Raw genomic sequence first — 54742 nt, forward strand, 5'->3', positions numbered from 1 at the left:
CAACCCTTACCTTCAATATCATTGTCACTGTTGCATTAACGTCACCATCGCAATAATCTCTCATATTTGCTGTTTAAACATAAAAAAATATATTTTAGATTATATAATTCAAAATATATTTTTTGTTTTTCTATTTGTGATGGTGCTGGAGATAAGGACTATAGCATAATTCTCAAGATCTAGCATTTGCCTTAGACGTAGGCTAGGCCATGAGAGTTGGTCTTGTATAAGTGCTGAGCATCAAGAAAGTCATTCTTAAACTCCACAATTTTTTTAATATAAATATTGTTTTTACATCTTGGTGCTCTAGGTAGCACCTTTAGATCTTTCTATCAAAATATCTACTTATATTATTTGTTGTTATTAAATAAAAATAATAACTAATATTATTTCCACATAATATTTAATTAAAAAATTAGAAGGATGAATATTGGTGCATTCTCATGTTATTCTGGACCCTTGGTAGCAAAGTAAGTGACTTTGGATGATTATTCCGTTATTACATAAAAATAATATAACAATGTTTAAAACCCAATATTTATCTTATTTATAAACTAACAATTTCACTTATCATCTCTACCTCTCTCACCATCAGGACTTTTTCTTTTCACTTTCCTCACTTAAAACACAAACGCTTTGCTAATTGATAGTTGGAACCAAAAACCGTATTAATTTAAAACTAATGCTACAATTAGCTTAATATTTTTTCTAAAACTAATATAATAGTTATTAATTTAAATTTGGTGGTGGATGAGGATAAACAGATTCTGATAATTATGATTAAGAGTGTTGTGTGTTATTAAAGGTTTCAAGATTAACATTATTGACTTTTTTTTACAATCTTAATTGATTTTTTAATAAATTCTTGATGGTGTGCTAAGAACTACATGTTATCCCTCAAACTCAAAACCTGCAAACTCTGCATTCTATGTTTTGATCTTGTATGTGTTGATAAAAAGGATCAGAAAGCCATTATAGAAGGTTATATTTTGACATTTTCTACTGTAAGTAGTATATTTTGTTTTGACAAATTAAATTTAAACTTTATTTCTCATAAAGTTTATTAATTTAGTTTAAAATAAAGTTGAAAAAATCATATAAATTATATTAAATTTGCACAATTTTTACCAATACTTTTATTTCATTTATTATATAATTTTATGTTAATTATAATGTTAAATAAAATTTATCCTTATCTCCACACATTTTCGTTTTTCCCTTCAATCACAACGAGCCTCCCATTTCTCTTGATCCCTCAAATTCTTGTTGGGATTCATGAAAACCAAAGAAACCAAATACGCGAAGAGTATAACTGGTATCTCTAGGAGACTGTTGTTTGTTTCTGCACCTTCATATCTTCTTTTTTTTTCCATCCTCATAAACTCTTGATATTCCAAAAATCTCCGCAATAATATTTCAGATTACATAATCCAAAAATATTTTTTGAAATTCATAATTAGTTTTTGGATTACATAATTCAAAAGTCTAAATTAGTTTTTAGATTATGTAATTCAAAAGCCTTTTTTTAAATGCATGTTCGGATTACATAATTTAGAAACTACTTTTAAATCCAGACTTTTGGATTATATAATTTGAAATATCATTTAAAAAAAATATATTATGGATTACATAATTCGTAAGCTATTTTCAAATTTGAGATTAATTTTCGAGAGATGGCACAAGAAGGATAAAAATGTCTATTCATATTTTATATGAGGTGGTTGAAGAACATATGTAGGTGCAGGAAGAAACAGTCCTCTAGCCAAGGTATGGTAAGTGAGAATTATGGTCCATAAAGCATTTGTGAGTTGAAACTATACCTCTTGAAAGACTATTTCTTCCTGCACCTCCATACCTTCTTCTCTCACCTCCATAAGTTTTCAAATTTTCAAAAATACCCCTTTATAATATTTCGAATTACATAATCTGGAAGTCATTTTTCAAATTTGTAATTAGCTATCGAATTACATAATTCAAAAGTAATTTTTCATATGCATGATTATTCTTCGGATTACATAATCCAGAAGTCTTTTTTCAAATGAGTTTCTGAATTACATAATCCGAAAACTACTCTATGGAGGTGACACAAGAAGGACAAAAATATATTTTCATGTTGTGTATGGAGGTGGCAGAAGAAGATATGGAGGTACAGGAAGAAACAGTCCTCTTGAAATTGTTTTCAGCATTCGATTTTTTTTTCTTCCTTTTTTTTCGTTTTGTACACAATAATGTCTTCCAGGACATTGGACACGCTTGCATAGCATGCATGTAAGGCCCAATATCAGTTATTCCATTTTTTTAGCTTACTTTTTTGACATTTTTAAATATTATATTTCCTTAATAATCTATGACTTTTTTTTTCTGATTCAAATTTATTCATACAGACTTACTGTATCTATACATTTTACCTTCAGCCTAAAAATAGTTTTCCGACTTCATGCAATCATAAATTATTATATTAATAAATTTATTACTATTTTTCTAACAATGATCTCTTTTCTTCCTTGTGTTGTTTCTGTTGCACATTAAAATAGAGATGCACATATATGTTGTAATATATGTGGGATTCGAACATAATTTTCTTTTACTTATGTATTTAACCTAATTGAAAATTGATTTGGTTTAAGAATCTTTGAATCCCTAGTTCAATCACTATCTTATCCTTTTTATATGCTTAATTCTCTTACTTTGTGTATTTGTCTACAGTTATTGATCGTAACACGTACACTCATTGATCGTAATCCTTGCATCGTCCTACGCACCCTCTCATTGTGGTTATAAACACGACCACCAACCCGAATGATTCGTATCTCCCCATTCTTAAACTACAGAGCGTGAGAAAACTTAAATTTATCAAAGTTGAAGGGACCAAGGTGATTAGTTAGGCCACCAATTGGGACAGTTCATAGCTTCCAATCTTGAGCCAATGTGAAAAGAATTATCAGAGATTATTTTAATACTATAAACAATAGGTTCGGTCACGTATATGGAGAACTCAAAAATCAAACATAAACCTAAAAGGAAAGGTAACAACTCTCTTTTAAGTGGTGTGAGAAAGACAGAAACAGACGGAAGGGTGTTTTATGCGACCATCTGACCTAAGGCAGTGGGACGGGAATACAAGTGCATGCGTACACATTTCCACAAACAACATTTCTGAGTGTTCTTTATCTCCATCAAAAGCACCATTGTTGCTGTTTGTTTTCTAGCCCAACCCAATAACTGTGGCTGCTACAATCTGCATACATAAGAGTTGTTGTTTTGTTTTGGTCCACATATCTGTTGCTTTGCTTATTCTAGTGCTTCCCTAGCTGGCATAGTGTCCAATATTGATTAAATTGACCATTGGAGTTGAACTTCTCTTGCTGCTCAAATGAATATCGATTTTGGTTTCACAAGGATTGGATTCAAGACTGTATCTTATCATCTACTGCAACTATACGCGTTTGAAACCAAAAATACCTCACAGCAAGACATAAATACATCAAAAGAAGAACACAGTTTTTTTTATTTTTTATTATCAAAGTCTGTTTTGGACCTCTTCTAAAGAATTTAGGCTCACTGGTCCAGTTTCACGTCAAGTCTATTGGATCAACACTGTGGGTACCCAACACAATCTTTGGAGAATTTTTTTTTGTCTCATCACTATGAATTATGACATATATTAGGTGCACTTTTGCACTTTTAAGTGTTTACAGAGTTTGGCTCCACTAGTAAGAGGAAATTTCGTTCAAATATTCTTCCCACTTTAAATCTGTGCTGCACAAAGTTTTTCTTGTTGTTTGGTTTCAAACCGAAAGAAATTTAGAGGTATCTAGTTCTGAAGGTATAGTTCTTGATAACAAGAGGGCTTGATGTTCTATGAATGCAAGCAATGAGAGTGATTTTCTTTCCCTTCTTATTTTTTCTTTTTCAATATAATTTTAATTCTTAGGATCCTTACTCTACTTGGATTGTAACGTGACCTTTTCTTTGTTACTTCACTCTTTTTTCCTTTTATTCTTAATCGAAAATATAGAAATTGGATTATAGCAGCCACGGGATAACAAGGATAAGGATAGAGATACAACGTCATACTCTATCACATGACATGGAATCGAATTTTGAGACCTCAACATGGATTAAATATGGTCTCTACTCTATTCTTATTAACAACTATTTTCAGTCTAATGATTAAGAAGCTTTTAGTAGCGATGATTAATATTCAAAGAAAAAAAAACATTTTCATTTCTTGATTATACATGCATGTACTAATTCATCCAAAATTCTATTAACATCAAATACATTCGTGCTCAAGTGTTTAATGACAAAGTTAAGTTAATACTTTCTCTTTAATGCAACGGTGACAGTGAAATTTGAATGTATGAACTAACGAAAACAGCTTTGAACCCTTCATTATTAGCATCATCGCATGTGCACTTATTGGTTCACATTTTTTTTATTCATAAGGCCATATTCTTGTGATGTACAACTACATTGTGGACACATTTCAGCAACAGAATCATTGGTATTTTTATGAAAGGTCTAAGGCCCAATCGTGCAAGTAGCATTTGTGTCTGACTAATACACCAGTTTGGTACCAAAATTCAACTATGCCAGTTAAGTGGGTTCATCACAGGAAAAGTTAGTTAAAGATTATAGAAGCTTACTAAGCAAGCTCTTGAATAAATTGGAATCATGAACATGTGTTTGACAGTAATTTGTACATAGGAAAAGGCATTGGTATGAATACTTATCAAAATTGAGCATATGCGGCTAATCCTTGTCTCTGGTGGACACTAACTAATCAGCACTACCTACATGTTTATGGTAAACAATTGTAAAGTGAGGAAGCATGAGAATATATTAAAAAGTCACAAGACAAGTGGAAGAATTTGCTTTATAATGATAATAATAATGTGTAGTAGTAGTAGTAGAGTGTAATTATCAACTAGAGTACTTATTATGTATATTTTCATTACTGCAATGCTGATACCAATGGTGATTAAGCTATGCAATTGGAGTTTATAATAAGAGATGTGAAGTGGGTATGTGGTGGGGGACCAATTTGAATAGTTGTGGAGGCTAATGTGGTTATGAGCGGCGTCTTGGGAGATGAACTAAACGACGGAAAGATGAACTTGTCTCTAACTGCCATGACCAAAAGGTAGAGTGTCACTTGGTCACGTGCCATTTATGTGACAGGGTAAAAGAAAACACAATAGGATTGATAGACACGATTCATTAAATTGTGTTGTCTTTGCCACTGTCTTATGCCTGTGTTAGTTTCCTGAGCAAAAAAAAAGTACTGTTCTATTGCATTGTTTATTGCTCTCTCATTTTTATTATTATCTTCAACGAGTTTTGATTGGACAAAGGATGAAACATACGTGGCTAGGTTGCATTTGTCATGAGGTTTTTTAATGTTTTTCTTGATCACTCTCTCTGACCTGCTTTGGACATGTGCTTAGGCCTTAATGGGCTAATTAGTAGGCATTCCGCTAGCCTAGGAATTTTTTAGTGTCTAAAGTGATTGAAAAATTTGCTTTGATTTGAGAAGCATATAGGCCTTATTTCTCCACTACCCTCTGCTGCTTTCTCTATCTTTTTGGGTGTTAAAAGACTAATCCCCTTTGAACATGTGCTTAAGCTTCTAATGCTTCATTAAAATATAGGTTATTTTGTCTAACTTTGGCTGGTTCAACCAAAAGCATGATGCAGGATCCAATTTTGCCAAGATATATTCTTCATAAAGCACTTTTTGTAGGATAGGTATACTTCTTTATAAGCCCTGCCTTGTCAGCCCTTTAGACAAAAGTGCTTCTCTCTTATATTCTTTCTCCATTAATTCATTATAGTTAACCTCCCCTCTAGTTTTACCTATTATTCTATGGCCAATGCATGGTTGGTGCTTTTAAGATTACATTCAAGTTCACTGCTGACACCAAATAGAGCTATGAAAAAGGCAAGAGCTTCCTGCCAAATTTTGTCCCTCTGAACCTTCTGCATTCACTTCAGATGGGATCCTATGATCCATTTGCTATTATACTTGTGCAAAGATACCATTTCCTGTCTTCTTTTTCCAGTTTGAAGCATTGGAATCATAAATAGTGACGACCTTAATCACTTTTTTTGGGGTATTTAGCTATTGATCCTTCATATTTTAAAATCATAGATATCATGCAGTATGATTGGTAAATAGTTATGTTTATTATTTTGGACAGTTTCTTGAAAAGAACAATTAATCCACACAGGAACATTAATTCAACCTTGCCAAAGTTACATGGTGCGTTACTGTTATAACTTAGCTTGCAAAAGGGTGAATGGGGCATTACACAACATCAGTACGGTTGATATGATGTGAAAACTGAAAAACAATGTTATACTACAATATAAATTGTACGATTGTCCAGCACAATGCAAGGGAATTAATCTGAAAATACTAAAACCAAAACCAAGGTGGTTCCTTGACATCTGCTAAACATAGAAGTGTGTGAAGACAGTGTCCTTGTATTTATATTCGTTTCTTTTACCAAGTTAGAAAAAAAAAATAGAAATCATAGAACACCGACAAGACACACTAAAATTCTTTTGCATTATTATTTCTAAAACCATATATCGATGTGTTCATGAGCATATTCTTCCAAAACTCTATCAATGCTTTTTAGTTGCATCGGAGTACCTTTGTGATTATTCCCGTACAATAGATCCCATGTTGGATCCATTATCCATATGATGCTCCAATACCAATGCCTTGTGTATATGCCTGCCCAAAAATATAAATTAGAAAACTATCTTTTATGTATTATTCTTCTTTAGCCAAATATAGGACATATATACTATTCTACTTTCTCCATCGCCTAATAATTGATGCTACCACCAACCACATTTAAATATATATATAATAATAATAATTGACAAAAAGAAGTCTTTAAATTCATACCAATACTTATAAAACCCCCTTCCAACTTTTATAAAAAATTATCATATTAAAATAAGATTACAACAATTTAATTTCTTACGAAAATCAAGAACAACAATAAATATGTTATCTTTTTAAATAATATTTTTATCAACAATCAAGAATATATATACATAAGAATCACTCTAGACGTAATTCAATCTTTATATAAAAAGGTATGAGCAGTCTAACCACATAATATTTTTCAAACATCTAAAACAAACTTGATAAAATCTGTCAGAAACTTTTTCTGACATCTCACTAAAGCGAATACAGACAAACCAAATGAAGTAGACACCAATCAGAAAAAGAAAAACTAGTTGAGAGAAACTTAGACGTAAGTCAAGTCCAAACCTTCAACTAAGTCAAAGAAAATATTTCAAACAAATCCAAAATTTCTTCTTTAAAAACTATCTTATTTCTATGACGTTAAATTTTATTGACCATCGTTATCCATATATTATCTAAGCCAAGATTTACCGATTAAAATCAGAAGCCTTATTTTGTTACCAAAGAAGTGTGAATTTGGAAGTTGTGATACTTAGGTTCATGCGAAGAGAAAACTGTGAGTAGAAAGGCATTGCTTGGTATATGAGCTTTTGAGGTGAACTCAAAGTGTGATAGTGTAAAAACTTACTAACTGCAGAAGTAAAAGGTTTTTTTAGATTTAGCAGTTGAAGAAGTGTTGTGGGTGTCCACGGAATAATTGTAGAGAAGTTGTGGTGAGACAAATGCATGTGTGAGTAAAAACTGTTAATAATTTGAAATGATAAATATTAAATAAGTGAAGGTGGTAGGTTTCCCTTTTGTGAAAGATATATATAGAGAGGATTGTGAGTGATGATAGTGTTAGATAGTGTAGCATGATGGATTTGTGTGACCCATATAGTCATGGTGGTGCTCACAAGCAAGAGATGACAACTCGCGTGGTTGATAATAAAGATGAAATTAAGGTAAGAAAAGGGAGGTTCCTAGTTGAAAAAAGAGGAAATGTTGGATCTATGGCCATTATGTTTCTATAATTTGGTGCGTGGAATAATGGACCATACCATTATCTTTTAAAAACTGTCATGTTAATGATGGAGATTGAAGGCCATGGAATGCAAACCCTCCAATCTCATTCCTTTGATGGGTCGATTATATCCACTTGGTTTCCTATATCCTACGTAATGGTCCAAATTGTTATCCTTTTACCCCAACAAAGAACAATTTATGTTCCAATTCCATTTCGCACTTCTTTTAGCTATATTTTCATGCACAACAACTTCATTCCGGCTAAAATTGTCAAACTCTTTTTATAACATATAACACTCTTTTCTTAGATCACATCTTTATACTTTTTGGAGTCCCTTAGATGATAACTCCTAAGCTACCAAATTATCCATCCTCTTTACTATACCAAATGCAAATTACTTTAAAAATGTGTTTTATTCTAATAAGATGAAATTAACCTAAATACATATTTAGTCCATCATGACTCGATCTATTCATGAATACTATATGTCGATAAATTATTCACCAAGTTCAATTGATCATTGACAACATCAAAATAAAATAGATTAGTAATATTTTATCCCTATAATTAAAATTGCAGAATCTAATAATAAATGTTAATTTAGATCATAATCAAGTAAATGTCCACGTTATATAAATGATATTTTATTAAGACGAGAAAATCAACGTAACAAAAACAAAATAATATAATTAAGGAAATAAGAGGAAAATTAGGAGTGATGGACCTTGATTATATAAACCTAATTACAACCTTATAGAGGAGAAATATTGTAATAAATAAAAAGACAATAACTTACATGGCAAAATACTAACACTAAATATTCTAATTTAATAAGCTTCTTAAACTCTTATCTATAAATTTTGGCGCTCACCATAGTGTTTTGTGAAACACTTTTGGATGTCCTTTTACATTGATAAGCAAATTGTAAGAGATAAACATGTGGTACCTAAGTATTATCATTCTTAATAAACTTTAATAATTAAATGGACTCAGTTGATATTGTGTTAACTAAGTTCTATTAAAATATTAATTGAGATGATACGGTATTAGGTGAGTTCACCTATCAAAAGATCATCTTGAATGATATGGTGTTAACTAAACTTATCTATAAAAAAAATTAACAGGGTGATACATTGTTAAGTAAGGATGACAAATGCACATGTTTCTATGGGTATTGTCTGAACCCATCCTGATTTTAATGGAGAATCACCATATTAACTGAGTATAAGTATGGGTATGAGTATATGTGATATCTAATTTTTTAAATTGGATATGGAAACATGGATGAGTATGTATATATTTGTCTTGTTCTCATCATCACACTTGTCCCAATACTCATCCATGTCCTCATGTATTCTCGTTTTAAATTAGTAAAACATATTTAATTTATTAGGTAACCTAAAAAGGTTATATTAACTTTTCTTTAATCCTTAGTGTTGTAACTTATTTCTAGGTCATACATTTGATTAGTTTTACTCTTTTCAATAATTATTTGTTTATCCAATTTTATTTGATGTTCTCATTTTATAAAATTATAATTTTTTCTTAATATTAGACATTGGAGAAAATAAAATGTGTATCATCTTCACATTGAATACTTGATAATATTATGTTTTTTTTTAATTTTTTTTAAATTATTTAATTAATATTTGACCATCATCTAGACTTTATTACTCATTTTAAGTTTCCAATATGGCTTGGGTCTCAGCAGTACCTGGTTCAAACTTAATGGTATTAAGTTGTGTACGTTCTAATGTGGTCGTGAAAACAGATCCAAACCGTCTTCTAAGTGAATAAACTAATAAGTGCATGCTTTAATTGGTGTCTCTTTATAATTCTATCTTAAACTTGAAAGCAAGTTGAAGGACCAGTTATGGAATTTAGAAAGAAAAAAAAAGAGGTAGGGGGTTCACATAATTCATAAATACTATGTAAAACGGTTGTTGGGAAGTGAAGGACAAGAGTTGTATTATTTATTGTGAGTGGAGTAGTTAAGAAACAAATGATGTCATATCATAGTACATGGGATCATGAATAATATATGGATGGTCTGAATAGGATGGGAAGAGTAGTTATGCTAGACGTGCTAGATGGAACCAAACATGAAACTTTGAAATCTGACCCCATGCATTGGTGTTATCTGAAACACTTTTGAAGTGGTGAAGATGGAGAGAGAGAAAGAAAGCTAGAAGCTGGAGAATCTTTGGTGGGAATAATGACTACACTGTTGTTGGCCTGTTTCTCACTTCTTCCTCATACCATACCACACCACGTACCATCAACCTACTTCTACTTTCAACTTTGTAACCTGTTGCTTCTCACTAGTTAGCTTTCTCAGAAAAGTCTAAATTTGCAAAAGGAAAAGAAAAGGTTTAGTTTTCTTATATATTGTTAGTAGTATACATCTTTTACACATCCATGGACAAATTTATCATTTATAGCAAGTTGTAATTAGATAAGAAGTTAAAAGCACCATTTCATAAACTATTTACTTAAAAAGATTAGAGTACACTAACTCAGGCACTGAAAATACTGTAGCACATTATTAATTTGATCATTTCTCCCACTCTCTTTTTATATATCCCAAAACCTCCTTTTCTTCCTCTGACTTCTCTGTTCCCTAACTCTCCACTTCTTTCTTACCTATTCTTTCCCATAATTAAACATCAATACCCACCATCTCTATGTCTCTCTCTCCCATTTACTCCTTCATTGCTTTTTATTCCTTTTCAGTTTAACTTCTTAAATAAAAATAAAAAAATATCTAAGGCCACACCTTACCCTCTATTAGTGTTTCAGAAACATAGAAAACTCAATAACCAGTTTTGTCTTCTCATAAACAGTCACAGCTAGGAAAGCTACACTGGAAACAGATGTCTCCAATTTCAAAGCAGTTTTTAGGTGATTTAAGAAGCAGGCCACTTTCATCTTGAAATTTGAGAGGGTATGCAACCTTCTTGAACTGTCATCTATGTACTTAAATACTGCTTGTCTTATTTTGGTTTTCACTTTTGCTTGTCTCAACTCTTTCTTGGGTTTAGATAAGTCTGAATCAGTGAATAAAGGAAATGGTATGTGGATTTTACCTTCAAACTTCATGTCATACCATCGGTGCCCCGTTTTGCCTCCACCAAAATCTGTCTCTATAGCCAAGGCTACACAGTAATTTTCCTCTCTAAACTATCATAAGTAGGCTTTCTTTGCTGCTAAACTGTGTGTGTTTGTTTACAGACTGAAAGCCCAGGTAGATTTAGTTCTAAAATTGGGAGGGACTAATATGAAACAAGCATCTGCATGCAATTCTTTGTTTTCGATATGTTCATGTTGTTGGATCTCCATATTAATGTTTTTCTTTGTCTCTGTTTTGTGTTCTGAATGATGGTCTTACTGTCTCTAAACTTTGGCTTGCTCTTACAAACTGATGGTGTTCAAGTTTTATCTGGGTGCTTTGTCCTCTCCCTCTCTCTCTCTCTTGCTGTTATCAGGAGACACTCCTTGGTCAATGAGTCCTTGGAAATATATAATAAGAAAGAATCTCCATAGCAGATTCAACATTGATTTCAAAATAGATATAGTATATTACTAAATATAGTTAACAATTACAGAATTTTGATGATACTTTTGGCCATGATGAAATGTGAAAACACTAATATTGGCTAACTAATTGTTCATGAACTTCATGGCATGTCCTTGCTAATCACTTGCAAAATAGCAGGCGATACAACAAGCATATGAGAAGATTCAGTCCGTATGAGTTCCTTGCTAAAGATTTTAAAATTGTATTCTACAATCTGAATTTCATCTTAAAAATATTCGATCATACTTCTGTAAATCGGATGGCTTCGAATGTTTCATATGAAGAAACGGCATTCTTGTTTTTATGAATTTTTACTGACAAGTCTGAAAAGCTAGAATATAAGATGGTTGGATTTTGTGTTGAAAAGAGTAATAGTTTTTAAACATTAGATTTTGTAATCGAATATGTCATAATAAATAATGCAACTAAAACATGGTTTTGTTAGTAGATTTGAGTAGAGTTACGATCACTTCTACGAAACCCATTTGTAGTCACTAATAGCTTTTACTGCATATGGAGACAATTTTATCTTCGATCCAAGTCGCCCATTTGGCTGGCCAAACATATAATGAAACAATCAAGCATCAGCTAGAAATGTTTTTGAGCTGGAAAAGTCCATTTTTAAGGCATAGGGATCATAGAACACGGTGCTTGGATGAGTATCTAGTCATCTTTCACAGTATCAATATTTACTGAAGATTTTTTTTATGATTGGTTAGTTTGCTGATTGATTTTCTTGGCTTACCTAATTGCAGGGTAAAGTAAATATCCCAGTGCAAGCTCAGAAATAGATTTCATTCTGGATAATCTGGTGGTTAACTCCCACTCCTCTTTGTTAAATTAGCTTCTAACTTGAGCACAGCTACATCATGAAACCAAACTTTGATCTTGAAGTTGAGGCATATGCAGAATATGAATCTGAAGTTAGCAGCCAGGTTGCTTCCAATGTTTCTATTTGTAGTGACAGCCTCACTAACATTTCCCACACCACAAATCCAATAGGGATTCATCCTAACTTAGATGCTATTTCACTTGACTTAACTCTCAACTTCAAGAACAGTGAGCCAGGGGGAAGAGATTCAATAGGATTCTCATTCTCAAGCACTAGCGAGAGCAGCAATGAACCTGCCTCTCAAACCACAGCAGCGACCATACCACGAGTCTTCTCTTGCAATTACTGTAAGCGCAAATTTTTCAGCTCTCAGGCTCTTGGTGGACACCAGAATGCACACAAGAGAGAAAGAACATTAGCAAAAAGAGCTTTGAGAATGGGATTTTTCTCTGAAAGGTATGCCAATCTAGCATCTCTCCCTCTGCATGGTTCTTTTAGGTCCTTAGGAATAAAGACACACTCTTCACTGCACCATGGCTTCTCACCAACAATGAGGCCTCCTGAGGTAAAAAACAATGCAAGATTTGATCAAGGGTATGTTGGCATCCCAGTATTCTTGGAGGATGATGAGTCAGATTTGTTGTGGCCGGGTAGTTTTCGTCAGGTTGTCGAGGCAGGTGATAGTCATCAGAATTTCATACTGACTGGAAGTTCAGATTTGAGCTTTACTGGGGTAAATCCACCTGTAGACATAGAGAACTCAATACCAGATTTGACTTTGAAACTTTGAAGGAGGTCATTTGGTACAGTTCTGGCCTTGAGTTGTCTGCTTTATTGTTATGTTATTGTACAGTAAGACATGCATGCAAGGGGCCATGGTTACCAGATTGATTCCTATACTTGTTGGGTTTCCTTTTACTTTCATTTTCAGTTTTCTCTTAGGAATCTTGCTTTGGTATTTTGCTTTGTATGTTTCTAATTGTATAAGGGCTCCGGGAGGACAATTTTGGAGCTTCTGTGCTTGTTATATAAATCATGTCTTTTCTTCACTGTAATTATTGAGCTTCTATGTGTTTTTGTCTTTTGTTTTTATTCTGGATTTATATTGACAACTAAACCGATCTTATTAAACTAGTAGTAGTACTATTTATCTCCTTTATTTAGTCATGAAAGTTGCCATATTTTATTGTGGTGGATAATTTGATACGGGTTCTAGTAATAACTGATATTTTCGTGCTATCATCTTGGAGCTGATCAAGGCTACTTGTATTGACAAGTGAAATTCCACTTTTCAACGTGGTTGCCTCTGTGGCCAACAAAGACATGGTATGTTTGTCTTACGACAGTTTATTACCAACCAAGAAAGGTGAAACATACCAAATAGGAAATAGAACATAGAATGCTTAATAACCACAAATATTTTCAACTCAATAGCAGTCTTGTTGACATTTCTTGGTTCGTTTGTCACAGCTACCTCCAATACACAATAACTTAGATTTTCTTTCCCATTTTCTGGCTTGCCTAGGGCAGGTTGTGCCCACAAGTTATTGAATAAAAAAGAATGAAAGAAAATTATTCTCATTAATTGACTAACTAATATGAACACTAGGCTTATATATACCAATAACAGATGTATATAGCTAACTAAGTTAACAGTTATAACGAATTTCAACTAAGTATCTTAACGGTAGTACTCCCCTCAATATGGGAGGAACATGTTCTAATAACAGTTAGAGTGAGGATTTTGGCAGGAGCATTGTGAGAAGGTCTCACTTGGTGACAGGTTTGGACATGAACTAAGGGAATGGTGCCCTCATACACCTTTCACGAACACAATGGGTATCAAGTTCTATATTCTTGTTTTGTTTGCGATGTAAATCATGGCCTAATTATCACTAAATACAAGCAAGCAAGTTTACCGAAATCCAGCAGCAGCAGCAGATAAGACAACCATGTTAGTTCACATGCATAGCAACTCCAGCCAATGACTATACGCAGCTTCAGCTGAGCATCTACTTATGGTGGTATGCGTTTTGGGCTTCCAAGAAACTAGAGAATCCTCGATGAAGACACAAAACCCAATTGCTGATTTCCTTGTATAAGGACAAACTTCCCAGTCAAAATTAGCAGAAGACTGTAAATGAAGGCTGTACATAGCAGAAAATAGTATTCCTTGACACGGGTGCTTTTGATGTATTGCAGCAGCTGATAGGCCACATCAAGGCGAGTAGTGCGAGGTTGAGAGACAAGTGGATTCAGTTTATGCACAGCATAGCTTATGTGTGGTCTTGATATTGTCAGTTAACTGCCAATAAGATGTCTATACATCCAATAAAAGCTGTGCTAATTTTAGATTGGGGGTCCATTGGTGGTGGCAGAGGGTCTACATCAAATAAACCAGTATCTTAGAGTAAAAAGAGGGCTAATTTGCTTTTGGAGAGGAGAATGCTTTTGCTGGTCCGGCCTACTTGAAGCCCCAAAAAGTATTTCAAACCGTTAAGCTTGCAGTGAGACTTGAAAATAAATTTGAGGACCATCATTTGTTGCTGATTCGAACTTGCAATGATAATATCATTGACTTTTTGCAAAGAAAGAATTACCACTGCATTTGGTGATAAAGGAAGGAGTAATCGCTCCTTGATTGCCAGAAACCATGCTGCAGAAAAGTTGTTGTAAACTTGGTGTTTGGTGAACCATTGTCTTGAGGCTTGCCTCAAGCCATAAATTCCCCCTATAAATTCTCCCCCCTAGTTTGGAGAATCATGTGAAGGATGATATTCTTGAGAAATTTCCGTATAAATCTCAAAAACTAAATCTCCATTTAGAAATGCATTGTTGATAGCCATTTACTGCAATCAATGAAAGGACACTAATGTTGTAATTTTTGCCACTAGCAACAAAATCCAAACCAGCTTGTGTGAAATCCTTTGTTATCAAATGGCCATGTATCAGTCCTTAGACCCATCTTCCTTGTGCTTAATTTTGTAAACGCATCTGCAACCAATTGTGTGTTTTTCAAGAGGAAGTGGAATAATACTTATTGTTGCCTCCCATTGCTTTTGTTGCAATTCCTCTGTAATGTGCAAATTTGACTGTTTGACATAAAAGTGAGGTTCAAATTCTGTGGAAACTTGACAGAAGAAGGATATCTATGAAGCAGTTAGTTTGCCATAGTCAAGGTAATCAGAATTACGATATTGGGTCTTAGGTAACTGCTATAGCTGAGAGAAGAGGAAATATATATTAAACGGGTGAGTGATCTATGTGGTCAAGAAATTCTTCTAAATGCAATTTGGATGAAGATAAATTGTATATATTAGATAAGGTGTCTGAATTATGGCCGAAATAGAGAGTTTGAATCAGAATTTGTGATGCAAAACTTGGTGGTGGTGAATGAAATTGACTGTGGCATAAAGGCATTGTACTCTAGCTCTTTTTACTAAAGAAATTCAAATGGAAACTTGTTGAAACTGTTGAAGGAAGCCCTTTGGTGATGAAGGCAATTGTGTAGACACGAAATCCACAAAATGAAATAGGAACATGTGGTTGAAAGTTTTTCTTTCAATGCCCAAGATATGGCCACTTTAAGGAGATGTTGATGTTTATATTCAGCTACAAAGTTTTTCTGAAGCCTTTCTACACAGGAGAACTGATGATTAACGCCCTTTGGTGTAAAAAAGTCTGTCATAAACTAGTTCTCTAGCATTATCAAACTAAAACAAACTGATTCTCTACATAAGGAAGAAATTATGATATTATAGTAGGAGATTCTGATTTATCTTTCTTAGAAATAGCTAGGTAAAACCTGCTACAGTCATTTACTACAGTACAGACTAAATCAAGTATATTCTATTTAGCTATAGCGTAAATTTGACAATGGAATGCAAATGCAGGATTCTTGTATGATATTATATTGTATTTATTGTTTATTACATTGATAACTTATGGACAAATCTTGAGTTCTAATACAGTGGAACCAAGCAGAAGAACATAGAGTTCATCTTGAATGTTACCTTCCCCAATCTTATTAGAAATGGTCTTGAATTTAAAAGGACGAAGAATTGAAAACAACATTTAATTTAAAACAAGGTATGAACATTATGCATTAGTCACAAAACTTGAATTCTGCCAATTCATACAACACTTACTTTTGTAGTGATGGGAACAAGGTATTAAATTACAGTCACAGTAACTCATCATAACGATTAAATTAAAAGAAATTGAAAGGTGATAACGAAGAGTTTAAGTTACTCTTGTAGTAATTTGATACTCCTCTTGCAATTTTGTCTTGTTTCTTAATATTGCAGGAAATCATGGATGAATGTGGTTGACGTGGTCATAAGTACTATCTCATCAACTTTAAAGCAAAGCATAAATGTTATAGCTAAAACTATGGTTGAGTAGTGTTTTTTAAAATCGTGATCCAGAAGTAAACATAAGAATTGTCTATTGTCTGAAAGAGTTAGAAAGAGATGGCTAAGATGGCACATATTGGAAGTTGTCCCAAGAAGTGAAATGAATCCAAAATAGAAATGAACAAGATTATAGCAGAAGTGGTCAAGATTCAGAGCTATATCATCAGCATCAAAATCTTGACTCATAACATGTGTTATTAAGAAAGTGTCTTAATCTCTAGTTGATATGTTGGATATATTTGGGAAGAATTTTCTGAGTCTTTCTCTTTGGATTATTAGCAGAAGATTTGAGTGAAGTATTCACACTTGACAGCAAATGCCAAGTATTGTAATTTGAAGTGGTGAGAGGGTATGAAACCAGTAGAAGACCATGGCCATAGGAATGTGAAGGATCTTCAATTGTTGAAAAAACTTAGCAACTCCTTCTGATGCCATATTGAATCGAAGAGAATAAAGAGGAGATGAAACAAAACGATACTTATTGATTCACTACCTGCTTTCTACAACATATCTTTATATACACAAATACTAAGTAACTCATGTATATTTAAAATAACTATCATCACTGATTTCAACTAATATATCAGTCTCATTTTATTTTATATGTAGGAATTATTTAATATCAGACTATTTATATTAATTCACGTATCTTATCAATCAATTGAGTTAGATTAGACTCCTTATTATATAGTGTATCATTTCATAGATTTTTTTTCTTTCTGAAATTTCATGTAACTTATTATAATTTATATTTAACTTATTGATAATACGTAGTAAAATAAAATTTAATTAGAATAATCATGGTATGTTTTTGGTTGCTAAACAATCTTGAATTTCCATTTTCCATATCATTCAAAATCATAATTTTTATGATAATCATTTTAAATGTTATTACTATTACTATTTTTTTTTATATTATACATTTTGATCTCAATTTTTGAAAGGCTTAAGTAATATTTTTGCCATATTATTTATTTATATATTTTCAATTTCTTTCCATTGATAAAAACGAGTCCAATTTATCTTTCTTTCTTGTCCACAAACTGAATTAAAATGTCAATGTTATTTAGTGGTGGTAATTTTAACCTTTTCACTAAAAGAAATAATGTTACTAAAATCATTATTAAGGGTTATGATATTTATAGGAATTTTTCTGACTCCTTTAGCCCCAGTTTGCTTTTGGGGGTGGTACTGTTGTCGACGACAGATGTATGCGTGCATCTCCGTTTGCTTCTAGAGTTGCATGTGGGTGAGGGAGGGATGGAGAGAAAGTGGAGTGGATATGGGATCTTCTAAAAAATGAAGAGAGAGGAAAGACTACCCAAGGGAATACCACGGTTAAACGTATGAAGTTACGCATGTATCATTGTTTTTCTCCTCCATGCAGTGCCAAATCTTTGTTTTTCTCCTACATGCATTGTTGATTATATTTATTTTGTTAATGATAATAATGAAAATCCTTATTAATAATAATTTTGTATATAAATATATATATATATATATAACATAACAAAATTTTAAGAAATATAAATAATATTAAAATTATCTAAATAAATTAACTTAATTAACAAAATTAATTTAAATTAATAAAATGGAAAATAATAAAATTATTTTTAAATATATAAAATTATTTATTTATTTATTTGAATTTTAAATTATTTTTTCTTTTATTTATAATTAAAACTTTAATTTTTTTTAATTAAATATAATGTCCACAAAATTAATTATCATTTATTTCTTTATATATATAAGGGTAAATTTGTAATCTTATAATTTACACAATTAAAAATAATTTAAAATATCCTTATAATTATCACATCACTCACATATTTCAATAAACTTTCCTCACATATCCACTCTAACCTACTTCAATCCAAACACCCTCAACTTTTTTCACACTTTCCTCACAAATCTTTACACTTTCACTCCCTCACACTCTATAATCCAAACAAAGCCTAGGAACCTTTGCATGCTCTTTAGAAGGAAATATAACAGTAAGGTAAGATCTTATTAAAATTACTGCTTTTAAATAATAATAATAATAACTATTATTATTATTATTAATAATAATAATTAAATTAATATAATAGTCAATACAGTCAACAAATTAATGGAGGGAAATTAATGATTATGGACCCCTGATTTGGAACTAATCTAGAGGAGTAACCAAATATATTATTGTGCTTTTTTAAACTAATAACGTTTTTTCATTGACATGTCGTACTAATATTCTACATAATAAGTTTCATGATGGTTAATCTAACTCTTACCCATGCTAAAGGATGACATTTTACGAAAGCAAATAAAAATAATTAAAGGATTAAAATTCGTTAAAAAATATTAAAAAAACTAAGGCTACATAATCAATCACCAAAAAATAATAATAAAATAATAAACCATGACTAAAACGAGGAACGCTTTTTTTAGAGAAAACAGCAGACTCTGACTCTGACTCTGAAATTTTGCTTAGTCTGGTTCCATTTCAACTGCATCTACCACTGGAAGGTGAAAGATGGCGGAGGAGAAGCCAAACGGAGAAAAAGAAGAAGCGAAAGAGGAGAGAAAGGAGAACTTATACGACGTCGTTCAGAGTCTCATCTTCGAACCTTCTAAGATCAAGGCTACCCTCGTCCCTCTCTTCCCCGAAGCTTCTAGAAACTACTCTCGCCATCTCCTCCTCTGCTTCCGTCAAGGCTCTCCCCTCCGACGCCTCCTCTTCATCTCCGTCAGTCTCTCTTTATCTATAATTGAATGTTATTATGATTTTCTTATAATGTTTAATTGATTATCCGTTTTTTAAGTTCCTAATCAAGGACAAATTCGAATTAGTACTTTGTAGCACAATAATATATTTGATATGAAGATTTCGCTTTCCTGATTTTAATTAAGTAAAATAAAGTAGTAAAGCTTTCATGTTTCACTTTATGGCAAATACGTGTAGGTTTTTTCATTTTATTATTAAAATGTCATTTAATTTCAGGATGTTATCGTTAAAATATAATTTAGGTTGGTTTATATATATCTTTTAATGAGACATATTAGAAATAAAAAATTATGTGAAAAACAAAAGTTCCCTTGAAAACCTCTGCTTTAGTTTAATACTTTCTCTGAATTCAAATATAAGAACAAAATTATTATGTTTGATAGACTTATCTGTAAACAAATTTTAATTTCTTAAACCTTAATTTATGTTATTATTTCAAAAATACTGTTATTTGTAAATTCAAGCACCATTCTCAATAAATGTAATTGAAGATAATTTATAAAAAAATGCATTTTTATTATATAAAAACAATAATATTAAATGATTTTGATTTGTGGTTGTAATTGATGCAGGTTGGCACAGTTGCTCTTGTTGCTCTCTCAGGACTTGTTGTTTTTATGCTCTTCTTTCTGGCTGCAACTATAAATGCCATTTTTGTCTCCCTTCTAATTTCTTTGGCAGTGGCTGGAGGGTTCTTGGCTCTGTTCTTTGCTTTTGTGACAGCTATATATATTGGAGCACTATCAGTGGCCATCTTTGCTATTTCCACAGTTGTTTTTTGGGCTGTTGTGGCTATTGTTATTACTGCAGGTAACGTTCTGTTTGGAATCCCCCTTCCTTTCTCTATACTTGTCAATAGAGTTTGTTTGGATAAACTTCTAAATAAATAAAGTAATTTTGACTTCTCTCAAGTTAAATTTAGTTAATGCACGAGTTAGAAATCAGCATCTAAAAAAGTAAATGAGCGAGATTTTATAAAACAAGAAATGCCTTATAAACTCACTTTTTTCTAATATGATGTCTACTTTTGATGAACTTCTCCATAAAAAGGTGAAATGAAGTGAACATCTCCTGTAAGCGAAATCAACTTATACACTTTTTTAGAAACTCTCTTATCTTATCGAAAAGCTTAAGTGCACAAGTTCATTTTAGCTTATTGGAGAAACTTAATTGTTTTGCCTTCTTATTTTCCTTTTTGGAAATGCATATAGAGAAAGTTATCCAAGCAGGATCTAAAGCATATAACTAAATTATGGACTAGTAATGTACAGATGCTAGCCACTGCAGAGCTTGTGGCATCTCTAACTTGATGATGCCAATAGATTTGGTTCCTCTCACACCTTGCTTTACCTTTTTGAGAATAGAGAATTTTATTACTTTGGCCTTTTATTAAGTCCTACTTGTGTGAGCTCTGACACTATATATTGCCTGCACATGAAAATAATGTGAACCAGGATGGGTTGGATTCCTTTATACCTTGTGGCTGGGAACTAGAAAGAGCCTTGGATTTGCAAAGCGATCTTTGAGTGTGACTGGCTCTGCAATTACTACTCATTCTGCTGCTTGGGGTACGCGCAACTTTGCACACAAAAAATCAATTTAGGTGCTGGTCACATATAGAACCCTATGCACAAATCCTACGCATACATGTTTGTTGGAATGGCGAAAGCATCCTATATTTCATCTCGCTCGTGGTTTGGTTTCGTTGGCTGTAAATAGCATGCTTGTATTATGTCAATAAAAATGCCACTGTTTGGTTTTGTGCGTTCTAGCTCAATGTAATGTTGATGAACTCCAGGATCCAGGATGTATGTATTCTACTTCAGTTTTTAAGTTGGAAAACCAGGTACTTTTTCTTACGTTGCACCTAGTGTTGTGCTTCATGAAATTGGATTGCCATGGTAAAAATGCTTGGAAAGGAAAAAGTTGAGCTAACATATAAAAAAATTTAAGACTCATAAACTTATTGCTAAGGCTGTCTAACTCCATAGCAGACTACCATGCGAGCAAATCGGAGAGCACGACACACCACCACGTAGCGAAACGATAGTGAGTTTGGCATGACTAAAAAAGAGAATGACACGAGTTTGCTTTCGAGTCAACTTGCACATGAAGATTAGAAATGTAAACTAGGACGAGTTTTCGAGTTAACTTGCTTGATAACAATATTTATGTGTTGATATGAGAAAAAAACTAATATCTAATTATCCAAATTCATATTACTTTAAGTCTATTTAAATGGATTTATTTCAAATTCAAATCTATATTTTTGGACATTTAAGTCCAGTCTATTTAATTTGATTTGGATTGGATAACGTTTTGAATTTTAAAAATTCAAAATCAAGGTGCGTGTACACCATTTTAAGCTAGGTCATGTCGCTATGGACCTAGGTCCAATTGAATCGAAATGGATCTACATCATTTGATTTGGGGTAGACCTACGTTTGCCAAAGTTGGGTTAGGCCCAACAATCAAAACTAAGTCAAACCTAACTGTTGGAGATTCTACATCGACTAAAGATACAAATATTTCATTGCATATAAGTGGGGTGCAAACCTCACCCTATGAATCGATTTTATGGGGTTGAGTTAGACTTAAAGTCCACTTCCTAATAAGAAATAGGTTTTTCCTAAAATTTAATGGAAAAATAAGATCAAACCTAGGTGAAGTTAAGTTCGTTCGGATTTGTGGCTATTGAAATGCAACTGAAATTGATCTGTTTGCTCCCCTCCAAACTATGGTCAATTGATCTTAAAATTTTGTTGACATGTCTTTGCTCTTGCTTCTATAAAAAAAACTGGAAGCATGTCACAATTCTTGCAACAAGAAGCTGTGGAAACTGTAGGAAGAACTAGAAATAATGCGTGAAACATTCAAGTCAATACCAAAAATAGCATTGCACAGTTTTACCATCAAATATCTGATAAAAAAATAATAGAGTCTGACAAAAAAAAACCAACATTCAATCAATTTAGACCAACAACAATGAAGTCATATATTCCTTCCACCAATTCTGTTGAAATCCAGCTATAACGAAGTCGTATCAGGTTTTAGTAATTTCATTTTTTTTAAAAAAAGTAAGTTCAGATCAAATTATGCATACGATTTTACCATTAGCAGAACCTTTTTACATTAAAATTATGTTTTTCAAACTCTACTTGTAGTAGGTATAATAATTTCTTAAAAGTATATCAATTTTAATAATGTCAAACTAAAAATGTATTGATTTTGTAAATAGTACGTCAATTTCAACAACAATATCGAACCAAAAATGTATTAGTTTTGTAAATTTTTCACAACAATGTTTATGCAATCTTAAAGGAGCTACAACACTCAGAACTCTTGCAATATACTTTAAAGGTTTATGTGAAATCTTTTAGCATATAAACTTTTTTGAAAAATAATAAACTAAATTAAGCAATGTGATCCTTTTGGAATACTTAAATTATAAGGGATATTATAAGAGATGACAATTTCTAACAAAAGTTTTTATATATAAAAAAAAATTATGAAGGGTGACATATTATGTTTAATTGAAACGTGATAAAGGATCCTGTTAAAAACATAACACACATATGGTTATTACAATTTACTTTTGTTTTTATTTTCATTATGTGTTAATAAAATGTTAATTTTATCGGTTATGGTTTACAATACCTAAGACAAGATTACTGAAATAATTGAATAGTTTCACTCATAACATCGTTTTTACAATCATAATAGGTTGGAGTTTTGGTGAGGAGATAAAAAGTCGAATTAAAGAGGGTACGCATAATATCGTAATGCATATAAATTATTAAATAAAAATCAATTTTAAAAATAAAATAATTAATTATTATATTAATTAAATTAAAAATTATTAATATCTAAAATAAATTAATAAAATTTATAAATTAATAATTAATTAGCTATTAACATTTTAACTATAAATTTATTCAAATAACACATTTTTTTATTATTTTTATTTCATTCATCCGTATTTTAATTTTTTAATCCTAATAAAGTATAGAAGACAGTAGAAAAATACACTTTTTAAAATAAATGCCAATACTATATATCATCTTAATATTATTTTTTTCTTATTTTAAAAATAAGGTAGCGTAATAATGATAACAAAATAAATGATAAAAAAATTAATTGATGGATTTTTCTTCTTTAAATTATTTTTATTATTTTAGACTCAACCTGGATCTTGGGCCATTGCCATCGTCCCTTCCAGTTAGGCTTGCCCCAGCTCCAGCCCATTGTTGTATATTGCATGATAAAATTAAATATATATTTTATGTTTTTAAATTTAATTGAGATTGCATTATTAAAAATGATAAAAAATAATAATAAAAGTACTTATAATGAGAAAATGATTCTGTATATATAAATTTTATATTAAAGCAAATTATAATACTATTAATAATTATAACATACCATAAATATTTCAATCTATATGCTTTACCATTAAACTATTTTGGACGAATTTTATCATGACATTTTATCACATGATATTTAAAATCATGCTATAAACAAAAATTAACTGTTTAATTGTACTTTTAAAACAGTCAAAGTTTCTTCATACTTTTTTTATACATAAAGAGTATAGGTTATGGCCTACTTTTAACATTGATAGTTATTAGTTAAGTAAAACCAAAATATTTATTAATATATGTTTTAATTAAATATTAATATTATTTATTTACTTTATTAATTAACGACAAAACTCAAGTGTAAAAAGAGAAAAGAAAAGGACAAATGTTTGTTGTTTCAAGTGATATTGAACTTAGATTCTTAATTAAAATTTCGAGTTTAAATTTTATAATAAAATATATGGTTGGAATGAGGATTTAGTAAATTATCAAGTGACTAGATTTTTTTTATTAAAAAGGTTAACAACTATTTCATATTTATTACCTAACTAATGAAAAGAAAAGAAAAACTGAAATGCAATTAAAAATAAACATATAATAATATAAAAAGTCACTACAAAAAAATAATTAAATAAAAAATAAATTTAGAGATTAAAATAATTAGTCACTAAATATATTGATTAAATTATATATTAATTTTATAGACTAAAGAATTAGTGTTATCTAAAGTGATTTTTATATTTTTATTCTTAATAAAAATTTATAAAATAGTATATAAATTAATTACCAAAATTTTAATTACTAATATTTTAAATTATAGATTAATCTTAAAAAATAATAGAAAGTAATATAGAATATAAAGTATTAATTAGTTAAAATATTTATTGGTATACTAATTTAAAATCTGTTTGATAAACAAGAAAAGCATATACATAAAATAAGCTTAGGATCGTTCTTGCTTTGTATTATTTGTATATATACTTCATTATGTTAAGGAAATATACAAAGGCTAGCCCTATATTTTTTTAAGTAAATTTCATGCAGATTATATTATCTTTACGCAATTGAAAGAGATAAACTTGAAAAAATGAAGTATAGAGAAAAGGAGAGAAATGAAAACATTCTAGTTCAACAACAACACATATATAATTAAACTCTTTTATTCCTTCCCCAAGTTTCAACTTTCAATCCTTTTCCCTCCTTCCTCTTGTACAATATGCATCATCTTCGCTCATAAAGCCTTGTTGCTACATCATAATTTCCCGTTGGTACTTCATTCTCTCCGATAAACAAAAACAAAATATAGAATATGAACAAAACTGTCATGAACTCAGAACACTTCCCGAAGCAGAACTAGAAAGGGTCTTTACTTCATCTCCTAGACACCAATTTATATTTATCTAAATAATCACCTCTACATTTCATAAAAGATGATGAAGTTGTCACCATGGTTTATAAATAAAATTGCAAAACAAAAACAAAAGAAGGGAACAAATCAAGTTTAGCTACGCTTGCTCTTTGCCATCCCAATGTGGTCTTCCTAATGTGAATTCCAAGCTTGGGTTCTTGCACTCCATATTAGAACCTGCCATGTTGTTCTTCTGTTGTGTTGAATCACACTCCTGTAATGTCATTTGTTACTATTGTGTGAATATCATACATTTAGACATTGTAGAGGGAAACATTCACAGTTGTGAATATGCAACAGAAAAATAAAACAACGATTTTGCAAACAAATGCTATGCCTCTCTGATTACCTGAATTTGATGCACTCCTGATATTGTTTGTGACAGGAGGATAGGGGATCTGAGACCATCTATGTCGTTAGAAGTTGTTTTTTGTCGCGACTCTCCACAACTGTTATCAGTTCAATGAAAATTCAGAATGTCACCAAGAATAACATGCAAAATATATATGTACCACTTAGCATATTAAATCATGCTAATGTGCAAGAAAATGGTGGAAATAAATATATGAGAAGATTACATATCAAGAGCATAGACATCTTATTCTTTACATATATCTTCGATCTTCACATTTTAGCAGTTTTCACATCTTCATTTCCCCTTATCTATCAATGCTAAGTTACTGTGTAACACCATTTATCCCAAAGAATCTGCAATGCTTAAGCATTTTCTACTGTTCTTTTTCCACGATTGTATTCAAATTAAAACGATATTCAAATGGAGCAAATTTTGTTTCAACGATTATATGTTCTCACTATAGAAATTAAAACTTACATTGGAACAAAATCGCTTCAACTAATTAGATGTTTAGTTTTAACAAAGAGGCAACTACAATAAGTATTTTGAATTTATAATGTCAGGTGTGAAGAGATGAGCTTAATTATAAGGCCAGCAGATGCTGCATTTTGTTGCTGATATGTTCTATCTGCTACTGATTTTCTATACATAGTTTTTTATTTGTGGTGGTTCTAAGCCAGTATATATTATTCTAAATAAATATTATTCATGACTTGACATTACTCAGTGACAGTAGCTTCCACGATATTTCAATAATAGAGGCAACGCTTTCAGGTTTTCCAGCTTTTGAAAAGTACAGGCTCTGTGTGAAAGCTAGGTTAGGTTGCACAGTGAGATGGCATTTTTGAGTACTAATTTATTTACCTTAAAAGGAATTCTTGCTTTTATGTTGACTCAAATATGCAAGAAATCTATGTGAAAATAGGCACTGTTAGACCAAAGTCAGGACAAATTTAGAGATATCTAGGCACTAATATAAGCTACAGCTCTTGAACTGTGAAGATGGTTTTTCTTACTTATTTTGAGCAGTTATGTTAAAACAGGCACGGCACAAAGGTACATGTCATATGTTCCACTTCCTATTCATGTTAAACAGTGATACTTGAAAAGGTCAAAATTCACATACTTCTTTCCACATATTTATACTCCACCTACATAATATCTCAGGTGAATGAATTTTTGGATCTTCTTTTTTTCAAAGCTTTGTTATCATGCAAGAGAGTCTACTTATCGCCTTCAGGTGTAATGTGTATGCAGGTATCTTGAGCATTCACTTTTACTTCTTTAAGAAAAATATTTTTTATACAAGAGTTTTGCTTAATACATGTATGTATACAAGAGGTTTCAACTGTCAACAGCCTCTATTATAAACAAAACTATTTCTAGTTTTTTTCTCCCTCCTCTCCCAAAACCCACCCTTACCTAAGCCCAATGGTGGAGCCTCTCCTGTAACATTGTCCAACGAAAGTAAAAATAAAACATTGTACACCATTTTAAGGTAAAACACCTGAAGTAGAATATGTTTCAATATATACATTGTTAATGAGAATATCTGAAGTTAAAGGCACCCATACTCGATGAGAAGAAATTTATTATTTGTGTTGGTGGATAATAAGACTCCATACATACATATACATATATATATATATATATATATATATATATATATATATATATATAACACTTTAGCTATGGTTAAATGAGCAACATTAATGGTGGGTAGCAGCAGGACTTGTTAATAAGAACGTATAATAACTAATATAAAGATCGAATTCTTCCAAAGGAGAAAAGAAAAAGTGCATGCAGCTATAGGTGTTGTGCCTTGCTTTTATCGTAATTAACGTTTGATTATGTTTTGAAAGTTTTCCTTTATTATATACCCATCATGTCTTCAATACTCATCTCTATAGAAAAAAATTCGGTGAGGTACAAAAGATATATAAAAGAAAGAAAAACAAGCAAACACAAGCAAAGCAAAAGCTGACACAAGAACCCTTTTTATTCTTCATAAAAAAAGAATCCCGTGGACGTGGGTTTGGAACGCATTCATATCCATCAGATACCATGCAAAGGCAAAAGCAAATAAAAAAGCACAATCATAAACATGTACGTTGAAGCAGGCTGCACACTACACAAAGATATAAATATATGTAAAACATAAATAACTTATGGTCTCAAAAATTATAAAAGAGAAAATTGGTAAGAACCGTACCTTGAAGAATTACTCCAAAGAGTGGTGGTGGAAGAGTAGTCCATGTCTTGTTGCGCCACCCATTCCGGCCGCCCTCTGTGGTTGGGAAATTGTCGGAGACTGCTCCGATCGGCGGTGCTGCCAATAGGAGACAAGTCATCCTCTCCAGACCCATCTGAATGGCCTGCAAAAGCCGAAGCTTTTAAAATTTCACACATATATATATATAGCATACATTTCTAGATATATGCATGCATGCATCTAAGTTATGTATAATTTATTTTGGACTAATGTGGAGCCTTTCAACATCTGATATCTCTGTGAAAAGCCTTTTTTACTAAAGGGTGTGTGGTTTGTGTAAAAGTACGAGAGGAGAAACAAGAAAGGAATAGTTTGCGGTAAAATTAAAGGTAATAGTAAAAAAACTGTAGGGTCTATAAAGAACAAGGTGTGACATTATTTCCCTATAATGATATGACAAAAAAAAATTAGTTGGTGCATGCTTAAGAAAAAGATATAAGGCTGCTAAAAAAAGAAAAAAATGGTTGAAGATTAAGCAATACGAATTACCTGAAGATGCTGCAGGTTTGTCAGTGGTCTTAACAGTTCGATACATCTGGGAAGAAGTCATAAACAAAAACAAGGCATTATATAAAAGGCTTTTCCATGGTTGGAAGAAAATCCATTAATTAGTGTGCGTGACTGCGCGAGATGTATATATATGTATATAAAAATCCAAATTTTTTATTGCAGAATTTATTAAAGAATAGAAAATCGTTTCCCATTAATTAGATCCCTTTTTCACTCTCTCTCTTTCTTTCTTTCTATGTTGGCTTCTGGGATTGTCTGGGTGGGTTACCTCATTAATCACGAGGTTGATGTTTGATGAGGTTGTAATGAGAGAGTGTATTATTGGAAAATGATGATCTTTGTCTGTTCTCTCTCTTTCAAAGCAGAAACTGTTTTCTGTCTGGTCTTCTCAGACGTTAAAGGCTCCCTACTCAGCTGACTACAGACTTTAAATTCATTCATCCACTCCCACATTCACTGCTTTCTTCATCGGTTACCGTGCCAGTAGGATAGACAACAAACACCGCCCCACATGAACATAGAGAGAGAAGAGAAAGAGAGAAATTCAAAACCATACCTGCAAGTGGCTTTTGACATGAGCTAATGTTAGATCCTTCACATCCATGAGCTCAAGAACTGATTTTGGAGTAGCTCCTGATTCCACCATACCAAACACATTAGATGAATAAAAGCCTATAATTTAATACAAAAAAAACAACAACTAGTACACACTCTCAATTCATGAATAAAAATAAAGAACAAGACAAGTAGAAAATTACAATATAGTCAACTTTAGAAAATGAGAGGACAATCAACAACAAATCTTTACTTTGATGAAATCAACGGCATGAATAATCACAGGATATTATTAAGAGGGGTTAAGAGAAATTGTGAAAAATTAAAAGGGAAGAAAACTAAAGAAATATTGTTTACTTTCATGGCCTCCAAGAAGTTCGACCGCATGGACAAATCGAGCATGGAGGGTGCTTGTCCACCTCATTCTGGGTGCTCTCATGCTCCTCTTGTTGGGAAGCTTAGACAAAAACCTTGATCTCATGAACCCTGAAGAGGCTTCTGAAGAGCCTACCCCATATTGGTGCAATGGATGAGATTTGAAAGCATCGCCAGAAAAGCCATTAAACCTTGTGGCAGTGGCTGCCCTACACGCCAAGGTGGAACCGTTGTTCAAGAAGGACATGGGATCCACAAAGTAAGGTGAAGGTGAAGAAGAAGAAGCGGTTGTGGAGCACAGAGAGGAAGATGAAGAAGAGAGAGCCGGGTAAGAAGGCACGTGATGATATAAGCACATCTTGTTATGGGGATCCTTGTTGTCTCTAGCATGGTCCATGGCCACAAAGGGGAATGAGCGGTTGTGATACACCGGAATCCCCTTGATTGGCCTCAAGCCGTCCGATGATGACACATCAAGCAATGAAACTCCATAGTTTATGTGGTTCAAGGGAGTGTTGGTACTTGCAGCAACACTTGTTGCAGTATTACTACTAGTACTGGCGCTGCTGCTGTGGAGAAGATGATGGAAATGGGCTTGCCCTGGATAATAAGGGCTGTGAGGTGTTGGAGTTGGTCTTGGTGTTGGTCTTGGTGAAGTGAAATTCCTTCCAAGAGAGAGTTCAGTGTGGGCTTGAGACACAGTCCTTGAAGGGAAACTAGCTTGGGGTTCATAATTGGAAATCAAGGAAGATGAGATGCTTGGAGGGCTTATGTGAAGAGAAAGATCAGGAGCAGTTGTTGAGGTAGGCTCAATGAAAATCCCCTCCAAGGTCATCTTCTTTATGGGATAGCTTGATGCTCACAATATATATATATATATATATATATATATATATATATATATCAAATATACCTTTCCTTTTCCTTTATTAAAATGGCATCAGATTTTGACACTGGTGAGGAGGATAAGCTGTGTGTGTAATATACAATCCCTTTGTTCTCTTTTGAGTTTTGAATTTTCAGTCTTTCCCAAGAAAAGAATCTGGAAAGCTTACTAGGAAGAAGTGGTGAAAAAGAGAAAAAGGGAGAGAAGAAGTAGAACTGAAAAACAAAGATGGTGGTGAAGAGAGGAATGGAATTTGAAAAGGTAATTGAATGAATAAAATTGGAAAAAAAGAAATCCAGAGAAGCATGGAAAGGAAAACAGGTGGATTTGGGTTTTGTTTTCCTCGAGAGTATATATGGGAAAATGACAGTAGAAGAAGGTGAAGGAAGAAGATAGAGCACAAGATGTTTCTGTTTTTTCTCTTTCTCTCTCTCTCTTTAGTCAAAAAAATGTACCAAAAAATAGGGTGAGTTTGGATTTGGGTTCCGCGGAGTGGACGGGATAAAAACTCTTAGACAGAGAAAGACACTCTCATCTCTGATTCCTTTTCCCCCACTCCCTTCGCTCTTCCATAATCTCTTTCTTCATTATTATTATATTATTCATAATTGTTATTATTATTCTTTTCAGTAAATTAACCACTGCTGTCTCATTTTTCTTGCTTAAATAGGCATGCTTAGCCATAATAGGACAATACTTTTCTTTCCTACATTTTTTTATTTCTCACACACCTTTGGATTGGGATTTTGTAATCTTCTCTGCACTAAAATAAAAACAACCACACACTCACAAAACACAGCTGATTGACTTATCAAAGAGTGACAAAAAACCCACCCTGTTTTTTCTTCCTTTCTTCATTAGCCTTTATTCCTGTTTTTGAAAACCATACAAAGACTTTTACCCTAAATTTAATTCCACCATAAACTTTCTCTCTCCCTCTTTTCTTCTGTTTCTGCGAATACTTTATTAAAATTTAAGGATGTGTGCATTTCAAGATTTTCTTCATTCATTAGTTGGGAAATTATTAGAAATAATGGTTCCGGATTTTTAATTTGGATTTTGCTAACCAGCTCACACATGATAATCAATTAAGCATTCATTACTTTTGGCTGATTAACCAATTACTTCAAATTATTGTTTTACAAATTTTATCTTCCACACTTCTGCTAAACTAAAACTTTTACTGTTCCTCCTATAGTTTTCACTTTTACTTCACACCTACATGCACATGCATAAACAACCTATTTACAACCATTCTAAAAGATAACTCTACAAAAACTAATAAATAACTAAAGAGTTGTGTTTGTGTTGTGTAATTATACTTTTTAAATAACTCTCTCCATATTGAAAAAAATAGAGTGTACATATTTAATATTTTAAAACACAAAGCTTTGTTAAATATTGTTATTACAAATAAATAGAAATAAATGACAAGCTCTTTGTTACAATTTTGTTGATAAATATTGAATCTTATATTTCTGAATAAGAATTTTAATTATTAAACCATTACTCCAAGATTATTCAGTAAATACCCTCTTTGTTTAGAAAGTCAGTTTGGAGAATTAAAAAATTGAAAAATTGAATCTGGGTTTGACACTATGCCAATTTTCTATATTGGAATGATTGAAAATCCATTAGCATTGACCAGAGTTGAAGATGAGTTAGGGTTTCCAAAACCCTAGGCTAAATCGAAGATAATATAGTGATTTTATGATAATAAAAAAAACATGTATTGGGAAGTAACCCTATCTTTAAATGCTGACACCGTAGGTGACAAACAATGCTCTAAGCTTGGTCTTGGAGTCTCAGCTTTTTTAATCAAGCAGTTAATTAATGAAGATTTATAGTTACAGTGCCCAGTGCCACCAACTCCAATGTTACCAATGGAAAACACTAATTCAGAGGCACTGTTTGCGGAATCCATTTAATGCTTAAATTGGGTACAGTGAAGTTCATTAATTTCTTTAGCTCTCACATACACTATTTTTTTTCTATTTAACTACAATAATAATAAAATATCATTAACTTTTTATTAATTTTAAACAGTGTTTTTTCTTCCCTGTAATTCATGACCTTGTTCTCTTTCCAGCCAACCTTCCAACCATTCTCTTACAATTTCTGTCATCTTCTCTTTTGACGCGTTGGTGATAAATGGTCTTTACCCAACATGCACAGAGAAGTAGTTAAATATTTCATTCGTATTGTTCATCGAATAATAGCAAATATTAAATAAGAAGTCATTCTACAGAGCATGATCGTATCATTATGTAAGACCTTGAATCAAGGTTATGTTATAAACATATTTTCTAAATCAATTTACTTTCTTCTTGTTTTATTTACATCAATTTAATCATGTTTTAGCTTAGCATAGCTAAAATAATTTATTATTTAATTTAGAGGAACAGTTCTTTTGTTTGACTGCTTGAGAGTGCATTACTCATTTAATTTCATTTCAAAGTAGTTTTCATTTAAGTTTAAAGAAAATATATAAACTTATTTTAGAAGGCACTGAAAATTTTAGTTTTAGAAAAATATGTAAATTTAAATGTCTAGAGTCTTAAAAAAAATTTTAAATAAATAATTTATTATTTTAGATTGTATAAATGTTCAATGTGCAGGTCCATGTACACCCATTTACTTTCATCTTCATTGCTAGATCCTAGAATATAAAATATATATATATATATATATATATATATATTGAAAAAAAAAACATATACAATATTCTTTAATTTTTAGCACATGTTGTTTACTTTTTATTTATTTATTTATTTTAATTTATCTTATGTCAAGATTTGTATTAAATATATGATTTTAAAGAATTAAAAAAAATTAATATACAAGTTTAAAAAAATGTCGAAACAGTCTTCACTCATATGAAGAATTAAAACTCTTAGTAGTTTTTAGATTTATTTTTTTTAGTATGTTACTCAAGCGATAATATAATGCTTGAAAGAGAGAAAATAGGTGTTTATTCTCTTATTTGGAGTTGGTCACTCACGGAACACAAACAAGCTCAAATAAAATTGTATATTTAAGGATACATTAATTATTTATCACATGATAAAGGTTAAGTTACAATTAAATCATTATGTTTGGATTAAAAGGATTGTGTTGTGAGTTAAGAGGGTGTTATTCAATACTCATAAAATATAGACTTTATATGTTATATGTGTCTTTGTATGTGATTATGTGTGATTCTATGTTTTTGAAACTTGAAGTCCAAATATTATAAAAACAAATATATTATTTTAATATTCCTATTATATTATTATATATGTATGTTGTAGTTGTGAGACCTCAAAGACAGTATTAGGATATACTTTGTTTATTTTTTTTATTGATTTAATAGTTTGTTTTTTTTTTTTTTCTCTCTTTGTTTTTAAAAGAGAACTATATCGCACACAAATATATAATGAGTAGGCAATATTATGTAAAAGGATTAGAATATCTATACTATTCGGCTTTGGTTTGTTTATTTTTTTTTATCGTTGATAATAAAATAATATTTAATTTTATAAATTAATCAATAATTTAAAATGAAATAAAACTTAAATGATTTAATAGACATTTTAGTCTCATTTGATGTAAGATGAGGGAGGAAAAGTGAAAAAGAAAATATACACATTTTTATAATAAAAAATTAATAAGAAGACTAATCTGTAGAGTTATAAAATGTTGAACATTGATAAACAATGCACCTATTTGATTTTTCTTAACACAATCTTATTGGTATAATATTAGCATCTATTATATACACAAGCTATTAACATCTATACTATTGAAACAATTAATTGAATATTTTCTGAATTAGCTCACTCTATCACATACATCAAATATTAAAGTCAATGGTAAGTAAATAAAACAAGAGTTTGTAATAATAACTTTGTTCATGATCAAGTATAATGTCATAATCACAGTTCACAATTTAGCACCTTTAGTGAAAATTGAAATTCTGAACTTAAAAAGGTCAATGTTTGAAATTTCAAAAGAGTGGGGGTGAAAATGTATGAGAAGGTGATATGATACTTTTCATCCGTACATGCATTATGAAAGACTTAAAAAAGTAGATGTAGTTTTGTCAAAAAACTATGTGGTTAAAAATTGTCAAAGCAGCTTTTAAATGTAGCAGGAAAAGAAAAATGTATCTTAATGCATTGGTCAGAAGACTGTCATAACATCCATAACACATGCTCTGCTCTCCTGTGTGTGTTTCACACTCATATTAGACACAACTTAGATAAAGGTTAAGAATGAGCCATTTGATTTTGTACTTCTCCATCACAATTTCATCTAATGCTCAGAAATATTATTGCACAACTCTGCATCTAGTTTTTGTTTTTGGGTCAATTATCCAATAACAGTACAACTTTGCTCGTGAAAGCATTTTCAAATCAATCAGTAAAGATAATGTAATAGCCGACACATTGAATGTGATACTCAAATGTTAAATTAAAATATCTTTTCGCTGTCTTTTTTAACAGCTATGAGATCCACGTGGAAGATATTCACACAATTATATAGTAGTACTTCAAATATATAATAAAGTCTGCTAAAGTTTATTTTGAAACTTAGTCATCACCTTTGAAAAACTGAACTCTAAACCATTTGATATACTAAAAATCTTGATATATTAAAAATCTTGAATAAAGTATGTGATTAAAATCTTTTATACAAGGACGAGTAATTTTATATCTAATTATGAAATTACACTAATCCAAATTTTAATTGTAGTGTGATATCAAATTTAATTTTAATTATTATTGTTGAATTTATCTAACTGTTCTTAAAGCTTAAAGCACTTAGAAAGACACAGGTACTAGTGTTTTTGAGGAATTTTATCCCTCCACTTTTTTTTAAGTTTCAATTTTTTTTTATATGGTGTGCTTTTTCAAATATTTTTTTATTACATGGTTATTTCCTTTATTTGACTCAAATATGTTTTAAAAAAATTTAATATATATTTTTCTCATAATTTTGTGTGCTAAGTCAGAGAGAAACATTCTATTATAGTGTAGTTAAGGGGCATGGTGAATGTAATAAAAATATAAATTTAAGTTATTTATTAGTCTCAGTTATGTTGGTTAGTGTGTAATACTTGATCTTATTTTATTTAAAAATAATTTTAAATAATAAATAATAAAAACTCTGTAAATAGAAAATAGACATGTATTTTTTTTTATCAGCACATGTATTTTTTATCTAATTTATAAATTTTTTTCTTTAGGATTTACAATATTCCACTCACGTTAAATTTAAAGAAATATATAATTATTATTTATTAGTGTAAAAAGAGGATTTTCCGACGGGTATACTTAGTGGTTTAAGCAGTCCTACAAGAAAATCATCAAATAGAAATCGATTTTTAGATACCAAAATAATTAGTTACAATAGTAACTAGATTAGAGACCATTTTAGAAACTAAAAATAAAATTAGTTTCTAAATTAGTTTATATCATTGTTAAATAGTTTCTAAATTGGTATCTAATTAGCAACCAAGGTTTTAACTACCAATTATTTAGTTTCTAAATTTGGTAACAAAAACCTTGGTTGCTAATTAGATACCAATTTAGAAACTATTTAACAATAATAGAAACTAATTTAGAAATAAAAAAAAAATTAGTTTCTATTGCAACTAATTATTTTGGTCTCTGAAAATTGGTTTTTATTTCATGATTTTCTTGTAGTGTAGGAACATCGTCTACAAAAATACAATAACAATTTTGAAAACAAAATTAATGCATAGACTATGGTTTTTTAGGCAACTGTCGCATATACCTTTGTCTGATGCTTTTTTTATTTTCCATTCTAGATTTTGTTCCTTTACCATAACCTTTTTCCACCATCTTGATTTGCCACAACTCAAATTGTTACCTCTCAAATATTTCTCGACTTCAAACTTGATGGTCATTTCTTTATCTTCTTGACTTTGACTTTCTTTTTTTGTCCTAACAGACGTTACCAATTGTTGGATTACCAACAATAACAGAGCAAGAAAAATAAAACAAGATTGAAGAAAACATTTTAGGGTTAACTACGTTATAGGCGATGGTTGTTTTAAGTAATCTTGAGGTGCAAGCAAGATAAGGAGCTTAGTAAACTAGACAAAAAAAGTTTTGGTAAGTGATCCAATCTCTAACAAAGATTATGTTCTTTGCTTCTTTTCAATAGTGATTAGTAAAGGAGTAGTTTGTTGCTATATGGATTAAAATTTGATGGATTACTTGAATCATTATTTGATTTTTTAGCTGTCAAGCTGCTCATAGTTATGTCACATCCAGGTAAAGGATGTAATATATTTATATATTTAATGATTAATTATTTAGATGTGAGAAATGTTTGATAGTTGAATTGTTAAATGTTTTATATATGTATAAGTTTTACTATAATTTGGAGTATGTATGGTGTCAGTAAGTCTTTGGTGTGGAATGTCATAATTTTTGAAGATTTGGATAATATTTGTATTTTTTTTTTTTTTATCTTTTCATTGATTTTATTCGTGGTATGTTGATAATTAGTTGTGTGAGGGTTTCAGAGTTTTTGGGAAATTATGCAGATACGTCAAGGAGCTTAAGAAATGACTTTGGTCACTCAAGTACTAGTCATGAATGAAACTCTGGAGCTTGTTGAAAAAAATCAAACATGTATCATTGAAGCGTTGTGTTTACACTTAAGCAATGAATGCTCATGGATAGAGTTTGGTTCTTAAATGAAAAGAGACAAATTAATTTTGCTCTCGTGTGGTATTTCACCCATACATCATGAGATTACTTAAGTGGTGGTAGTTTTTTCAATTATGGAAAATGAAGTCAGTTAAGTGATGATAAATTTTAATATGTGAATTGTGTAATTAATTATATATGTGATGGTGATGTATGATTAATGTATGTATACATTATTATATGTATATGATCAGCATAATAAAGGTGAAAGAGCTCTTAATGTGTGTGTATGCCTTTATGTATATATTTATGAGTTGAGCTATATCTATATGCATACATACTTTAGTGAGTGATTGATATATTGATACTCGAGGTAACATTGATCTGTGTGATGAGTAATTTTTGTGGCGAGGTGTTAAGCATATTAATTCATTGAGTATAAGAGATATTTTGACCTCATTTATACTTTGATCATATAGATTAAGACAGTAAATGAAGAAAAGATAAAAGAGGATTAGATCTAACTTGACATATAAACATATCATATTAACCTAAGATATTAGGATTAGTATATTAATGATATTTTCAAGAATTATGTGATAATTAATGGTTGGATATATGTTTAATATAAATGTTTTTTTTTTTTAAGAAATCATATAATGATTACACTATATATTGAAGATGTATACAAGAAGTTTGACATTTTATTAATAATATTTCAATTTCTACTTCTTATTATTAGAGGTATTGTTGAGAAATTCTTTCATCTATATGTGAGTTAGCAAAAGTAACATAATAATGAAATTAATTAGTGAGGAGATGATAATATATACTTATCGCGGGAGCTAAATATAATTTAAGTAAGTGTATTTACATTTTTTTAATAAGATTGTTTACAATAAAATTACATGAATCATATCATCTACAATATTTTCAGTCTAATTCACTTAATTTAAGTTATTTTTTCTATATCAAAATAATATTTTTCTTCTATTTATTTTTTCCTTTTCACTCACATCCTCTTTCAAACAAAATGTTAAAAAAATGAGAAAGAAAAGGAAAAGAGAATGGTTAGAAAAATGAGAATGAAGAAAATAGAAGGTTTTGTTGGATTGATGATTGGAAAATGAGTGAAGATATTTGAGTCCCACATGATGACATTTATGAGATGTCAGATTGACAAGAATGTATGGTAGAGAATATGGAATGGCGTGTATTATCATACTTAATATTTGGTACAGAGCTGTACCGTGCAAACAATGCTCATTCCTCTATTCCATCACCAACCATTCATCATCCCGGTCCCATCATATCAAACATCTTCAAATTAACATCAAACTTTCATCCCTACATAATTATTTTATCCATCTACTTTTTTTTAATACTTTCCTCCATTATATTCTCATAATCATATAATATTTCCTTCAATTTATTCTTTTCTTCTTTTTATTTCTTGTAGGAGTATGTATATATGAACATTAGTATTTCTTTATATTATTGGGTAATTTTATAAATAAATATTCAGTGTTTAGTAGTTCACTACGTGGAAATACGTTTTTCATCTGGCAGGTTATTCGGTTATTCCTAATAGAATATCTATTTTTCTTACTGAAATTAGTTATTGATAAAATTGTCAGATATTTTAAATATAAAAAAAAAAGTAGGTGCATTGCCTCTCCATTTGAGATTGCTGAATTAATGTAAGTTTCTTTATTAATTTCTTTTTTGGTTTCTAAGTTTTTCGTAGATTGAGTCACCATTCTTTGGCCTTTAAGTTATTATTATAACGTACGAAATCAAACAACTCAATGAAAAGTTTATTTAATGAGAATTTTTAAAATTATGATATTCATTATCACATTTACTTCAGAAAGATATAAATTCAATGCAAACGTGCAGCTCAAAATAGTTTAGGTGAATATTTCAATCATATTGCATGTGTTTTTACTCTTTTTTTTAAAAAAAAAACGAGATAATTATGTTTGTTACTAAAACATTTTTTCCATTTGCTTGAACATTAGAAAGACTTTTTATTCCCGTAGAATAATCTCTTTGTAAAGTTACTATCGTTAATTTTATTCTTTATAAACCCTGATGGACAAAATATATATATATATATATTAACTATTAAAATTTTAAAAATCACATGTCATTTTTCTTAGGAAATTGCGTTTTCTTGTTAAACCTTTGTTTTTCTTCCATTAAAACTGAAAAAAAAATATAGAAGGAAGAAAAGAATATTTATTTTACATTAATTAATCACATGATATAAAAAATATTTTATATTAGTCTAAATAATCAATAAAATTAAAAAGAAAACATTTATTTAGGTTGATATCATCATAAAAAAATCTTATTTCACATTAGTTTTACCCAACATAACCAACGAAAAAAAATAATTATTATAAGAATAGATATAAAAAGTACATATCACTTTAATTTTTGTCATAACAACTTAAAAAGTATCTTTTCTCTTAAAAACAAACTATCATTTTAGTACTAATCTAAAACCTATAAAGTAAATAATTTCTATAAGACAATTTGAACAATAAAAATAGTTAAAATCTGTATTTCAACTTTTAAATACGTAATAATTCACACTATATAAAATATTTACACATGATAAAACTGAAATGCTACAAAAGATAAATAATTTATTAAAGTCATATCCGCTTACATATTAACATCGGATATGGGTTGATTCTAAAACAACTTAAACATGTGGAATATATTAACGTTTTTAAACTAATTAAGTATTTTGAGAATGATCTATGGTGCGACAATAAGGACATGGTTAAGGATAAAGTCAGAGACTTCTTCAAATCTCGTTATGACGAGGATGATGAGTTACCTGTGAGATTGGATAATGCAAGTTTTAACTTTATTTCTAGTAAAGATAATGGTATGTTGGTAGGAGCTATAACTGAAGAGGAAGTAAAGTTAGCAGTTTGGAGTCATGATAATTCAAAGAGCCCTGAACCAAACGAATTTAACTTCAGTTTCGTTAAATTTTGTTGGGAGTTATTAAAAGAGGATATAATCATGATAGTGAATGAGTTTGCGGGCAGAGGAAAATGGTCCAGGGGTTTCAATGTGACATTCATAAGTTTGATACCCAAGGTTAATAACCCCCAACAAGTCTATGATTATAGACCTATCTCGTTGGTTGGATGTTTATATAAAATAGTCTCAAATATTTTGTCGTTAAGGTTGAAAAAGGTGATCAATAAAGTTATTGATCATTGACAATCAACTTTCCTACAAGGTAGCGGGTTATTAGATATCGTTCTCACGGCTAATAGGTTTTAGAGAAGGTGTGGAGAGCAAGAAGAAAAGTTGTGTTTTCTTTAAAGTTGATTTTGAGAAGGCTTATGATTCTATAAGATAGGAGTTCATCTTTTATATGCTAGGAAGGTTAGGTTTCTATGAAAAATGAATTAGATGGATTAAATCTTGTTTGGAATCTTCCTTGGTGTTTGTGCTTGCAAATGGGAGCTCAACGAAGGAGTTTTTGGCTGAGGGATTGGTAGAAGTGTCAAGGCAAGTTGTGGAGAAGAATCTGGGAAAGAGTTTGGAGATCGGGGACAAAAAGGTTAAGGTAAACATGCTCCTATATGCAAATGATACTTTGTTCTTTTGCGAAGCAAACACTAAAAGTGTATTTAACTTAAAAGTTATTTTGAATTGCTTGGACTTAGCCTCTGGCCTTAAGGTGAATTTCTTGAAGAGAAGAATTGGTGGGGTGGGACTTGATCAGTTTGTGGTTCAACGCTTTGCAACAATTCTCAACTGTGATGCAATGAAATTACCTTTTAAATACTTGGGATGCTAGTGCAGGGTGTCACAAGAGAGGTGTGTTTTGGGATGGAGTGTTAGAAAAAATCAAGAGTAGAGTTGGTAGATGGAAAGGTAGATTCCTCTCGATGGTAGGGAGGATTTATTTGATTAAATAGGTCGTTTCATCTATTCTGTTATTTTATGTATCTTTATATAAGTTGTCTATTGTGGTGCCCAAGGAAATGGTGAAATTACAGAGAAACTTTCTCTAGGGATGGGGTTTGGAAGGGAGAAAGATCGTTTGGGTTTCTTGGAAAAAAATTTATGAGCCACGTGAAGTTGGTGGTCTCGGTATCCTAGATCTTGGATTATTCAATGTGGCATTGTTGAGAAAATTGATTTGGCGCTTGATATTTGAAAAGGACAATTTGTGGAGGTTGGAGAAGTCTAAAAGAACAAAGGAATATTTATAAGGAGTCTTTATGGTAGAGAGATCTAAAGGGGGTTTGGGGTTTAGAGAAGTGGGGAAGGAATTTTGATGACTGCTTTGAGTGGGCATTGGAAACATGAAGGAAGTCAAATTTTGGAAAGATATCTGCATGGGTAATGAAGATCTGACTAGAAAATTCCCGAGGCTATTTTCCTTGAGTAACTCTAAAGACACTAATATAGATTCTTTTGGGGTTTGGACTAATGGTAGTTGGGAGTGGAAGTTAGTTTGAAGATGGGGCTTGTTTATGTCAATGTTGTATAGGGAAGTGTTTGGATTGCAGTTGTTAGTAAGATTTGGAGACATAGGAATAAACACATTCTTAAAGGTAGAAGGATTGATCATTCTGAAATATTTTTATTGGTTCAATTAAAGGTATGGTATTGGGTTACTACTAAATTTGCCTCTGCATACTTTTCTTATTCTGATTTGTGCCTTGATCCTTTGGTTTATATGTATTTGATCAAGAGACTCTGAAACTCTAAGCCTTTTTCTTTTAAGAAAGTTGTGATGAAGTGTTAGGTTGTTTCTAAGGTGTCGTTATTTCAATTTGTTGACTTGTTTTTTAGTTACTCTAGTAGAATGTTTGTGGTAAGCTTTTGGGGGATAGATGTATGTTTATGTTCAGTTTTATATAAAGGTCAGGTCACCCCTGAAGTGTATTTATTTTTTCTTGTTGGTAAAAAAACTGTGTAAGCTCTTAAATAACGTCATCCTTTATTTGTTGTCTTGTACCTATTCCACATACTCCTTTCGAAGTGCAAGAGAGAAATGAAATTTTCATTACGATGAGGGTCCAAAGAATAATTGAGTCTCCACATATCAGGAAGTTGTTGATATAAAAAATGTCATGTATATTTTAACTTCCAAAACTTTATTTAATGATGTTATTTCAAAAATCATTCTCATATTTAAATTTGAGAAGCATTTCTAATAAATATAAGTAGCCTGTATGGAATAAATTAATTAAATATGATTAAAGTAGATGTGAAATTAAATAATTTGTGTTATATACTTAAGCGTTTTGGTGGGATGAGAGATGAAAGAATGTGAATTTGGTAATTATTAATTATTAGATGTGGTGAAGTAAAGAAGCAGACATAAGCAGTCTCTATTGTTATCATCCCCTAGAATCCTAAGCACTTTAGTTACATATTTAGCAATGAAATTTCTTTGTTGCAGTAAGTTGAATAGTACTACAATCTAAGTGATTGTTACTTGAATTCACAATGCTACAGGGACAATATATTTTCTCATTTATGAAGATGGTACTGGTGGAAAGGTATTGTTTAGTGAATGAAGCCATACATGTTGATTGTACAAGATATTGACTTTCTCTGTCACGCAGATTATACAGAGAAAACAGAGTCTGAGGAACATGAAAAAAATAGAAATGATATTAATATCGGTCCCCTCATACGAGGCACTGATGATGTTGAAAGAAAGAAATGTGTGACAAACACAATTGTCCAAATTAAAGAAAGGAGAACTTCTTTTTGCTATGAATTCTTTGAAGCCACAGAAGCAAAATAACTGCTACATGAAAGTGAATATGGAAACATTATGTAAAAGGAAATAAAGGGTACTAAATGGAACAAAAACAAACCAGAAAGATAACATGAATGATCGATAACTGTGTGTTTAATAGGGAGAGATCCAAGTGAAGAACATTATATGTCCACCTGCCAACTTGTCCCTTGCTCAACCTATTTACAACTTTACACCAATAATTGGACTCATCATACAAAATAAGAGTAAAAAAAATGGATCAAAACCAAAAACAAAAAATTGTTGTGATGTGATTTGGTAGAGAGGGAGGAATAAAGATGTGTGTCGGGAGAATAGGAATTATGTGAGACCAAGATAAAGATAATAATTAAGAGGACAAAGTTCTTAGTGCTTTTTTAGGTTGCATCATATCATATTATATTATACCTATTACTATTATAAAAATAAACAAGGAATTGGAATGGAAGAAAAAGGAAGGATTTATTTTATACACATTTCTTTTTAAAACTCGTGAAAAGCTAGATTCCCGGAAGCAAGAAAGAGTAGAAAAAGATTGACATGTACAATGATTAACGTAATACTCAGAGTGTGTGCATGCATAAAAAAATGGATTAAAATTAAACCATTCACAGCTTAATAATTTAGTTTATTAGGTGCAGGTGTTTCCTTTAATTTAATAATTTCGTGCGTGAAGTTCACTTCAAATTTTAATTTATTCTCATCTTTATGGTAGTGGGGTATGTGAGTAGATCGCATTCAGTCCAAATTCAAACCTCATTGTACAGGAAAACAAAAACATTATACATTAATTAATGTATTCCAATGTCCTTCTTTTTTATATTAAGGTCAGTTTCATCCACAAAACAAGACATGTCGCATGACATATAGTTAGGTTTAGTTTTCATTTTTTGTTAGATTAACATTTTTAAGCTTACATTATTTGTTAGTGTTTTATTTTAGAATTTTTTTAGTAAATGATATGGATCTGAGAATATTTTGATGTGTAGTGTCATGTGTGTGTACGTTTCTTCTCAAAGCTATTGAAAGGTAAGAGAGAGAGAGAGAGAAAGAATATATCGGGGAATGAAAGTCTCCTATGATTCTGCTGGACCCTACCTTTTGACTCTTTCAATTCCAAACTAACATAGAGAACAAAGACATGTTCCATTAAGGATTCAACATCCAACCAAATCAACTCACTATGTATTATTATTATTATTATTATTATTATTATTATTATTATTATTATTATTATTATGTTTTCTTAATTTTAATGTCTGCATGATTTCGTATGAATCAAATTTTTGAAACTTGATTTTAACTGAAAATGAATTCATGAAGGTTGTGTATTTTAATTTAAATTTAAAAAATCAGAAACTTAAAAATTTTAGAATCTCTTACCATAATTTTTGTAAACGCGCACATGTATCATGTATACGGTTTCCAACACACAGCTGTCTCAATTTCCGTCGCTACGTGATTTATATTAACTTTTCATTTGGGCCCACCTGTGGCCCGTATCCTACCATAACTTGTCAAATTATTTCACTGTATAATTTTCATCAACATGTTTATGAATTTGGAAAAAAAATTAACAAAAATAACAGCAGAAGAAACGTGAAAGAATTAATTGTTGTTCAAAAAAGTAAGTTTTGTTTTAAAAAATATTTATCTTTCACTGTGGAAATAAGGAAATAGACATATTCATATTGTGTAGAGAGCGTGAATGAAATACCTGAAGTTAACTTTTTTAAAAAGAAAAAAAGGTGATACATTGAGCCAAACATAACATTTACTTCCTAAAGCGCTTCTGCGTTCGCTCTTAGTATGGGCTTGGGAATATAAATAGAAAATGGTAAAATAAAAAAAATTATGATTGTGATTTTCGTATGTTTAAAAGAGAAAAGTAGCGTGTATCTCTTGGTAATGTGTGGTGGAGAGAGGAAAAATTGTGTGGTGATTCCGAAAAGCAAAGAAAGCAAAATGGGAAGGTCCTTGTTGTTTTTCTGCTTGTGACTTGCAAAAATGTTCACGTTTTCACCAAATTGGAAAAGCTGACCTCAGCATCACCTTCACCAAAACTATGGTAATTCCCTTTCCTAAACTTACATGCACATTCATTTCACTTCTCCTTTTTAATCTTTTTGCATATATCTGGGAATATTTTCAATCTGTCTTTTCTTCCATTGTGGTTAGTGAAGCAAAATACTAAAACATGCCTATCTCGTAACTCATCTGTTATATAACGCAACCCAAACCCCACCTTAGACATTATTTTTGTTTTCCTTTTCAATTTATTATTATGTCACATTCTTTTGCTCTTATAACAAGGACATTTTTTTAATATTAAGTAATTCAAACAAAAATCATCCAACACAAACAAAATGTGTTCTATTGCTTCATTCTGGAGAATAATTTGTCTATGAAGGGATGACAAAGTGTGAGTACAATCTACTGTTATTAGAAATTAACGTACTACGTAAGGTGGGGGAAAGCTATACAAATCTACATCAAATTCCAAATTAGCTCTTCACACACAAATTCACAACTAGAAAATTTAGGAGCAGGAGATACATAGTCTTTAACTCTTGTAATTAAATTGACTAATGATATGTTAACAACATTACACTAAAATACAATTGAAGAAAAAAATATTTTTTCATTAAAATAAAATAATTAAAATTATATTATATGACACTGCGGTTGTAGTAATATCTTCTAATTAAATTAGACAAATTGAAATCACTTCATGACGTGACATATTTGAAGCTTCTGCCGAATAACAATACTTTGTTGTCTTTGTGTTTCTAGTTAGCAACATGGATTAATTAGACCTATGTTTCTAAAATTAAAATGATTTTTTTTCTTCTAAACTTAAGAAACCAATTTGCTAATTCTAAAAGTTCTGGGACATCTTTAACATTAAAATAACATTTTGGTTTGATTTCACTTCGAAAATGAAAATGTAATACCAAAGAAAAAGGTGGAATGGTTGATCATAGTGAAGTTTTCTCTCTGACACAGATAAAAGTTTGATCTTGGATCTCATCAAAGATACCGTCAGTTAATTTCTCATTCTATGATTGGTGTCTAGAACTCTTTGTATGTATGCATTCAATTTAGTATTTTTATAAGGGTTGATCCTTGTTATTCTTTTTTATTATTGATTGAGATGAGATAGATACTATGAGATCTTTTTGGTTGATATGTAGATGCAAATGTACTCTTTGAACATCATTATACTGTATAAGGGTTGGACCACCCCTGAAGTTGACCCATTTTATTTTATTGCTATTTGCTGACAAAAAAACACTAACGAAAGAAAAAAAGCCAAGTGTTAGGATGTTTTTATTAGTGCACATAATGTGTTTTTGTCCACGGAAATTAAATTATTAGCATAGGAATATGATAAGAACAATTTTTTTATTCATATATATCACGTCTTATGTAGATTCATAATATCTATATTACCTAGTCGAATTTTATTAGACAAAATCTATTTCAAGAATAGTCCAATATTAAAGTGTTAGATGTAACGTTATTTTGTAGTTTTCTTTTTAATTATAGTAATTAAGAAAGTTAGACTCTAGTAAATTGGAGTAATTTTTCAAAATGTACGTTGCTAAAAAGAGGAAGAAAAAAGTTGGACTGGTTTAACCTATACGAAATCTACTTACACGACTAAAGTAATCTATTCTCCACTTTAATCCAAGAATTGGTTCAAAAACTTGAAGTCTCCACACACAAAAAAATACTATCTAAATTAATTGAAATCTTTGTCCAAATTTTATTTTAGACAAAGTGTTCCTTTTATATATAATAACCAAAACCCATGCACTATCAAACTCAAACTTTCTCTATACAAAAGAAAATTAACAATTATTATATAAGATTAGCTTATCAACGCGAAACATATCTTTGAGACTTATGTAGAGAGATATACATATAATTATTATAGTGTATATTTCAAAACATATACTAATTGGAATTTAATTCCATTAATAACGAAAATAACATATTTCAAAGTAATATGAGAAATATAAAAATCTTTTTACATTTTAAATTTTTGTCTTTAATTATTTATTTCAAATGTTCTGTTCGTTTTACTTGTATCCTATGCATTTGGACAATAGCACAGAACCAAGGTCCAATAATGAAGAAAGCTTATAATGAAAATGAAGATAATATATTGTGATGCAAATAGTGAATTTGCAAAGTCAAACATCTTGATAAATGTAAAATTTTGTCCCAAAGTATCATTTGGTACAAACCTATATAATTTGTGGCCTACTAGCTATGCTTTAGCATGCGCATGTCTTACTTTCTCTCACTCACACGCACAAAACACGACACAAACTTGGTATTTACATGTTAAAAGGGATGTTTAATATTTTTTAAACAATTACAAGTATCTAATAAAGCTTACTTAATGTTATTTAATTTTAGTTCTTTCAAACTATGTTTGTTTAGTGCTATTTATATAGTCTACTATTAAAGTGTACTTTATCTCATCTTATGAAAGATCATATATATTTAACCTCTCAAAAATATAATATTGTTTAAATTCTTTATTATTTATAAGTAGATACTTTAGTGGTACAAAAGATGTTGGAAGAAAATTTAGAGTTATGCATTTTGAACTAACATATCTTGACATGCTTTTATCAACATTAGTTGACCTTTGACTAAATTAAATCATCTCCATTTTTTTAAAAATACTCATAAAATTCAAGTAGAATATCAGTTAAGATAGGTAAATACAATTCTTCTCGAACCAATAACATAACATTTTGTGAAGAGTACATGACCCGAAGGAAACTAGCTAGGCTTAAAAACATTATCTTGTATTATTTGTACTTGATACATTTCTTAAATGCTTTAATTAATTCATTTTATTTTTTATTGATAAAAACGACATCTAATTAAAAGTGTCATAAACATAAATTTTATGAAATTTTCATAAATATATATATATATACGTAATTATGAGCTAATACAAACATTATTCAAAATATATCTATAAATATATAGCATGTTATAGATTGTGTATATGTAATAAGTTCATTCGAGTTTTAATTGGAATGGCGTGTTCAATAATGAAGCATTGTAAGTTTCCTGAAGTGGCTGAGTTTGGGGGTTGAAAAAACAGTCTCCTCCAAAAACGGTTGTTCACAAGCCTTGAATCAGGGCCATATCCAACAATATTCCATGAACCTGAGATAGATAGTGTCATATCATTCGATGTAAATGTGTAACAAATGGACCTTTATCCCTTCTGTAATAGAAAAGAAAATAAGAACATAAAGTGCTTCTTTCTCTTACAAAATAAGAGCACAAAAGTAAGCATTATACCCCACTCTCACTCCTAATTTTCCCTAAGTTTTTCATCAGAAGTAGCCATAATTTATACCACTGAACAATGTTACACATGGTGGTAGAATAGTGAAGTAGATTCCTTTGAGGGTTTGAAATTGGTACTGTTGTATATAAGTCCCAAAGCATTGACAGGGTCATTGAACACTGAAGAAATTTAGTCTTACCCTAGGAGCATAGGTGCTATACAAGTTGTACATCTAACAGCAATAGGTTCATTTAATAATTTATGAATATAGAGAGAAGGAGAAAAGAAAGCATGAGAAAGACATGTCAAAGTCCACTTTTGTTGTGAGATGTTTGGAACTGAAGAAAAAAGGAAATGGGGTCTAAATTTGAAACCCCATTGCAAGCGAATATATTGAAGGTGAAAGAGCACCACCCAGAGATTGTACCTTGTAGTGTCCACCTCTTACATACCCAACTCAACCACCCACTCTCCCATCAATCACACAACTTCATCCACTACCTCTTTGCTCCTCTACAGTACACATCTAACGCGTCCAAATTGTAACCCCAATATAGCATATACTTGTCCTTTCCTTCTTTTTCATCTCCATAATTCTCCCTGTTATTTCTCCAAACAAAATTCCAACTGATAAATACATTTCTTACTAACTGTCATCCTTTTTACAACATTTTTTTAAGGATTTTGTTTCTTGCTTATGATTTTTATATACATGTTTTATCTTTAGCAGAAGTAAGTTTTGAACAGGAATGTATCTGGTATAATTTAAATTTTGACGTGCGGATCCCTAAACAACACTGAGAAACGAGTCAAGTTTTAATTCCTACATAACGCATTCTTTGAAAAAGGTGTGAAACTTGAATTTGGCTAATGCTGTGGATGAAAAATGAATTTGTTGAGAGATTTAAAAGAGTGGTGTGTGTGTGTATAAATATCTGAAAAACATACTGAAAAGTCAAACGCCCTACTTAGATTGGTTAAAAAGAGCCAAATTTAATAATTTTTGTGAAGTGATTAAAAGATTCTTAAACAGAATGGGAAAGACAGTAAATGGTAAGAGAAAACCGTGGTCATAAATTGTAACAGGTGATACGTGGAAGAAAGTTGTACGCTTTGAAGTTGACATATGGTATATGTATTCGAGCGTGTGCAAGAGAGAGAGAAGAGAGAGAAGAGAAGGTTTAGCAGAAGATGTGGTAATGGCGGTGGTGATGAGTATGTATGGGGTGTGATGACTTGTAACCCTATCATGGCCCGTTCTTCGAAAGGAGAATAATAAATGCAAAGGGTCAGAGAGAAAACAGTACTTTTTTGGCAGAACAGAAAAGAGGGTCCTGATGTGAGAGGTGAGAAAATGATTTTGTAATCGATTGCTTTATGATTGATGAGCATTCAAAAAGTATGCAGTTGACAGTGAGAGAGAAAAAGGTTACTGCTAAAAACCCCTTTCCAAAAGTTTCTTTATTTTTAACTTTTACTTTTATACTGACAAATCAAGAAAACTGTTCAGAGAAGAAAGAGAACAAGTATTAATTATGAGGTTATGATGACTATATCATCAACATTGCACCGCATGCATAGATAGATAGATATACATATACCTTCTTCTTCCTCTTGACTCGATTAATATATGCAGTACACTTTGTCCTCTGCTGATAGAAGGGAAAACACTTTCTAATTTGCTTTTCCCTATGCACACACACTTCATGGAGACCTAATTAATAAACCTTAATCTTCAGATATTTAGTGACTTAATTAAGTTTGAAGTGTTTGTAGGTGGAGGAAAAAGATGAACATGCACATGTGCTTTGTCAATGCACGTTAACAAATTTTGAATCAGAATCTTGAAGAAGTAATGACTTTGGGATGTTTTGATTTTCAGATGTGAAAAGAGAATGTGTAAATGTTTTTGTTGATGAGAAATGGAAATTTTGAAAAAGTTGAGATGAAAAAAAGGGAAAAGGAGTGAGTTTAGGTAAGAAAAGAAAAGCATTAGGGCATTAATGAAGGGTTTATATGCATGCATGTGTGTGAGTGGGATAAGGGACTGAGCTTTCACATCATGGCTTGTTAAGGGCCCTGACAGTGTCTTTCACCAAAGTCGCTGACTCTGTTGTCTGCCCCGCATTTAAAGCGCGCTCTGTTTCCCTACTCTCCAACCCTCTCCAATTCTCCATTTCTCTTCATTTCTCCATTTCTCTTCTCTTCCCAAACAACCACTAATAAATAACCATCTTCAAAACCCTCCTCCAATAATCATTCTAAACGTCATTTTTTTAAACTGCAAATGCTTTCTCCTGCACCTCATTACACTTAGGATGCTTCTTTCAAGCTACAATTCAGTTTCAAAAAAACCTTTTAATGTTATCATTATGAATACATACAAATGTAAGGTAATAAAAAACTAAGAAGGTTGTGTAGTGGTTATGACTCTCTTAGGAAATTCTTTTATTGAAGTTGGAAGAGAAATTTTTTTTTTCGAAGTGTTTTTTTAGTAAAGAATTAATTAAATAAAAAGATCAGGAGTATTTGAGTTGTGCTCCAATCTTTATATAAAGATAATTTGTTTAATAACATCTCACCAACTTCAACATATAAACCAACACTAAACAAAATATTAAATAAAAAATAATTTTAGAAATTAAAATAATTAATTATTATTTAAACATTTTAAAAAATAAAAAAATTATTATACTTAAATTTTTATTAATAGTAGAAATCACTTAAATATGAAAAAAAAATTTAAAATATTATCTAATTTAGTCAAAACTAATTATTTTTTGCCTTTAAATTTAATTATTTTTTAATGATTTTATTATAGTTCAAGTTATAAAGAAAAAAATTTATTTATAAAAAAAATATATGAATACTGTTTAGCATTCACTAGGTATGAAGTTTGAAAATTGTGTAAAGATTTTAGTTAACCGTTAATAATCGTAATTATTATTTTTCACTTACAAAAATTATAGCCATTTTCTTGACAAATTACTTCCATTTAATTAATAATTATTAAAAATAGGTATGTGATTCTGATGTTTCTTTCAACAGTCACAAACCTTGATTTTTGTGTAGTATCTAAAGTAGAGGTATTTTATTTTTACTTTTTATTTTTTGTTGTTCACATCACAAGCAAGCAAAATTTATCTTTACATAGTTTAAAGGCTGGCTGTCTTAAGTAGGAGCTATAACTCTCACATTACTTATAATTAGTAATTTGCATTTCACTGTGTTGGTAATTAATTTCATTGTTCCTTTACTCCATGTTCGAACTTTTGGCATCATAGATACCTCCTTTCTATTCAAATTGTATATACAAAAAATTATATTTACTTTTTTCCAAAATGAAAAATTAATTTGTGAAGGAAAGAAAGTGTGAGAGATAATTATAATGAAGAAGAAGAAGAAGAAGGTAGATAACACATGGGGTGGTCTATTTCATATATGGGCCTAAAGGCAGCAATAATTAGAAGGATACCCAAAGTGCTTCAACCAAAGAGTTTACTCTTCTTTACTCATCTATTATTTTTCTAATTATATTGCATGGTGTTCTTAATAAGTGGACTGAAAATTGTTGTTGATAATGGTTTGGTGGTAGTTAAGGACTAAATACCTACATGCTCATAGTATCTTCACCATTGGGTTGTTGAAAAATTTAATGTCAATAATGACTAACCTCTACCACATGATCAGCTAAAGGAATGAACAAAAGAGAATGGGATAAGGAATAAGAGAATTGACTTCACCTCATCAAACTTTTTTTTAATGTGGTTTTGGGAGTTAGGGTTTACCAAAACAATTGACCCTTGTTGCAACCCTAGCTAGTTCTAACTAGGAATTAGGCTCAAAAGGAATCAACTTTTCTGCTACTTCTCACTTTCATAATTTAATCATTTTACTTATTGCAAATTTACCATTTATATATGTTTAAATTTATATTTGTACAATTATTTTTATAATTGAAAGAATTCATGAATAAAAAATTAAGAACAACACCTTTTTAACAATATGATTAATCGATAATGGTGATTTTAATGGTAGTGGTGTTTTTCAGATGGTGTTCTACCAACTATATGATGTCTTTCACCTTACCTTAATGTGATAGTTAGTGAAGATAAAAGTGATAAAACAGTCTTGCATTAGAACCTAATAAAACCAATTAACAGTTCAGTGACTGTTTAAGTTTCTTCAAAATAGATTAACCTTGCAACAAAGAAAACCATATCACGTGTCAATATAGACTTGTAAATTTGGTCCAACTCACGAATTTGGTCCAGTCCACATGGTCAAGGTCAAAGAAGTCTACAGTATTAAAAAGTTCACATGAAAAAAGTCATATGATTAAATGTCCACAAAAATTCTATGAGCAAATGAGAGTTATTTTAAAGTAAAAAAATTATTAAAATGAGAAAGAAACAAACATTTTCTTAAAAAAATCTTTATAAGGATGAAAAAGTATTAATTATTCCGAAATTTGATTACTCACAACAAAAACAAATCATATTCATATTTTTTGGATTTTAAGTGCAATCCTATTACTAAATTTAGATTTAATATATAAATTAAATAATTTTTTTAATTTTAAAAATTATTGTAAGATTAAGTCAGTTTAAATCATGTGAGGTTAGTCAAATACTAGTCGAACTTAGATTAATATGATTAAGGTCGAGTTGAATCTAAGACAAGTCAAATCAATGTTAGTATAGTTCAGGTCCAAGAAAAGTTAGATTAAATTAGACCATGTCAAGTAGGTTAAGATGGGTCTACATAGGTCAAGTCAAGTCAAACTTAGTTTAGTTTGAGATAAGTCAAACCCATATCAAATCAAGATAAAATGAACTTATGTCGGACAAAATTAGGTAAAACTTAGTCGAACAAATTGAGTCGAACCTAAGTTAAATCAAGTAAGTTGAGTCCATGTTGAATTGAGCTCACTTTATATTAAGTTGGATGAAACCTAACTCAGACCAAGTCGAGTTTATCCAAAGTCAAGTCGAGTCCAAGTTAGGTCAAGTTGAATAAGACCATAATCAAGTCAAGTTGGCATGTACCCAAGTCAAGTTAATTCAAATTAGACCTAAATAAGCTTATATCTCAATAAAAAAGTTGGATTAGGTTAGACAAGTCATGGAAATTTAAGTCGAGACAAATCCAAGTTAAATTAGATTAAAATGTCCCAAATATTTTGAATGGATTCTAACCTTATAATTAAATTATAAATAATAAAATTAATTAAAGATCTATTGATTGTTAACTATTTAAAGATTATTTTATAATTTTGAAAATCTGAAAGATTCATGCAATTCTGAAATCTATTTTAGAATTACATATATTTTGTGTTGTAGTGGTGGATCAATTCATATCTGGTTATATTTGGTTGGTACAAGTCCTAATCCACTTTACGTTTATGACTTAACAAAAAGAAGCTTACTTTAAACTTTAATTAGAGTTAATCAATTGAAAAATTCATTTTAAATTACATTAAAATGATGGCGTATAAAAAAATTACGTTCTAGTCAGTTAAAAATGTTCTAAATAATTTATACAATTTAATCCTCCCTTTCAATCGAGTCCTTTAAAATAAACTTTTCAATGAAGAATATAAATTTGCAAGTAATGGGATGGGACCCTACCTCTTTCAATATTTCCAGAAGAATGGACACTCGTATTCAAACTTATCTCAAATTCATAGTTTATTAAAACAAGTATATATTGAAAACTTTATCTAAGCGCAGCTTCATATAAGTCATGTAATTTTTGAGATACCGAATTCTGAATGTGTATGCCCTTCCAAGGTTATTGGGCTTGTTTCACTGTTAGGCAAATAAATCTTAATGGGTTTGGGCACTCTACAATGTGGGCTAGTCTCAGACAATTATATTTATCTTTTTTAATAAAGATAAAGATATAAATACAAATGATAATTAACATTATCTTAAGATTTATTATATTTATACCATTACATAAACAAATACATTGATAGCTTTATTTACTGTTATCTTTTAATTAGTAAAAAATAAGTTAATAATTTATTTAATAAAATAAGCAATTGAATAATTTCTCTTTATTTTAAAATAATTAAATAACTTATTTTATTTCAAAATAACTAAATAACTTTTTATTAATACTGTTTTTTTTTTCAAATTATGTATATTTTTTAATTATTTATTGATAAAATAAAAATTCATAAAACTATAAAAATAATAAAATTAAAAAATTGTATAAATAAAAATATGAATAGGCAGGTTCCCATGTATTTCAGTAAATAAAATATTTCAAATATAATATAAAAAATAAAATTAATATTTATTTCTTTTTTTTTAAATAAGAGTACTCATTCAAATTAGAAATTTAATTACATGAGTAAATCTGCAAGACTCTCCTCAGCAATAATCGAAAACCATCAGCATGTATTTTCACACAAATCAAAAAATAAGAGTGTCCACAAATTTTCAAGTTTGTCTTAAATTGAATAATACGATCATTTCTATGTTATAAGCAAAGAATTATCAGCATGACCAAGTGGAGACAAGACAACCCTTGGAAAACCCATTCCTTAAAACTTCAATTTAAAACAAAACTGGGATAGAATCATATAATTACCCTGGTGTGTTTTTTAGAGCATTTCCATTTCTACAGAACCCACCAAGCTACTATTAGGTAGCTTCATCACAACTAATGTTTCAAGCACTTTTTTTTCAACA

At 30.5% G+C, this 54742-nt stretch overlaps 4 protein-coding genes across 5 annotated transcripts; 3 read left to right on the forward strand and 1 right to left on the reverse strand.

The window, feature by feature from the left end:
- The first annotated feature begins 10531 nt into the window (after positions 1–10531).
- Positions 10532–13419, forward strand: LOC137824457 (zinc finger protein 4). 2 transcript variants are annotated; one of them, XM_068630105.1, is made up of 3 exons: positions 10558–10899; positions 10997–11117; positions 12288–13419. In XM_068630105.1, the coding sequence occupies exon 3, from the start codon at positions 12402–12404 to the stop codon at positions 13152–13154; it is 753 nt and encodes a 250-aa protein (XP_068486206.1). In that variant the 5' UTR covers positions 10558–10899; positions 10997–11117; positions 12288–12401; the 3' UTR covers positions 13155–13419. The 2 variants fall into 2 exon arrangements, with proteins under 2 accessions (XP_068486207.1, XP_068486206.1); XM_068630106.1 differs by lacking the exon at positions 10997–11117 and having other exon boundaries at positions 10532–10899.
- A 5774-nt stretch (positions 13420–19193) lies between these two features.
- Positions 19194–21402, forward strand: LOC137824479 (uncharacterized). The gene is made up of 3 exons (XM_068630131.1): positions 19194–19504; positions 20116–20353; positions 20998–21402. Exons 1-3 carry the CDS (start codon positions 19292–19294, stop codon positions 21144–21146), a joined length of 600 nt encoding a protein of 199 aa, XP_068486232.1. The 5' UTR covers positions 19194–19291; the 3' UTR covers positions 21147–21402.
- Positions 21403–25028: 3626 nt separating this feature from the next.
- On the reverse strand, positions 25029–30817 carry LOC137824478 (transcription repressor KAN1-like). Its single transcript, XM_068630130.1, has 6 exons — positions 29359–30817; positions 29003–29079; positions 28426–28471; positions 27877–28039; positions 25659–25758; positions 25029–25523 (listed from the first exon to the last, which is right to left on the reverse strand). Exons 1-6 carry the CDS (start codon positions 30209–30211, stop codon positions 25407–25409), a joined length of 1356 nt encoding a protein of 451 aa, XP_068486231.1. The 5' UTR covers positions 30212–30817; the 3' UTR covers positions 25029–25406.
- Positions 30818–39714: 8897 nt separating this feature from the next.
- On the forward strand, positions 39715–40756 carry LOC137825411 (uncharacterized). The gene is made up of 2 exons (XM_068631081.1): positions 39715–40085; positions 40366–40756. The coding sequence occupies exons 1-2, from the start codon at positions 39715–39717 to the stop codon at positions 40754–40756; spliced, it is 762 nt and encodes a 253-aa protein (XP_068487182.1).
- The last annotated feature ends 13986 nt before the right edge of the window (positions 40757–54742 follow it).

This window comes from Phaseolus vulgaris, chromosome 8, assembly GCF_000499845.2.
Source record: "Phaseolus vulgaris cultivar G19833 chromosome 8, P. vulgaris v2.0, whole genome shotgun sequence".
In the NCBI taxonomy this organism is placed as follows: domain Eukaryota; kingdom Viridiplantae; phylum Streptophyta; class Magnoliopsida; order Fabales; family Fabaceae; genus Phaseolus; species Phaseolus vulgaris.

Bases quoted from the DNA above. Each gene is read 5' to 3' on its own strand.
- LOC137824457 (XM_068630106.1), top strand. From the start codon at position 12,402: ATGAAACCAAACTTTGATCTTGAAGTTGAGGCATATGCAGAATATGAA.
- LOC137825411 (XM_068631081.1), top strand. From the start codon at position 39,715: ATGGTTAAGGATAAAGTCAGAGACTTCTTCAAATCTCGTTATGACGAG. The intron at 40,086-40,365 runs GTTGGTTGGATG...AAAATGAATTAG, and splicing joins TATGATTATAGACCTATCTC to ATGGATTAAATCTTGTTTGG.
- LOC137824479 (XM_068630131.1), top strand. From the start codon at position 19,292: ATGGCGGAGGAGAAGCCAAACGGAGAAAAAGAAGAAGCGAAAGAGGAG. The intron at 19,505-20,115 runs GTCAGTCTCTCT...TAATTGATGCAG, and splicing joins GACGCCTCCTCTTCATCTCC to GTTGGCACAGTTGCTCTTGT. The intron at 20,354-20,997 runs GTAACGTTCTGT...AATGTGAACCAG, and splicing joins GGCTATTGTTATTACTGCAG to GATGGGTTGGATTCCTTTAT.
- LOC137824478 (XM_068630130.1), bottom strand. From the start codon at position 30,211: ATGACCTTGGAGGGGATTTTCATTGAGCCTACCTCAACAACTGCTCCT. The intron at 25,759-27,876 runs GTACGGTTCTTA...AACTGATAACAG, and splicing joins CTTTGGAGTAATTCTTCAAG to TTGTGGAGAGTCGCGACAAA. The intron at 25,524-25,658 runs GTAATCAGAGAG...ATGACATTACAG, and splicing joins CAGGAGTGCATCAAATTCAG to GAGTGTGATTCAACACAACA.